This window comes from Procambarus clarkii, chromosome 5, assembly GCF_040958095.1.
Source record: "Procambarus clarkii isolate CNS0578487 chromosome 5, FALCON_Pclarkii_2.0, whole genome shotgun sequence".
Lineage (NCBI taxonomy): Eukaryota > Metazoa > Arthropoda > Malacostraca > Decapoda > Cambaridae > Procambarus > Procambarus clarkii.
In genome coordinates, this window is record NC_091154.1 from 25,084,077 (window position 1) to 25,156,165 (window position 72,089).

At 43.8% G+C, this 72,089-nt stretch overlaps 2 protein-coding genes across 9 annotated transcripts in view; one reads left to right on the forward strand and one right to left on the reverse strand.

Annotated features, from left to right (window-relative positions):
- The first annotated feature begins 30,645 nt into the window (after positions 1-30,645).
- On the forward strand, positions 30,646-54,508 carry LOC123762636 (BET1-like protein). Of its 2 annotated transcripts, none has more exons than XM_045749260.2 (3): positions 30,646-30,770; positions 46,635-46,714; positions 53,916-54,508. In XM_045749260.2, the coding sequence occupies exons 1-3, from the start codon at positions 30,755-30,757 to the stop codon at positions 54,141-54,143; spliced, it is 324 nt and encodes a 107-aa protein (XP_045605216.1). In that variant the 5' UTR covers positions 30,646-30,754; the 3' UTR covers positions 54,144-54,508. The 2 variants fall into 2 exon arrangements, with proteins under 2 accessions (XP_045605216.1, XP_069196155.1); XM_069340054.1 differs by lacking the exon at positions 30,646-30,770 and adding an exon at positions 44,262-44,505.
- Positions 54,509-63,793: 9,285 nt separating this feature from the next.
- The window catches only part of LOC123762597 (gamma-tubulin complex component 2), a 195,518-nt gene continuing 187,222 nt past the window's right edge, over positions 63,794-72,089 (reverse strand). For all 7 annotated transcript variants that reach the window (XM_069299919.1, XM_045749240.2, XM_045749203.2 and 4 more), the window contains one exon: positions 63,794-64,587. In XM_069299919.1, the coding sequence (XP_069156020.1) occupies positions 64,552-64,587 (36 nt within the window). In that variant the 3' untranslated portion in view covers positions 63,794-64,551. The remainder of the gene's footprint in view (positions 64,588-72,089) is intronic.

Genomic DNA, 72,089 nt, shown 5'->3' on the forward strand with positions numbered 1-72,089 from the left:
CTGAAACCTCTGACTTTAAAAGCCCAAAAACACCTTTTTTAAAAGGATCATGGAAGGGGTGAATTTCAGGGAAGTTACTAGTATCCATCCACGACTTAAGGGGTTCTTTTCCCATCTCGTTAAAGACATCTTCAGTCATTAAACTGAAGATGAAACTATCTGTATCACTGTATATCAGTGCTGCCCTATCTGTATAGTGCTTCTTAAGTACCCTGTACCAAAAATGGTACACACTGTATTTTGCTAGCTCAAGAATCTGGAACCCAATGTAATTATGGTGAGTAATTTTAATGAATGGTCTGGAACTGACGGACAATAATATATTGTTACCCAAATGTACCATACGTTTAAAGCGAGGATTCTTCACCTCCCGTAAAAAGACCCTAGCAGAAATCACTAGTTTGGTATCAATGGCATAATGGGCTGGGTTCAGTAGTGTTTTACCAAAAACACTATTAGTTAACAGTTTAAATAGTGTTTTCCTATCGTTACTGGTGGAGGCATTTCTATTGTTAACATTGGTGTTAACAAATTCTGCCATAAAATCTGACTGGCGGAACTCGTAAATAGTGTGTATAGTCTCTACTTCAAGACCTATCTCAATAAATAGCTGTAAGAGGTGTAGAGATATGAAATAATGTTTTTTTGGGGAGATGATCCCCAACCAGCTTAGTAATTTTTTTAGGGAGCTTTGTAATGTTATTTGTTTCCAGAAGTCCCCTACTAGGAGGAGAGATATCCTCCATACTTATCCCCCTATGGTGTAAACATAGGGGTAGATCATCTGTTAGTCTAGCTATGTCAGGTCTTATGTGTTTGGTGTCAATTAAGAGCCAGTACCCTTTGTTAGAAGAGAATGGCTGTTCTGTCATTATCTTCCCTTCACTAATGAAGAAGGTCATCTCATCAGATGACAACCTTCTTAGACCACCATAGGGTAATTTTTTAGTCATACAACTCCCAAAAAGTGAGTTGAAATCTAAATACAGTAAGTAAGTAAGTAATTATCAAAAGAAGGCACCAAACCGGGAAGGCTATGTAGCACCATCAAATACGCAAAATAATCAGAGGGCGCTAAATATCACCAAGGATGCCAATACGAGAACAAAAACGCATAAGGCGAACGATATCAAAAGTATCCGAGTCACCAAGAATTCTATCGAGGGACAGGTGACCGCGAGGGGCGGTCGGAAAGCAAGACACACGCTCGTCCTGGAAGTCAGGACATCAAGGACATGCACGACCGTAAGAGGGACAATGCAACTAGGACAATAAGGAGCAGGGCGGCGCTCCATCAAGTGACCATGGGTTAAGCGAGTATGGCCAATACGCAACCTCGCCAGAGCTGTTTCCCACCGCCGGTTACGGTGGAAGGAGGACGGCCACGAGGAAACACAACATTTAAGAGTACGTAGCTTGTTACCAGTAACAGACAACCAAGAAGCCTGCCAACGGGTAAGGACTGAGGAATGGATAACCGGGTAAAAGTCGGAATACGGAATGCCTTTACGAGAGATGGGACAAGAGCGGACAGCTTCCTTAGCGGCAGCATCCGCACGCTCATTGAAAGACACGCCAATATGGCTGGGAACCCAACAAAACTCAACCGACTTAAATTTACTGTGAACGAGAAACAGCCAATGCTGGATCTCGACAACTACTGGATGAACTGGATTAAAGCACCCGAGAGCCATGAGGGCACTACGAGAGTCAACAACAACCACAAAGGAAGACTGACAACGAGAAAGCAGGAGACGAAGAGCATAGAGAATAGCATAAAGTTCCGCTGTAAAGATGCTAGTCTCCGGAGGCAAGCGACACATATAAGTGCGATCAGGAAAAACAACAGAGTAGCCAACACCGTCCGCTGACTTAGACCCATCGGTGAAGACAGAAACGGAGCGGGAGTGAGAAGAAAAGTGCTCGGGGAAAAGGCGTTTTAGAACCGTAGGAAGGGTAAAAGCTTTAGTGATACGAGTCAAGGATGTACAAAACCGCGGAAGAGGGACCCTCCACGGGGGCAAAGAAGGAACAACACGAGGAGAAACATCAGAAATACGAACGGAAAGAGAATCCTGTAGGCGAGATAACCGGACAGAAAGAGGGAGGTGGTGAAGAGGAACAGGAACCGCAGGAGGGGTAAAAGTTAAAGCACGACAGAGGCGAGAGGAAGGATGTTGCAAGGACCGCGCAAGATAGCGAAGACAGTAGCGATCACGGCGGTCCTGGAGAGACAGGAAGCCAGTGTCAACATACAAGCTAAGGACGGGAGTCGAACGAAAGGCACCAGAACTGAGGCGCAACCCAGTATGGTGCAAAGCATCAAGACGGCGAAGAGTAGAAGGAGAAGCAGACGAGTAAGCAGGGCAACCATAATCGAGCTTAGACAGGACGAGAGAGGAATGTAAAGCAAGGAGAGTGCGCCTATCTGCCCCCCAAGAAGTATGGGACAAGACCCGAAGGAGGGTAAGGGCCTTAGAGCACTCAACACGGAGGTAAGAGATATGGGGAGACCAAGACAAACGAGTGTCAAGGAATAACCCCAAAAGCTTCGCGGAATCTTTGTATTCAAGGGGATGACCATAAAGTGACAAAGAGGGACGAAGAACAACCCGTTTCCGCGTAAAAGTCATGGCACAAGTCTTAGAAGTAGAGAACTTGAAGCCATGACCTGTGGCCCAAGACGACACGGCATCAATTGCAAGTTGAAGCCGGCGTTGAAGGAGAGGCGAATCATCACCCTGACAACAAAGGGTAAGATCATCGACATAGAGAGCGGAGAAGACACCAGAAGGAAGAGAGGAAAGAAGACCATTGAGGGCAACCAGAGAAAGAGTAGTGCTCAGAACACTACCCTGGGGCACACCTTCGTATTGCTGAAAAGAGGGAGACAGAGCAGTACCAAGGCGCACCCGAAAGGAACGACGAGAGAGGAAGCTGCGGAGAAAGAGAGGGAGATGACCACGAAGGCCAAAAGAATGAAGTTGAGATAGGATATGATAACGCCAAGTGGTGTCGTAAGCCTTTTCTAGGTCAAAAAGGACGGCAACAACGGAGGTCTTCGCAGCAAAAGCAGTACGAATATAGACCTCCAAGTTCACCAGGACATCTGTCGTGCTGCGGCACTTGCGGAAACCAAATTGAGAAGGGGAGAGGAGGTGATGGTGTTCCAGGAACCACATCAGACGAACGTTAACCATACGTTCAAAGAGTTTGCAGACACAACTTGTGAGAGCAATAGGGCGAAAGTCCTTAGGGGAAGTACCCAGAGACCCCGGTTTGCGAACAGGGAGGACAACGGCATCGAGCCAGTCCTCAGGGACTGACGACGACTCCCAGATCCGATTATACAGACTCAGTAAATACTGAGACGTGCTCGGAGGGAGATGGCGAAGCATCTCATAATGAATACCATCGGAGCCCGCCGCCGTAGAACCGCAGAGGGCCAGGGCAGAACGAAGTTCAGAGAGAGAGAAGGGATCATTATAGGGAAGCTGAAGATGAGTGCAGAAATCTAAAGGACGAGACTCAAGGACAGGTTTACGAAGAAGGAAAGATTGGGGAAGATGAAGACCAGAGCTAACAGAAGAAAAGTGGGAACCCAGTTCGGAAGCGACCTGCAACGGGTCCGCCACAAGAGTATCACGGAGGCGAAGGACCGGTGAAACATCGGGAACGAACTTACCCGCTATCTTGCGGATACGCTTCCAGATCTGGGCCAGAGGGGTTTCGGACGTAATTGTCGAGACATAAGATGCCCAACATTCACGTTTAGCCGTACGGATGGCCCTACGGGCCACCGCACTCGCTTTCCGAAAGAAAAGAAAAGAATCGGTCGTCTGCCTACGGCGGTGCTTCTTCCAGGCTGCACGCTTACAGCGGACAGCCCGAGCACAGTCCGCATTCCACCAGGGAACGCACTTCCGTGGACCCCGAGAGGAAGAGCGAGGAATAGAGCAGAGGGCAGCGTCGAAGACAGTGTCATGAAAAAGGAGGAGAGCGCGAGAGAGAGGCAGAAGGGAGAGATCAGAGAGAGTAGCACTGAGGGAAAATAGGGTCCAGTCCGCCTTAGCAAACTGCCACCTAGGGAAAGAGAGGGAAGGGCGAAAAGAGAAAAAGGAAACAAGGATGGGGAAATGATCACTTCCATGGAGGTCATCAAGAACCTGCCACGTGAAATCTAAGTAAAGAGAAGAAGAGCAGAGAGAAAGATCAAGACAAGAAAGGGTGCGAGTTCGAGAGTCCAAATGAGTGGGCTCACCAGAATTCAGAAGAGACAGGGAAGAAGAGAGGAGAAACGGCTCAAGGAGGCGACCCCGGGTATTCGTCAGAACGTCACCCCAAAGAGAATGACGACAATTGAAGTCACCCAGCAGGAGCACAGGCTCCGGCAAGGAGTCTAGGAGGTGTTTCAAATCAGGAAGAGAGAGCGGGACACTCGGGGGGAGATAAATGGAACAAACTGTGTACCATTTCCCCACAAAGATACGAGCAGCAGAACAATGGAGAGGCGAAGGAAAAAGTAAAGGAACAAAGGGAACATCAGCCCGAATCAAGAGAGCAGAAGAATTAGAAGCCCCAGCAATGGCTGGGGGGGGGGGGAGAGAAAGGAATAGCCACGAAAACGACCAGGACGAGCACCAAGCATTGGCTCCTGGAGACAGACACAAAGGGGCGAAAACCGTGAAACCAGAAGTTGGAGTTCGAGGAAATTGGCGTAATAACCTCGAACGTTCCATTGAAGAATGGACAACGACGAGAAGAGAAAGGACAAAAACAGAGAACAAGGAAGAAACAAAGGCGAAAGAGCAACAGAGCACGTTAAAGAATATCAGGGTCGGGATCAGGGTCAGCAAAGTCAGGGTTAGGGGGCATGGGTAAACTGAGCAAAGACGGAGGGAAGGAAACGGGAGAACAGATCAGAGGTGGGCGGGCAGGGTCCGGAGGAGGAGGAGGAGGAGGAGGAGACAACGGAGAGGAGCAGTCAAGGACAGCAGCAGGAAGAGGGGGAGTAGAAAGAGAGGAGCGCACCCCAGCAAGAGCAGCAACCGAAAGGGAAGCAGGGGCCAAAGAAACCTCCATAGCAGGAACAGGGGGCGCAAGCACTGAAACGGGAGGGGAAGGAGCAACAGAGCCAGAAGGAGGAGCTGAGGAAGAAAGCGAAGCCTTCTTACCCGCCGGGGAAGAGGAAGGAGAGGAGCCAGGCTTACGCTTCTGACTTAAAGAGACAGGTGTCCCAGCAACTACGTACCGGGCAACGGATTCCAGTGTCTCAACAGGAGAAGCCGAACGAGAGCACACACGACGGCCGTTAGGAGAGCGATGGACATCCGCCCGCACCGACAGGCGGTGGGGAGAGCCGAGAGATGGAGGAAGAGGATGGGAAGGAGGATCGGAGGGGGACGAGGAAGAAGACACAGAAGACACGACAGACCGGGTAGAAGGAAGGGGAACCCCAGACAGAGGACCAGGAGGAGGATCCTTCGGGAGAGAACCCAAAGGAACAGAGGAGGGGGCAGTGGGCGTATCAGGGTCCAAGGCCCGGAAACGGTTGTGAGTCTGAGGAAGGCGGGAAGGACGAGGAGAGGAAGAGCGCAACACGCGAGCATAAGAGATATTAGCATAAGGCGGGAGCCGGCGAACCTGGCGCCTCGCCTCAGGAAAAGATAAACGCTCCCGGTGCTTCAAGTTGAGGACGGCTGCCTCAAGCTTGTAATGGACACACGCACGGGAGAAGGTAGGATGGGCCTCACCGCAGTTGAGGCAACGAGCCTGGGGAGAAGCGCACTCCGACTTAGAGTGACCTTTGCCACCACACAAAGGACAGAGAGAGACAGTCCCGGAGCAGCGGAGGGCACCATGCCCAAACCTCCAGCACTTGTTGCAGAGACGAGGAGAAGGAATGTACTCCTGGACAGAGCACCTGGCACCAGCAAGAATGACAGAGGGTGGAAGGGTCCTACCATCAAAGGTAATCTTCACAACCCGGAGGGGTTGACGGCGGCTACCACGAGGGGGACGAGTAAACGTGTCCACCTGGAGAATAGAGTGGCCCTGGGCAGCGAGGATATGTCGAATATCGTCGTGGCAGTCGCGCAGGTCCCGAACACCGGTCGCAACATGGGGCGGGAGCAAAATAGTGCCAACACTGGCATTCAACTGAACGTTCTTCGAGACCCGAACGGGGGTCTCGCCAAGGCAGGATAAGGCAGCCAAGCGGGAAGCAGCATCCTGAGAAGGAGCAGCAACGACACGTGTACCGAGACGAGTGGGGTTGAAAGTAATGGAGGCATCCACGGAATCAATGAGATGTCGATGGAGGGAGAAATCGTCAGGAGGCGCAGAATCAAGAGGGAGGAGATCAAAATATTTGGCCCACGAAGCGGGACCAAACAAGGCTTGATAGGTAGCAGAACTGGAAGGAATCGAGCGAGGGCGGCCGTGACGAGGACGGCGGTGAGAACCCCCAGAGAGAGAGGGGTTAAAAGGCGCAGTAGTTACAACTAGAGAAGGAGCCGCGCCAGGGGACGAGGTAGTCACCACTGGGGGCTTGGGGCTCGACCCAACCACAGAGGAGGGAGGGGAGCCAGAGGAAGGAGTCAGAGAGGCCAAAGGAGGAGCAAGGTCGGGGCCCAATGCAGCGGAGGCTACAGAGCCCGGTCTTCCAATACGGACCGACTCGGGGGCTTGGTCGCCCACCCCACGAGCCTGAGAAGGTAAACCAGAAGAAGCCGAAGCAGGGGTAATCATCTTGACGAAAGAAAGAATTCACTCACGAATGTGCCCCCACACCCACCATGGAGCCACAATTAGAGGCAGGACACCCAACAAGAAGCTATCGCCGATCTTGTCGGGGCCTCCTAGGGGTGCGTCGCGAGTATATGCCCCACAAACGCCACCTTAAGAAACCGACAGTCCGTCGAGATCGGGTTCAGGGACGAAGTGGGGATTGACAATAAAAGGTTCCCCTCGCTCTCGACGTCGGGTACTGCAGTTCTACGGGTGCATGAGTATGCCTCCTCAAGCACCCGGGCGTCAAAATAGAAGAAGTCCAAGGGAAGAACCAGAACGAGCAAAAGGTCGGTAGGAAACGGCAAGCAGATAGGAGAAGAGGGGGGAGAAAAACGAAACAGAAGGAAAAGGAAAAGATGCCCAGCAGAATTGGAGAGGACGGCAGCAGGAGCACAAGGCTAGAAAAGGACAGAGGACTGTCCCAAGGAGCATCACACTCCGGCAGCCGCCCACTAAGCCCCCACACGGCGACAACGAGCTGAGCGGGGAGGGGGTAAATACAGTAAGAATGAAGATCTATTCTCCTGGGGGTTAAAAGATGGGTTGATGTAGCAGTTGTTAGCTCTGACGTAACTCCTAACTGCAGTTGTAAAACCCCCTTGTATGTTTTGTGACAGGAGATTGTGTAACGTTACATCTGCACTTAACTCCAACGATATTTTGCTGCTTTTCAAGAAGCAGTCATAGGAGTAGCCCAGAAGGCTACAGTAATGAGTCATTTCAAATGAATAGATATCATTTAGAATTACCCTGTGGTGAGTAAAAATGTCAGCCAGTAAACCAACGTCACACTTCAAATAAACAAGGAGATAATCCTTTAATGACCTACATCCTGTTGCCTCTAATACTAATTTAGAATGTCTATATTCTTCCAAAGTGATGGTTGATTTGTTTAGGGAGCTGTACGGAGATTTTCGTCGATGTTGCTGTTTCTCCATTGGTTTGTAGCACGAAGTAGTTGCGTTTTGTTGTCTTTGATTTCATTTTCTGCCTTGTGTATCTGATTTCGAATCAGATCTTGGCGATATTTTATCGTGAAGGCTTGATTCCTTCCTGCTGGGTCGTGCGTTTTAATATTAGTATAGTTTAGTAGCAGTCTTCAATTACCATCGACAGTGAAAAAAAAAATAAGAAATATTGAGAAAATTCGTGTTAGAATTATTAATCTTACTTTTTTGGTCATATTTAATACATATGTTTACAAGAAAGACTGCTACCAAAATATACTAATATATATATATATATATATATATATATATATATATATATATATATATATATATATATATATATATATATATATATATATATATATATATATATATATATATATATATATATTAGTATATTTTGGTAGCAGTCTTTCCTGTAGACATATATTATTAAATATGACCGAAAAAGTATATATATATATATATATATATATATATATATATATATATATATATATATATATATATTGGTATAACGCTGAACTGTAATGCCAATTGTTACGGCCACAATGGGTCGCAACCGGGTTCTTTTCTGGTGGTACTAAAGTTCTGGTATCCGGCCCCAAGTAAGTAGTGGCTTTCAAGGAGTGTGCTTGGTAATACAAGTAAAACAAAAGGGGGGTTGTATTGAATACTACAATTCATAAAATGTCGATATATTTACATATGATAACTTTTTCCATCACCTCGTAAATAATCCTAACAAAAGTATTAGTACACCTAATATGTACAAAAGTGTCTTATGGAACACTAAGCGCTCTTCGATGCTGACGATCCAGTCTTGTAAGCTATCGTGTTTCCTCATCCGTAGTACTATCCTTAGCAGGTACCGGGCAACAACAATGAGTCTACCCTGGCCACGGGCCAGCCAAACCTCAGGCTCACCAAGTGCTTCCTCGTGAAGGCCCACAATCACAGTCCAGCCCGGTGCTGGCAGATACCTTCAGCCTCGCGCTGCTGGGCCACTTCACGTGCAAATACTAGGGTAGTGAGCCCTAGGCAGGAGCTTTGTGCAACTCGCTGGTTACTCTCCTCTTCAGCACCTTAGTCAGTCGTCTCTTCTATTAACCAGCTCCGGGTACGGCGAATACCGTCTCTGCCACTCCACAGGCAGACAGTAGAACACTTCACAGTTCTTTTACAGCGGCGGCTCACTGCTTCCGTAAAGCAGACTGGTGTAGAGACCTTAGCTGCTCCGGCTGGCTCGTCCGCAATCTTGAAATGATCGTAGTTCCAACCTGTTGCCAAGTAGTTGGCTAGTACTACGTCTATCCCAGCTATAGGCAGGGTATCAACTACTGCCAACGCACATGTGCCACTGAAGTAGGGCGAGTCTAGGTGTACTTGCACTAAGGGGGCAACGTACCGCGTCAAAGGAAACCCAACTAGGACAACTTTTTGTCTCCCATCAACACTCACTCCCTCGGGTAACGAGTCTCACGATCAGGGACTGGGCTGCTCCACTATCTCTGAGCACTACAACTGATCTACCAGTATGATCACTCATTACATACCCGCCTGAAGTGTGAAGGGCAAACAATCCTGGTCCTTCTCTACTCGTCATTAGAGACCGGGTTCCCACTGGTGGTGTCCTACAACTCATCAGCATTATTTCTCTGTGCGGGTCGTTACCTGTCCCTCCTCGACACCTGGCAGCAACATGCCCTCTCTGCCCGCAAGTTCTACACACTACGTTCCTCCTTGGACTACGCTATGTCGGTCCGTTAGGACTAGTCCTTCGGGGACTACCTGGGGGCGTCTTCAAAGCACTCTGTGGGATGGGTCTTCCTTCTTCCGGTCGAGATTTGCCAAACAGGCGTGGGTAACTCTTCGGGACATACCAAGCAGAAGACCTATGTGTCAAGATGTATTCCACAGCCATAGTGGCTGCTGCACTTAAGGTCTCCACCTGCTGTTCTTCTAGGTATGTCTTGAGGTCTCCAGCCAGACATTCCTTAAAGTCCTTCAACAATACGAGCTGTTCGAGTTGTTCTTTCGTCTTCACCTTTCGAGATGCACACCACTCCTGAAAAAGCCGTTCTTTGATGTTCGCAAACTCGGTGAACGTGTGCTCCGGAGTTTTCTTCATGTTCCTGAACTTTTGCCTATAAGCTTCAGGCACCAACTGATAAGCCATGAGCACTACCTTCTTCACCGCATCGTAATCACTGGAATCATTAAGGGACAACGTGGAGTAGGCAATTTCGGCCTTCCCAGTCAAGACGGACTGTATCATGATGGCCCAATTCTCCTTTGACCAATCCAAAGAGGCAGCAACCTTCTCAAAGGCAGCAAAGAACTTCGAAACTTCCTTTTCGTTGAATTTTGGGACCATCTTTATATTTCTGACCGGATCGAAACTACTCGATTTCTTTGTCTCCTTCCGACCACCTAATCGTAGCACTTCTAACTCGTGTAGTCTTTCCTTCTCTTTTTCTTCTCTTTCCTTCTCTTTCTCGTTCTTCTCTCCTTTCTTGTAATTCCAAATGTTTCATTTCCATTTCCTTCTCTTTTAAAACCATTTCCTTCACTATTTCCTATTCTTTCATTTCTCGTTCTATTTCTAACTTCTTCCACTCTATCTCACGATTTATTTCTAAGGTACGCATTTTGACAGTTAGAAAACTTATATTCAGTTCACCCGCACCACTTTCACCGTCACTACCTTTATCTTCCTGTTCAGTGGAAGCCACCACACTTTCCTTTGCACTCTGTGCCTCGCTTTCCTGCTTCTCCCCGGCCTTTAAGTGCTTATGAACCTTCGACAAGATTTCGACACGGGAATCACTCTCACGTATTTTGATCTCTAGATAGGCACTCACTAGCACTAGTTCTTGCTTTCCCAGATATTTCAATCTAGCAAGACAGTCCTCCTTGTTCAGAAATTCCTGAACATCGTCTAGATCCTCAATGGTCACTCTCTCTCTGCCATTTTATCACCAAGTGGTGCACGAGCACTTAACACACCGCTTCACTTGACACTAGGCACTTATAATAACCGAGCACCGCGCTCGCCAATACTGCACTTAATCGCACCGAGCATCGCACTTCCCAATATAGCAATTAATCACACTAGGAACCGCACATGTAACGTTCTAAAAAATAACAGGGGAATTATTCACAGGGGATTGCACTACGTCACCACCCCTATCAAACGTACTTGACAAGAGGTCGGATCCCGCTGGGGATGCCAATTATGTTACGGCCACAATGGGTCGCAACCGGGTTCTTTTCTGGTGGTACTAAAGTTTCTGGTATCCAGCCCCAAGTTAGTAGTGGCTTTCAAGGAGTGAGCTCGGTAATGCAAGTAAAACAAAAGAAGGGTTGTATTGAATACTACACTTCATAAAATGTCGATATATTTACATATGATAACTTTTTCCATCACTTCGCAAATAATCCTAACAAAAGTATTAGTACACCTAATTTGTACAAAAGTGTCTTATGGAACACTAAGTGCTCTTCGATGCTGGCGATCCAGTCTTGTAAGCTATCGTGTTTCCTCATCCGTAGTACTATCCTTAGCAGGTACCGGGAAACAACAATGAGTCTACCCTGGCCACAGGCCAGCCAAACCACCGTCTCACTAAGAGCTTCCTCGTGAAGGCCCACAATCACAGTCCAGCCCGGTGCTGGCAGATACCGTCAGCCTTGCGCTGCTGGGCCTCTTCACGTGCAAATACTAGGGTAGCGAGCCCTAGGCAGGAGCTTCGTGCAACTCGCTGGTTACTCTCCTCTTCAGCACCTTAGTCAGTCGTCTCTTCTATTAGCCAGCCCCGGGTGTGGCAAACCCCGTCTCTGCCACTCCACAAGCAGACAGTAGAACACTTCACAGTTCTCTTCCGGCGGCGGCTCACTGCTTCCGTAAAGCAGACTGGTGTAGAGACCTTGGCTGCCCTGGGTAGACTGACTGTCCTCGTATCACAGCAGCCCTACGTCGACTCTGTGAATACAGACACGTCATCAGTACACTTGGACACTAGGAAACAACACTTACGGTCCCTGACGTAAACGTACACCTTTTCGCTCAATGGATGGCGCTGATTTTCTAGGCGCCACCTCACCAGAGGTCAGCCCCAGCTACCTCTCGAGCTACTAGGACAAGAATCTAGCGTTTCTGGCTGGTATAGTCCTGTCACTACTAGATGGCATCGTCCATGTTGTAGGGGTTTCGGGAGCGGAGTCACAGATGGCGTTGATGTCGCTGCTCCATGCTCTGACGATGGACTTGGGTTCGTAACACCAATTCTGACCTTAAAAGCTTCATTGAAGGTTGTAACAGAACCCATGAGCACCACACCAGAAACAAATAACTTTTTGATATTCCAAGAGTACGACTTAATCAAACTAGAAATGCTCTACAAATCAAGGGACCCAGAATGTGGAATGACCTTCCCAACTATGTTAAAGACTGTACCTCTCTCAACCAGTTTAAGATAAAAACTAAGCACTACCTAATTAACTCCCTGTAACCTACCTTACTCCTATAATGTCAACCCATGTCTGTTATTTTTAAACAATGCTGTTTGTCGACCAAATTGTATTTTTGCTGTTTTTCTGCCATTGTTACGGTGCCCTCTTCTATTTCTTTCGTTTGCCTGCTTTAAGAGTCATATCAGCTCTCCCTACTGATTCTCTGAGGTTCAGGGAGTCTATCGATATATGTGGCGACCAGACCGGCTTTCAGTTAAGGAAGAAAGTTACATTATAAGTTGTAAGTAAGGGGAAATTGGCACCCTGATATAAAATGAAAGAGTATCCCCTACTGCAGATATGACGTTTTGGAAGGGACACTAGCCGATCGCGGATTGGCCGACTTAGGTCGCGGGCGACCAATCAGGGCCCGCCATGACGTCACCGAGTGCCCCGGGTAACACCAACGTCAGAGTTGACCTGACCTTGGAAGTGAGAGGACGCACCTCGGTCAGCTCTCAAGGATTTGAGGCTCTACAAGCCTTTCTTAGTGGATTAGAGCTGGCTATCGCAGCCCATCTCACGTATTGGAGACCCCGCGCTTCTGGGAAGCAAAAAGGAACCAAGTTTATTGAGCAAAAGAGTGCCAAACTTGGAAAATATTCGGCGACGACGCTGGGCGGCGACGCTGGACGTTGAGGGCCTGGAAAGGTGTGGCGGGCAAGCCTAGCTGTGGCCGGGTCACATCCACTGAGGGTTTTGGAAGGACGACACCGTGCCTAGGACAAGGAGCAACACCTTGTGGAAGGGGCGAGTGTGGGAAAATAGTGATTAGCTCAGCGCCCATCGATGAACCAGGATTGGGGTAGCTGAATCTCAGGGATTGGAACGGCGACGACGTGAAGGCTCCACGACACCTGAGGACCTGTGGAACGTTCCTGGATCGTCGAAGATCGACTCAGGAAGCGTGCGAACCTCACACCATCGAGGGACAGGCGTCGTGAGCCAGGAATGTAAGGTAGATCATTTTCCCTCCCATTACCCCTTGTGTAAGTAGGCTAGTTAGGCCACAATATTTACTTATGTATGTGGAAATAGGACATTAATACATTAGTAGTAGAACAGGCTGCAAGGCAGCTTGTGTCCAGGACTGTCAGAGGGAACAGTGTGTATGGATGGCAGGACAGTGAAGAAGAGGCGCCGACGTGGTGAAGAGGCCCTCCTGTGAGAGAGTGTGGGACTCCTGTCTTTCTGCCCAGTTGAAGGAGTGTTGGCGGTCGTGGAAGAAGAGGCTGACGATCTCCAGACTTATTATCCTTATTTTCATATTCATGTATTACTTGTGATTGTGTGTTCATGTAATTTGCATCAGTAAATTCACACATTTTATCATTGTGTTTAAGTGTGCCTCCATTTATAATATTTCTCTATGAGCATACACGAAGGTTATCATAGTACCACCTAGGGAATACTACGTTCTCTATAGAAGTTCTTATTGCCTGGAGAGTGGTAAAGACAGCACGGACTTATATAAAAGTGTACTCTTAGCCATCCGATCAGTATCAGTGCCTGAATGGTGGCAACTATAGTAACGTGGTGGCTAGAGAGAGGTAAAGCCACACAGACCTTCCTGGGAGAGTACCCTGGGCCGACAGTCTAGTAGCAGATCTATGGGAGTAGCAATCTTCTGGCTACAAACAATATATAATATACCCACTGAACTGCATTGCTGGGGTGCAGATATACTAACCCAGCTGGCGACCTTGTTAAGAAGAAGATAGAGGAGACAGGCAGGAAAGGAGTTCCTGCAACCTTTTTGTCTGGCAGGCAAGACTTAGGGAGGTTATTGTTATAAGGTAAGCCTGAGTCTTCCTTCACTCCTCCACGGGTCTAGGCCGGAACTGTTAACAACAGTTTCCCCGTGTTTGACTGAAGGGCTTCCAGGGTGAATCAGTGGCACCCCCCCTTTTGTGGTGGAAGCAAAGACCTGCGGAGGTGGGCATTGTTGGTCCTCTCCTGTGTGACCAAGGAGACTCCGATGAATCCCGGGAGTCGGAGGGGCTGAGTATTCGGCCTTTTGAGACCCTAGCAGCTGAGTGCTAGCAGAGCCCCGGCCCACCTCCACGTGACACCATGTTCCCCCTTTTTTATTTTTATATTGTTTCAACACATTTTATACTTTAATCTCAATTAGTATTAAGTTTTAGTCTTTAGTGTTTTTCCTGCTCGAAACGCTTTGCGTAATAGTGGCTTTAGGCGTTGTATGTACTAGCTCTATCTATAAATTCAGCAATATTTGTATCACCCCTTGTATGTATGTACTTTACCTGAATAAACATTTGATTTTTTTAATTTGAATTTTGAACAGGGTTTTGTAAATGTAGTTGACACAAGAGAATGTGTGGAGGGAGTTAATCTTTAGCATGTTAAGGGATTTAAACAATGGAGCTGAGTGTTGTCTGAAAGCAGAGTTTGTTATTATTCTGATAGCAGATTTTTGCTGGGTGAAGATGGGCTTGAGGTGATTTACAGTGGTAGACCCCCATCAACAGATACCATAATTAAGATAGGGATAGATTAGTGCATAATATAGTGAGAGGAAAGCAGAGTTCAGAACATAATATCTGATTTTGAAGAGTATACCAACTGTTTTAAAGACTTTCTTAGTTATGTGTTGAATATGGGTGCTGAAGTTGAGTCTCGTGTCTAGGAATAGGCCAAGAAACTTTCCATCTTTTTATTACTGATGTTAATGTTGTCTATCTGTAGCTGAATTGCATTCAATGATTTGCTTCCAAATAAGATGTAGTAGGTCTTTTCTATGTTTAGTGTTAGTTTGTTAGTTGACATCCATAAGTGGACTTTTTTTAACTCATTATTCACAACATTGTTTAGTGTATGTGGGTTGGGGTCTGAATAGATGAGGGTAGTATCATCAGCAAACAGTATAGGTTTAAGAATATTAGAGACATTAGGCAGATCATTTATATATATAAGAAATAGAAGAGGTCCTAAGATGCTGCCCTGTGGCACTCCATCGGTTATTGGTAGAGTGGAAGAGGTTGTATCATTGATGGCTACACATTGGTTTCTGTCACTAAGATAGGATCGGATATAGTTCAGGGCAAGGCCTCGGATTCCATAATGCTGGAGTTTAAGTAAGAGGTATAGTTGTGATTAACAGTATCAAAGGCTTTTCTTAGGTCAATGAAGAGTCCAATCGGAAACTCATTTTTGTCAAGAGCTAAGTAGATTACGTCAAGGAAACTAATGACTTTTTTTGAGATATATACAAGAGTTGTTACATTCTTGTACAGCTACTAGTACGCGTAGCGTTTCGGGCAGGTCCCTGGAATACGATCCCCCTGCCGCGAAGAATCGTTAATTGTTACAACCAAGTACACATTTTACTGTTGCGTTAAACAGAGGCTAATGTTAAGGATTTGCGCCCCAGTAAATCCTCCCTGGCCAGGATACTAACCCATGACAAAGCGCTCGCGGAACGCCAGGCGAGTACCTTAATTACCACTGCACCACGCAGACTGTAGAAGGCAGATCAATGATCACCAATGCACCAATGATTGCGTCATTGGTGCTCTTTTGGGACCGGAAGCCAAACTGGAAGGGGCTGAGTATGTCGAATTTTACGAGGTAGGAATAAAGCTGTTTGTAGATAATTTTTTCAAATATTTTTTATAGAATGAGTAGGTTTAATATTGGTCTATAATTGTTTATGTCCGCCGGATTACGTCCTTTATGGACTGGCGTTACTCTTGCTTTTTTAAGGATATCAGGGAAAGTATGACAACCAATTAATTTGTTGAACAGAAGAGCTATGGATGGCGCAAAGGCATGAGAGGCACTCTTGTATTCAAAGGACGGAATTTTACTGGTGTTCCTTGCCTTGGTTTTTATTGAGTGTATGATGGACACAACATCTGCCGGGCTGACTGGTGAAAGGAGAAAAGAGTTTGGATAGCGTCGTCATTCAAACACTACGGTATTATTTTACTTAAGTTAGTTGTAAATGATAATGTAAAAATAGCCACTGAGGTCTGATTAAGACTTTTATGACCATGAAATCTATCTTTTGCATCATTACTCACTGGTTGAGTATAGGGTGCATAATAAATTAGCCTCCTTCGACGGCACCTTGTTTCTAAATGTGTTTCAAACTCACACTTTATCTTGTGCTACCCACTCCGTCAACTCAAATTTTGCTACAATGTACCTCTTAATAAATGCTATGTACTCTCACATACCAATGTACCTTCTTGTATATAAATAAATAGATTTCAACTGTAAGGAACATGGTTTGCACCTTGTTATTCTAATAATGGATGTCTTCTCTGATAAGAGTTCAATCCCTGACCGTCCAAATGGTTGGGCACCATTCCTTCCCTTCCCCTGTGCCATCCCAAATCCTTAATCTGACCCCTTCCAAGTGCTATAAAGTCTTCATAGCTTGGCGCTCCCCCCCCCCCCTTCCCCCCCTGAGAGTTCTTTTCCCTTCCCTTCTCTGATAGGAGTTCACTTTGTTAACAAACAAAGTAATTACAAACAGTGCGCTAATTATATGATGAAGTGTCATGTATTTATTCAGACGAGAACAGCAGCGAACACAAACCAGCGCATATACGAGAGAAATGGTTTGTATGTACAAACTTCTCAGTGAACGAAGTTGTTTCTAGTGCGGTATCCGAAACTGCAGTAGACGACTTGACCAGTCCCCTGTCAATGTTCAGAGTTTTTTGTATCCCCATCCACCATGGGAGAGCTGTTTCCTTCAAAAAGTATAATAGTGTCGCATCATGTTTAAAGAAACAATTCCAAGTACATTCTTTGATTGTAAAACATCAGGATAAATGTTAATTGTAAACGACCAAGCATAAACAAAAATAAGAAGTAGGAAGAATGATATGCGGAACAAGAAAAAAAACATTGGAACGCTTGTGTGACGGGAGAGTAAGCGACCGCCACCATTTTAGCAGCGTTATCCGGTGATATTCAGAGTGAGCCTTAAGGGCACAAACCTTGACACAAACTGCAGCTATCATAAAGAAGAAGCACCACCATTGACCACCAAGTGCTCACATCAAGTCTGACTCTTAAGAAACAACACTCAAGCTTTGCCTAACCGTCAACATGACCCAGTACCCACCCGTCTCCCGTCATCAAAACTCGTGCAGTCATCGAGAGGAGAAAACCTTCACACAAGTTAAATCGATCATGAAGATAAAGACTCACCAATGTCCACAGTGTGGGAAGGTATTCAATTATTTTGCAAATATGAGGAGGCACTTGTTAGTGCATTCAGGTGACAAACCTCATGAGTGTCCAGTGTGTGGAAAGAGATTCAGGCAGCATGGACATGTAAAGACTCACATGTTAATGCATTCAGGAGACAAACCTCATGAGTGTTCAGAGTGTGGGGAGAGATTCAGAGAGCGTGGAACTTTGAAGACTCACATGTTAGTGCATTCAGGTGAGAAACCTCACGAATGCCCAGAGTGTGAGAAGAGATTCAGTCTGCTTAAATCTATGAAGACTCACAGGATGGTGCATGCGGATGAGAGACCTTTTGAATGTGCTGAGTGTGGCAAAAAATTTAGAACTCGTGGAAATATAATAGGGCACATGTTAATGCATTCTGGTGACAAACCTCACGCGTGCCCAGAATGTGGGAAGAGATTCACTCGGCTTGGAAATATGAATAAACACAAGATGATACATGCAGATGATAGGCTAAATTCTTTGAGTGTGGAAGATGATTAAGAGAATGTTAAAGGATAATGAGGCACATAATGGTATATTAACTTACTTTTATTCTAACAATGTGCTATCACAATATCAATTGGATGTCCTTCAGAGGTAATTATGTTATATATTGTTTGAGAAATACTTGATCATGAAGGATAAAGATCTAAAGATATTTTATTATATTGATCTTTTATGAAAGTTAGAATGTACTAAATAATCTAAATGCTCAAACAAGAACTAGAGAAGATATCACTGTAGTAAAACTTAATTGCTTATAAATACAGAAATATCTCTTTAGCATAGTAAAGATAAAACAAAGCTTTAAATGTGTTTTTTCTTCATATATATGTAAATAATGTGCTTTCTATTTTTTGTTCTGTGGAAATTTATTTCAAATGTAATACAGTGGTGCCTTTGTTTTTGAATTTAATCGATTTCCAGAGACAGGTCGTAAACCGAAAATTTGCAAACTGAAACAAATATTCTCATAAGAAATATTGTAAAGTGAATTAATCCACACTCCCAAAAATATTAACTTCAAAATGCATTTCAAACATAATACTACAAATATTTGGCACTACAATATGTACAAGTTATAACTTATTTTTATTGATGACTTTTGTTGGTGAAAGGGATTGTGAGGAAGGGGGTTAGGGGTGGAGGAGAGGTGTTAGTGTTTGGATGGGGAGTCTCCTTCCATTATAACATCAGGCAGTGATGACATTTCTGGGGTACACTCTCCTACGGTTTGCAGGCATACCACTAGGACCTTGTTGTGACTCACTGCTTGCTTGTCTTAAGAATATGTCTATAGACATTTGTTTTTCCCCATGCCTCACAACACTATGAATACCAGTTCTTTTTCTAAATTTCTCAAACCATCCCATGTTCATCTTAAATGCTTTTATATCTGCATCACACGTTCCAGGGGCTTTCTTTAAAGATCGTCATGCAATTGCCTTGCTTTTTCACAAATGATGTCCTTTGAAATGCTTTCAGAGACCCATGGCATGATATATAATAACTTTTATGTTCAGAAACCAAAAAAGTAAGAAACATTGAAATTCTTCACAAAGAATTCAAGCACGATTCGTCACTAGGTGGGAGACACTGGTAATCTGAAGTGCGCCATGCGCAAAGTCAGTCCATTCATGTATTAACAAAGTTGCCAAGCAAGGTAAAGGTCATCAACCAAGTCAAATTTTACGAAGCAATTGGGCTCGTAACCCAAAAAATTTGTAAAGAGCGGTGGTCGTCAACCAAGGTTCCACTGCATACTCTGTAGCTGAGTTAGACTATAGACATTTTTGTTTTAATATTACTATATTTAGCATTAGAGCTGGTGAAGATGACAGTCTGAGGTGTACTTAAGATGAGACCGTTTTATTGGTAGAGAAATAATTCACTGTGTCGGAGGACAGGAAGCCAGAGTGTATTTATTTCTACACATTTGGCTTTTATCAAGGTCCCCACCCACCCTAAGGCTGAATTACTAACATCGCCCAGGATGCAACCCAAAAACAAGCTGACTAACTCCTGAGTACCTACTCACGGCATTTTTTAATGCCTCGTATGTTTCGGCTTTAGCCGAGCGAATCCATTTATCAAACAATCTAATTTGATCACTAGCAAATTCAGTGAGCAGTTGGTTGTGAGTAGGCCTAAGGTTGCGATAAGCTTGGCAGTGAGCTTCATGAGTAATTCTGAATGCCCGCAAAATACGTTCCCTGACTTTATCATATTCAAAACACTCTTCGTCAGGCATATTTTAAAAAATATCTTGGGCCTTACCCCTAAGTCTTCCCTGTAGGATTTTCACCCACTCTTCCTTTGGCCAGGTCATGGACATGGCCAATCTCTGAAAATGGTTGAAAAACCTTTCAGGGTCCGACTCTGAAAATTCAGGCAAATTATGCTTTTTTTTCATAATGCCTGGGGTTTGAATCCCCGGCAGGTGGAGGTCCATTAATGGCATTCGCTCTAATTCTAGCTCCTCGGTTTTGAGTCTTTGCTCCTCTAATTTTATTTTTGCTAACTCTAGAGCTATCTCTCTGTCCCTATGAGCTGCACTTTCCGCTTGGCTAGCTGGCATAAAGGTGTATCACTTGCCAATAGTTAGGCTGGCATAAAGGTGTATCACTTGCCAATAGTTCTTGATCAATACAATGTTGTAATATTTCATTCACCAAAGTCCACTTTTTATCCACGTCATTTAATTCTTGGCCAAATTCCTTGCCTAACAATGCTAAATTAGACTTGGTAAGTTTCTTTATCTCTACCACTGAAGGATCCTTTGCCAGTTCCTGCATTTCAGATGCCATCACTAATTAATTTAGCTCCTAGCCAAAGAAAAAAAAATTAAAAAATAAAAATTGGAAAAAACGAAAATTTGCACAGCCCGTAACACAAGGCCACACTTACCTCAATCGTGAAGAGATCCAGCTAGGTGTCCAGTCAGTAAAAATAAATCCTTTGCTAGATGAGCTGGACCCTAGGCGAACACACAACCGTTCTGCGGAAAACAAGAATTTTTAGTTTTGGCACTCAAAAATTTAATTTTTTTCAATTTACTGTTCCTCCCGGTCAGGCCAACCACATGTTACATAGGGGAGTCTGTACTATGGGGGATATAGTATAACATGGGTGTAGGGGACAGTAGTTAGCATTAAGAGTTATCAAATATGGGAGATATAAAAGGCCCGGCCCCCACTAAATATAGAGAAATAACTTGCAGTGGCTTATTACAGCAATAGTCAGCCTAGAGGTTGATCATAGATTTCCTACACAGGAAAAATGGATACTCCTTTAACTAACTTAATTATTTATTAACCCCTTAACAACCCCCATATACATTCACACCAATAACAATAATAATTACTTTACCACACTATCTTACGATAAAAGCCTTGGTCCACCTAAGCAGGATACAAGGGTTACACTGAGAACAAGCTAGGGTAAAGTATTACTGGTTAAGAACTGAAGCTTGATGCAGCTTAGGGTAGTGAGACCACGTGGTACCCTAATACAACACAACACAACACTTATGGGTACCCAAAACACTGGCAAATACTACCCCCAGGTCTCACCAATCTTACTACCAGAGTAGGCACACTTACAACACAGGATATACTTAACTTAAGGTAAGGGAAATAAGTAAGGGAAGGAAGGAGGAGGAGAAAAGGTAGAGAACTGCAGGGCAGCTCAGAAGAGATCTCGACACCACGAACGCCAGCCAGAGAGAGCGAACATCTGCACTCTTCTCCTCAGTTCACTCGCTGCCAGCAGACTACTCAACTAATCATACAGCATTCCTATCCCAAGTTTACTCAGATTTACTTTACAAATGATTAGAAAGTATTAGTAACATGGTTGGTGCCTATTTTATTATTTAATAATCAACCCCAAGCTCAGTCTTTAAATGCTCTTTGAGAAACAAGAATAGTCTTACGTCTGGCAGGGAAGATACAAACAAATGCACCTCGTGATGCTTTTCCAATACTAAAAGGCAGTTTATTAGCTCAATTTTGACCTCTGGTTTCCACTGAGGAACCCAGGGTCGTAACAGGCACTAACATCATCGAAGTGTTTGCTTAGAGATCTTACATTCAAGTTAATTACAGAGATATTGTGATTATGTGTTAATATATTGTTTACATCATGTGCTGTAAAATATCTGCAATTTTGATCATTAAAGTGATGATTGTCATAGATAGTGGATAAGAGGTTTAGTTCTGGGTCTGTACTTGTTTGCATAAGAAGGCTGGTTGTAGGAAAACAAGGCAAAAAAGGCAATTACAAAATAAAATTTTGATATAAAAGGGGGGGAGAGAATAAAAATATAAACAAGACAATACAAGACAAACACAAAATGAACAAATTAGTTTAGTTCATTTATTATGCACCCCATACCCATCTTGTGGGCGGTAGTGGAAACGGTTACAGAGGCACATAATGGGCTCAGGGACTGAACCCCACAATTCATTTAGCTAAGCAAGTTACAATCTTGATGAGCTAGTTACAAAATTCAATATAAGTCGTCACATCAACAATGGGTTCGAGATCGACCTCAAGTACAGGTTCTAAATTAAGCAACTGACATATGTGGAGAGCTAGTGTCACAATTTATATGTTTGCCCTGCACACCGCCCCCCATCCAGTGGGCAGCGGTGGATAGGTTACAATCACTCAGTTACTACCTACAGTTAGCAAACTGGGGATATTTGGCTAAAATTTCTGGTAGCAGATAATTTTGAATGAAATATTTACACAGTCGCTGGAACATTGGTTATAGAATTGTCTCTAAATTCACGTATCTTTTCGCACTCCATCACATAGTGACGGAGGGTATGCGAATAATTTTGTTGACACAGTTTACATTTGGTCAGGTCTACATCAGCAGATAATGAGAATTCCCAGAGATACTTGTAACCGAGTCTAAGCCGAGCAGTAGTAACATCTAGAAGTCTGCTGATAAATAAATATATAAATAAATAAATAGTGGCTTTATTTAATTTATAATTGGGTACCTACTAGTACAACACTTAATCACGTTTCAAATGTAATTTGTATAAATAAGTTATTATTATTATTAGTATTATTATGTATAACTAAACTTGCTTATCACTAATCTTGATACACACTCGCTGGCCAGGCCTTGAGCTGAGAGGATGTGCGCGCCTCCTCTCCCTCTTTGGGTCAAGTCCCTCGTCCCCAACCTTGTGCTGTGATCGCCGGGGTTGTATCGTCACAATACTACTGTGCTGCTGAGTGTTCCAGCACTGTTGCATAAGTCACTAGTATCAAGGGAACCCTAGAGTGAACTAGGGAGTGGCGCCTGAGGTCGAAGGCAGGCTAGCCTGCCCCCACTGCTTTTTTTTTTTTTTTTTTTTTTTTTTGAGATATATACAAGAGTTGTTACATTCTTGTACAGCCACTAGTACGCGTAGCGTTTCGGGCAGGTCCCTGGAATACGATTCCCTGCCGCGAAGAATCGTTTCTTCATCCAAGTACACATTTTACTGTTGCGTTAAACAGAGGCTACAGTTAAGGAATTGCGCCCAGTAAATCCTCCCCGGCCAGGATACGAACCCATGACATAGCGCTCGCGGAACGCCAGGCGAGTGTCTTACCACTACACCACGGAGACTTGATAGGCTTCCTTAGGGGAAGCCTACCAAACATTAGTTTGATGCATTGCTGGTGCTAATAACACAGCATCGCCTGTACAGTGTACCTGGGACTCACTGTAAGACTCTAGCAAGAACCACAGGGCATCTACAGCGTCAGGCAACAAACAGCAAGGAGAGTTGTGGGATCGTAATCTGTCCCCCACGGACCTCTGACCCTTGCGGTTAGAGCGCTGACCCAACGGTCCCCCCTATCCCTTCCCTGGCGGGAGGTTGACAGCCGCCGACACTTCAATGATGCCAGCTTTGTACAGAGCACCTGTACATTCCTAGTTATAAGACTTATCTTCCCCACTATCTCTTATTCTTCTCATTTCGCCATTTCAACAGGTCAAGTGGAACGGTCCAGTGGCCCATGCGGTTACCTGTAAAATCTGGGGGGCCACTTGACTTGGGCATCTGTTCACCCTTGTAGCAGGGTTAGGCTGTCTTAGGGGGACCTTCTGTCCACACATAGGAGAATAAGTCACTGAGGGCTACCCTCTGCGAGTCCCAACCAACCAAGTGGAATATCCAAGTGTTTATACAAGTCGTCTGAGGACTCTCAAACCCACTGAGAGTGCTCTTTCCCTCAGAGCAGGTTTATGACTGTTGGCGCTGATGACTGGTAAGGCATGCTGCCTGCTCTGCCATCTGTCGTGTTAATCATCATCATATGATTATTAATGCTAACCAGGTATCGGAAGAGGTTAGAGCAACAATTAATGCCGCCTGAAGAAGCAGGTATGGAGGAGGTAGCTGCTGGACCCTCAGGGCTCTCCCCTACCGTGACCAGTGACACTGTCACCTCACCACCCAATGATGGGTTTGAGGCGGTGGTAAGTAAGAGCCAGAGAAGGAAACAAGGGAAACAGAAGCCTGGTGAACAACAGGGTGGGTGGCGTGGTGGAAGAACAACAAGGGTGGAAGGCGTCCGATAGCACCAAGGAGCGAGTACACAGTCTGACCTTCCCTAAAGGCACGAGTGTGGCTGACAGGATTGTGTAGAGTAAGAAACTGGGCGTGGTGTACCCACCTGGCTCTGCAGGCGTGATACGTCCACATGTCAACTCTCCATATGTGTATGTTTCAAGAGAGAAGCAGGAGATTGTGGAGGCTCTTCTACAAGGGAAAATAGGTGATGTAAAGCTCTCCCCTCTAGATAATCCAACACGGAACAAGAAGATGGATGAATACCTAGTCTACAGGTACAGTCACAGGTATCCACTAGAGTGGGCCTATGAATTAGACGGGGTAAACAGAGCACGAAGATTGACCATGAATGGTAAGCCTACTGATCAAATAGTCATAGTCTGGAAAAAGCCTGATTCGCCACCTGCCCAGTATTGGTTTGGTGGGTTGTATGCGCGCCCCAGCACGTTCAGAGTGTGGGAGCCGAACCCTGTGGAGTGTTACGAGTGCTGTGGCAGTGGCCACATAGCTAAGTACTGCTTGTGCCCCACACCCAAGTGTGCTCTCTGTTCCGGTCCTCATCCACTGAAGGACTGTCAGTATAAGAAGGCCAGAGACCAAAGAAAGCAGGAACAGGAGCAACAGAACACTGCAACAGAAGCAGGGCACCATCCTGAATCTGTGGCTCCGTCTAAACCGCCGCTGAAGTGTTTCAGATGTGGTATGGAAGGAGTCACCATCTGGCACTCAGATTGTACCAAACGGCCAGCCTCCCTTGGCACAAGGAGGCAAGTACCCGAGACACAACAAGTGTCTACTGATGCTGGCTCTAGTACTGTTGACCCATCCCATAGTGGTGACAGTACCAGCAACGCCCCTGACAACACACAACAGCCTGATACAACAGTTAATGGACAGTTGGCTACCTTGCAAGCACAGGTAGCAGAACTGACTGAAATTATACAGGCTCCTACGTCATTCTACGTCAGGCTCCTTCACAAGAGATACAACAGCCTCCATGCAGCTGTGTCACAGCCGTGGCCCGCGCTGGTAAAGGTTCCTGTGGTGGTGGTGACGGCGGCGGCGGCAGCAGCAGCAGCAGCGGCGGCGGCAGCGGCGGCGGCAGCAGCAAAAAGATAATACTCTGAGTGACAGTAATTATGCCATACGACTTACAGAGAGCATTCACTCGCGGACCATCCCGAGTTGCTCAGTGATCAAGAAACTGATGATGTCACCAGATGTTCCTGACGATACCAAACGCCAGGTTGGTGTGGCTCTTTACGTCGTAGAGTCACTTATTGACACATTGTGTAAGTGGGACAAGGACAACAATGGGACCACCAGTCCCAGGGAGGAACAACACCAAGACGATGGCTGCTGTTGACACAAGAGCCATTAGGTTTCTCAGTTGGAACATTCGTAGCATCAACAAAAGACTGAATGACCTAATTACATATGTTACCAGTAACAACATAGATATAATTGCTTTACAGGAGCCCTACACGTCCAATATGATAAACAAAGCCCCACCAAAAATCAGAGGGTATGCATCCTATAATAACAGTAACGCCACAGGCCTATTAACTTACGTCAGAAGTGATTTACTGCACATTCTTGTGAGCACGTCACACAATGTACACACACAGTACCATCACTTTCATGTACAAACTGCAGCAGGCCACTTTTCATTCCTCAACGTATATGCCAGAAGCCAGAAACTCAATGTAACATTGTTCCCAGATCTAGACAATCATGGGACAATATACATGGGAGATTTTAATGCTAGACATATTACGCTGGGAGACAGTACTAACAACGATAATGGATGCAAATTTATCAAATATGTTTATGACAACAGATTAACCGTGTATACTACGGATACATCTGGTGTTTGGATACCCAAACTCATTTATTGGGAGGCAGACTTGATTATGTAACGGGTAGAAACCTTGTGCAAGATAGGATGGAATGTTCGTTGGTAAATCACTTGGTTAGTGATCACTATGCAGTTTCTGCTTCCTATGAGGTACAGTGTGATGTACCTAATAGACATCAGAGACGGAAAATGAATATTCCATATGGCTTGCATGACCACTTTATTAATTGTATATCAAAATGGTATCAAGATTACACAATAACGAATGTACAAGCTAAGTACTTGCCTGATGATATATGTTTACAGGCTGCCACCGAGCCTAGAATGCAAGTTCTGCTCGACGCTTTTGCTACTAGAGCTGAGGAATGTGGCCTCCTTATCTCTGTACAGAAAACTCGTACCCTCATTCCATGTGGTATTCCACCAGCCAATTATCATATAGATGGGCGCGCACTTGAGAACTGCGAGTCTTACAGATACCTTGGTGTCCCCATTAACGACCCTGGGTACCTTTCTTCTCTCAAGAGGAGACTTTGGGAGAGATTAAAGCCCTTGCGGGTCCTTGTTGGTGTCAATCATGGACTTAACGTGAGACTTGCTAGAATGTTTTATGTATCATTTATACGCTCTGTGATTGACTACAATGCTCTACATCTCACACTGTATACTGACAAAGAGCTGAAATCTCTTGAAACCTTGCAAAATGAACCTATGCGTCTCATCCTTGGGGCTCCAAAGTCCACGAGAATAGTTAATATGAGAACAGAGTTAAAATTACCTACCGTAAGTGAGAGAATTTTGTCTATTAGCACAGTTTTCGGCGTGAAGGCATTGAGTAGATCTAGACAACACATGAAGTTTCAAGCTAAACTTTCTAATATGCTGCACTCACCTGAGGTCTATAGAAGAAGAACGAAATCTGATTATGTACATTGGTTCTACAAGGTAGCCAACTCCATCAAAATATTAAATATGTACCCAACTCAACTAATGATTAATCAGCCAATTACTCCATGGGATAACTGGGATTTATCAGTTGATTTTGTAAATGCGCCCAAGAAAGATAGTGTGCACACTACATTATTAAAACAGTTAACACTGAAAAGAATCACTGAAAGTACTCAGAGTATGGGTAACGATGTTTATCAGTGCTATACCGACGGCTCTGTAGAAGAAGGTGGACGATGTACCGGATGTGCATGTAACATATTTGAACAATCTTCTCTCGTACATACAGCAATGAAGCGCGTCAATGACTGGGCAATTACAACTCAAACCGAACTTGCAGGCATATATACCTTGCCACTGAATTTTTAAAAGACAAAGGCAGTGGATTTATATACTGTGACTCGCAGAGTGCACTCCTGGCATTGAACGCACATAGTTGTGACACCCAGAAAATAGTCAGTGATATTCGAATGAATGTTTTAGCTGCCAAAGAAAACAGATTTGAGATTAAATTCCTATGGATACCATCACATGTTGGCATCTCAAGGCATGACACTGTTGATATGCTTGCTTAGTCAGCCTGCAGAAAACCAGTGGTAGAAATTGATATGGGTGTTTCATTAGCAGTGACAAAGAGAATACTTAAACAAATATCTAATGAAAATCTCACCGACCTAACAAATTCTCAAAGACCTGAATGTTGTAGCATTAAATATTATGATAGATATCGTGAGGAGACATTCACATATGGGACTAATAGAACAAGAACCCGGCAATGTGATGTTATAGTGGCCAGAATACGCCTGGGATATAGACGTATCTGGCAGCTTTCTCAATACAATACAATACAATACAATTTTACAATACAATTTTATTTAGGTAAGGTACATACATACAATAAATAGTTACAAGGATTGTTTAACTTATAGGTATAGCTAGTACATACAATGCCTAAAGCCACTATTACGCAAAGCGTTTCGGGCATGATAAACTTAAATGACAAGCTTAATACTAATTGAGCATAATGAGTAGAATGAAAACAAGAAATGAAAACATAGATGAAAAAGCAGCACAAATACAATTATGTCGACAAACAGCGCTCTTTAAAGAAAAAAACAGACATTGGTTGACAATAGAAGGGTAAGGTAGGTTACAGGGAATTTATTAGGTATAGCTTCGCTATTAACTTAAACTGGTTGAGAGAGGTACAGTCTTTAACATGGTTGGGAAGGTCATTCCACATTCTGGGCCCCTTGATTTGTAGAGCATTTCTAGTTTGATTAAGTCGTACTCTAGGAATATCAAAACTGTATTTATTTCTGGTGTGATGCTCATGGGTTCTGATACAACCTTCTATGAAGCTTTTGAGATCAGGATTGGCATTATAGTTTAGCGTTTTATATATGTATAATACACATGAGAGAATGTGCAGATGACTTAATGTCTAACATATTCAGAGATTTAAGTAGGGGTACCGAGTGATGTCTGGGGCCAGAAGTTGGATATTGTCCTAATAGCAGCTTTGTGTTGAGTAATTAGAGGACGTAAGTGATTTTGGGTAGTAGAGCCCCAAGCACAAATACCATAGTTGAGATATGGATAGATAAGGGAGTAATAGAGAGTCACCAGGGCAGGGCGTGGTACATAATATCTGATCTTAGAAAGAATGCCCACAGTTTTTGAAACTTTTTTTGATATGTTTAGAATGTGTCCCTGGAAATTCAGCTTGTGGTCAATGAGAATGCCAAGGAATTTGCCATCTAATTTGTTACAAATTTGGGTATTGTTTATTTTGAGATTTATTTGATTAGAGGATTTATTGCCAAACAGAATATAAAAGGTTTTGTCAATGTTAAGGGTGAGTTTGTTGGCAGTTAGCCACAGATGGACTTTATTTAGCTCAGTATTTACTGTGGCATTTAGAGCAAGGGGATCAGGACTGGAGTAAATGAAGGTTGTGTCGTCAGCAAATAGAATTGGTTTGAGGTGTTGGGAGGCATTTGGAAGGTCATTAATGTAGATGAGAAAGAGGAGAGGGCCAAGTATGCTGCCCTGGGGAACACCAATGTTGATGGGTAGGGTGGGAGAAATTGTGTTATTCACAGAAACATATTGGAGCCTGTCAGTAAGGTAGGATTTGAGGTATTGTAGGGAGTGTCCTCTGACTCCATAATGATGTAATTTAAGAAGAAGGTTTTGGTGGTTGACAGTGTCAAAAGCTTTACGCAGGTCCACAAACAACCCAACAGAGAACTCATTTTTATCAAGAGCTGTATGAATCGAGTTAAGCATACTAATAAGTGCATCGTTAGTGCTTTTTTTGGGTCTGAAGCCATATTGGCAAGGGCTAAGTATATTGAGTTTGGCTAGATATGAGTAAAGCTGCTTATAGATTAGTTTTTCAAAAATTTTTGACAAGTTTGGCAGGATAGATATAGGTCTGTAGTTGTTAACATCTGTGAGATTACCACATTTGTGGACAGGCGTTACTCTCGCTTTTTTTAGAATATCTGGGAAGGTTTGGAGTTCAAGTGACTTGTTGAAGAGCAAAGCAATAGCAGGGGCTAAAGATCTGGAGGCTTTTTTGTAAATTAAAGTTGGTATCTCCTCAAGGGCACCAGACTTGGTTTTAAGGGAAAGGATTATCTCATTGACGTCAGTGGAATTAATAGGCTTTAGGTACAGAGACTGTGGATAGTTACTTGAAAGATAGTCATTAATGTCTGTACTGGAAGATGGAATATCATTTGCAAGGGATGAACCAATGGAAGAGAAGAACCTATTGAACTCAGTAGCAGAATCAGAGGCTGAAAGCTGACCATCGTTATTAGACAGGAGAGTCGGTTTGTTATTTAAAGACTTCTTTGATCCCAATATTTGAGAAATTGTTCTCCAAGTTTGTTTAATGTTGCTCTTTATTTGGGTAAATTTATCTTCGTAGTATTTAGTTTTGGCTCGTCTAATTATCTTAGACAGCAATAATGAGTAATTCTTTGAGAATTCTTTGGAGACAATTCCTAACCTATACTTCTTCTCAAGGTCATGTTCTCAAGGTTGTTCTCAAGGTCAAGGTTCTCAAAACCCAAATGTCGAGTACACAATGTGTCAACTTTGTGAAAGAAAAAACATGCACTCTCTTGAACATTATATTGTAGAATGTCCCATACTGACTGACTTTCGCCCTCCTGGGCTAAGGTATGCTGAACTCTGTAGTTACTATATGAGTACTGGAACACTTGATGATATATTGAACTTGTATCCAAGATTGACCATGTAATATATCAATCATACAATGTATATATATGATGTAACTATACATCTGAGCTTGTAAAAGCACCTTCATCACCTTCAGTGATTAAGTGCTTAATTGCACACTATAGTTTCTTTATCAGCTACCTCACCCTGTCAGAGTAAATGAGACAAATGTATGTGAATGCATGTGTGTGTGTATATATGTATGTATATGTGTGTGTGTGTATGTATATGTATGGGTATAAAGTATATATGGAGGCTGATCAGAATTACATTTCACCTTTGTGAATGTACATTAATGACACTATGTAAAAGACATATCTAACACTTTATGTAGGGCATACGTAAATCTGTGTATCTATGTATTTACGTATGTAGGTTAGCTTAGCATTTTAAAAGCACCGAATCACCTTCTGTGGTTGAGTGTTCAATAAACCCTTGAACTATATGTTTAACACTTCTCTAACCCTGTCCATGGAGGACAGAAGAAAATGTATATATGCTGGTTAGCATTGTAAATGTGTGGCCACGTCTGTGGTAGAAAAAAAAATCTAATCTTGATAGATCAAGAGAGCAGTTTAGTGATCCCTTATTACAAGTGAAAACAAACAACAGCAACAGTCACAGTCACAGCTGCCAACATGGCTAGTTGGGGAGGTAGGAAGTGCTATCCATATTCAATTTCTTTCTTTATTATCCACCCCATACCCATCCCGTGGGCGGTGATGTAAAGGATTACAGAGGCACATAATCTGTTCAGGAACTGAACCCTCTAGTTCGTTTAGCTAAGCAAATAAACAATTTTTTACGCTAGTTGCAAAATTATTAATGTTATATATACATGTACACATTCTCATACATACATGTACACACATATATATATATATATATATATATATATATATATATATGCGAACAAGCCTGAATGGTCCCCAGGACATATGCAACTGAAAACTCACACCCCAGAAGTGACTCGAACCCATACTCCCAGAAGCAACGCATCTGGTATGTACAAGACGCCTTAATCCACTTGACCATCACGACCGGACATAATGAGGTGATAGCCGAGGCTTGCTATGCCCAAGATAACTATCCGAGTGCCGGCGGTGGGGTGGTTCAAATAGCCTCGGCTATCACCTCATTATGTCCGGTCGTGATGGTCAAGTGGATTAAGGCGTCTTGTACATACCAGATGCGTTGCTTCTGGGAGTATGGGTTCGAGTCACTTCTGGGGTGTGAGTTTTCAGTTTTATATATATATATATATATATATATATATATATATATATATATATATATATATATATATATATATATATATATATATATATATATATATATATATATATATATATATATATATATATATATATATATATATATATATATGTCGTACCTAATAGCCAGAACGCACTTTTCAGCCTACTATTCAAGGCCAGATTTGCCTAATAAGCCAAGTTTTCATGAATTAATGTATTTTCGACTACCTAACCTAACCTAACCTAACTTTTTCTGCTACCTAACCTAACCTAACCTATAAAGATAGGTTAGGTTAGGTTAGGTAGGGTTGGTTAGGTTCGGTCATATATCTACGCTAATTTTAACTTCAATGAAAGAAAATTGACCTAATACATAATGAAATGGGTAGCTTTATCATTTCATAAGAAAAAAAATAGAGAAAATATATTAATTCATGAAAACTTGGCTTATTAGGCAAATCGGGCCTTGCATAGTAGGCTGAAAAGTGCGTTCTGGCTAATAGGTACGACATATATATATATATATATATATATATATATATATATATATATATATATATATATATATATATATATATATATATATATATGCAGAATAACCACATATGAAAAATAGAAAATGCTTAACGCGTTTTCGGCTAATTCGCCTTCATCAGAGCAAAGTAGAATTTGCTCTATTCTACTTTGCTCTGATGAAGGCGAATTAGCCGAAAACGCGTTAAGCATTTTCTATTTTTCATATGTGGTTATTCTGCATACTTGGATCAGTGTTTTTGTGATCATTGTTGCATATATATATATATATATATATATATATATATATATATATATATATATATATATATATATATATATATATATATATATATATATATATATATATATATATATATATATATATATATATATATATATATATATATATATATATATATATATATATATATATATATATATATATATATATATATATATATATATATATATATATATATATATATATATATATATATATATATATATATATATATATATATATATATATATATATATATATATATATATATATATATATATATATATATATATATATATATATATATATATATATATATATATATATATATATATAATGTCGTACCTAGTAGCCAGAACTCACTTCTCAGCCTACTATGTGAGGCCCGATTTGCCTAATAAGCCAAGTTTTACTGAATTAATATATTTTCTCTAATTTTTTTCTTATGAAATGATAAAGCTACCCATTTCATTATGTATGAGGTCAATTTTTTTTTATTGGAGTTAAAATTAACGTAGATATATGACCGAACCTAACCAACCCTACCTAACCTAACCTAACCTATCTCTATAGGTTAGGTTAGGTTAGGTAGCCGAAAACGTTAGGTTAGGTTAGGTTAGGTAGGTTAGGTTGTCGAAAAAACATTAATTCATGAAAACTAGGCTTATTAGGCAAATCAGGCCTTGCATAGTAGGCTGAGAAGTGAGTTCTGGCTATTAGGTACGACATATATATATATATATATATATATATATATATATATATATATATATATATATATATATATATATATATATATATATATATATATATATATGTCGTACCTAATAGCCAGAACGCACTTCTCAGCCTACTATGCAAGGCCCGATTTGCCTAATAAGCCAAGTTTTCCTGAATAAATGTATTTTTTCTAATTTTTTTCTTATGAAATGATAAAGCTACCCATTTCATTATGTATGAGGCCAATTTTTTTTTATTGGAGATAAAATTAACGTAGATATATGACCGAACCTAACCAACCCTACCTAACCTAACCTAACCTATCTCTATCGGTTAGGTTAGGTTAGGTAGCAGAAAAAGTTAGGTTAGGTTAGGTTAGGTAGGTTAGGTAGTCGAAAAAACATTAATTCATAAAAACTTGGCTTATTAGGCAAATTGGGCCATGCATAGTTGGCTGAGAAGTGCGTTCTGGCTATTAGGTACGACATATATATATATATATATATATATATATATATATATATATATATATATATATATATATATATATATATATATATATATATATATATCGTACCTAGTAGCCAGAACTCACTTCTTAGCCTACTATGCAAGGCCCGATTTGCCTAATAAGCCAAGTTTTCATGAATTAATATATTTTCTCTAATTTTTTTCTTATGAAATGATAAAGCTACCCAATTCATTATGTATCAGGTCAATTTTTTTTTATTGGAGTTAAAATTAACGTAGATATATGACCGAACCTAACCTATCTTTATAGGTTAGGTTAGGTTAGGTAGCCAAAAAGGTTAGGTTAGGTTAGGTTAGGTAGGTTAGGTAGTCGAAAAACAAATAATTCATGAAAACTTGGCTTATTAGGCAAATTGGGCCTTGCATAGTAGGCTGAGAAGTGCGTTCTGGCTACTAGGTACGACATATATATATATATATATATATATATATATATATATATATATATATATATATATATATATATATATATATATATATATATATATATATATTATATACATATACATATACATATATACATACACATACGTATCTAATCACCCACACAAATACACACATCAATGATCGTTGTGTCACAAGTGATCAACAAGAGGCTCACAACAGTCACTATACAAGGCACTTTACATCTATGGTGAGTCACACAGTTACTAGTCTTCCTCCACACCCACCCAACTGGGCGGCAGCTTTACAGTCATGTGTATGCATTACCTACAGTAAGCAAATTTTTTATACTTCGCTAAGATTTTGGGCAGCACATCATTATGAATGAAGTACTTGCACATTTCTTGGACTCTATTGATGGTATCTCTAAATTCCGCAATTTTTTCACATTCCATTATATAATGACGCAAAGTATGCGAATAGTTCTGCTGACAGAGTTTACATTTAGTCAAATCTACGTCAGCAGATGTTACAAACTCCCAGAGGTACTTTTAGCCGAGCCTAATCCCAGCAGTGGTAACATCTAGAAGTCTGCTAACATTATTGGATGACCCATAGACGTGCGGTTCTTCCTGCATTAGATAGAAATATGTCACTTTTAGCATAATTTCAGGAAATTTCTCAGGGTTTATATTGTGATTTATACATTGGTTTATTAAACCTGACTAGAATATAGACATGGGTCAATGAAGAGCAACAGAGGTCCCAGGAAAGAGCCTTGAGGCACTCCACTTACAACATATTCCCAGTCTGACTTAACCCCATTTTTACTAACTCTCTGTTTTCTTTAGTACAGCCATGCCCTAATCCAACATAATTTAACACCCCCAATACCATGGTCCTCTATCTTTTTAATCAGTCTTTCATGTGGCACTGTATCAAAAGCTTTGCTTTGTCAAGGTACACAACATCACAATCCTTACTGCCAGGATCAACTGCCTCAACTTTGCTGGAATAAAAAGATAGCAAATTTATTAAACATGAACGGCCATTTGTAAAACCATGTTGAGAATCATTTATTAATTTATGTTTTTCAAGATGCAGATGAATTGTATTTGCAATTATCGATTCAAGTAATTTTCCCACCATAAACGTTAGGCTAATTGGCTGATAGTTTGATGCAAGTGATCTATCTCTTTTCTTAAAAATTGGTACCGCATTAGCAACCTTCCATGACTCTGGCACGCTGCCTGACTCTATTGATTTATTAAATATGGTAGACAGCGGTTCACAAAGCTCCTCTTTGCATTGTTTAAGCACCCTGGCAAACACTTAATCCGGCCCTGGGGATTTGTTTGGTTTGAGTTTTACTATTTATTTAATTACATCCTCCCTGGTAACTGCTAAACTAGTCAACCTGTCCTCGTCCCCACCCACATAGACTTGTACAGCTGAAGGCATATTATTAAGTTCCTCTTTAGTAAATACAGAGATAAAATATTTATTAAATATACTACTCATCTCTTTATCATTATCCATTATCTGACCTGTCTCAGTTTTTAATGGACCTATCCTTTCCCTAATCTTTGTTCGATATAACTGAAAAGACCCTCTAGGATTTGTCTTTGTTTGCCCTGCTATGTGAGCTTCATAGTTCTCTTTGCCCTCCTTATCTCATTTTTTTGACATTTCTAATCAGTTGTATGAATTCCTGTTCTAAACTGACTTCCCCATTCTTAATCTTTTTGTACCCCACACTCTTTCTACCTATATGGTTCTTCAGATCCTTTGTTATCCATTTTGGGTCATTAGTACTCGATCTATTCAATTTGTATGGTATACTACATTCCTGTGCTTTGCTTAGAATATTTTTAAATGTTATATTTTGAATCCACATTGAAATCCCTTTTTATGTCACCTATCGCTGGGTTCACGTCTCGCTCCAAGACCGACCCACCCCTTATGCCCAAGACTTTCCAATCTATTTGACCCAAACAATTTCTTAGGATATTAAAATTAGCTTTAGGAAAATCTGGCACTTTAACAGAATTTTCTCCTACAGATCTATTCCATTCTATGCTAAATCTGATTTCTTTGTGATCACTGTTCCCAAGTACACTCCCAATTTCGATGTCATTAATCTGTGTTTTCCTGTTAGTTAACACTGAATCTAAAATATTAAAATATTATTTTCCCGCGTTGGTTCCTTAATGTGTTGTGTAAGAAAGCAGTTGTCAATTAATTCTATAAAATCTTCTGCTTCGTTATTCCCTGTTCTGTTAATTCAGTTTATTCCACTAAAATTAAAGTCACTCATGACACAAATACTGCTAGACCTAGATGCTCTAGATATTTCATCCCATAGGTGCTTTGCTTCCAACCTGTCTAAGCTTGGTAGCCGGTATATAACTCCTATTATAAGATTATTTGCGTTTTCATTTAATTCTATCCAAATAGTTTCTGTGTGTGCCTCAGTTTTGATTCCCTCTTTGAGACAACATTTCAAATTTTCCCTTACATATATGGCTACTCCCCCTCCTCGTCTAATATATCTATCTTTGTGGAATAGTTTAAAACCATTTATTTGGTATTCAGCTAGTAGTTCTCTATTTTCTACATTCATCCACGTTTCGGTAAGTGCAATAATGTCTATTTTTTCTGTGCAGACTTCTGAGTTTTTAAATCATTTATTTTGTTTCTTAGACTTCTACTGTTAGTGTAATATACCCTAAGTGTATTGTCATTTTGAGACCCTTCTCTTTCCCTGATCATTTTGCCAATTTGTTTTCCCCACAAATACGCACTTTTATTACCTCCTTTCTCCATATCGATTCCCATACTACTATCTACTAACAGTTTAAACCCCAACCCAAACAAACACCTCCAACCACGGGTTCCAACGAATTCGCAACAACAACAACCCCAGCCCTCGATAGATGCACACCATCCCGAGCATACATTTCATCTTTTCCATAGAAGTGTTCCCAGTTGTCTATGAAAGATATTACATTTGATTTGCAATATTTTTCCAGCCGGCAATTGACACCAAGTGCCCTCGACAACCATTCATTTCCAACTCCCTTTCTTGGAAGAATGCCACACATGATCAGGCTTCCTCCCTTGCTCCTAACTAATTCTATGGCTGTTTTAAACCTCTGAATTTGGTCTTCACTCCTAACTCGTCCAACATCATTTCCACCTGCACTAACACAAATAATGGGTTTGTTCCCATTCCTAGCCATAATATCATTCATGTTGTTTATAATATCGCCAATTTCAGCTCCTGGATAGCAAACCCTTAACCTGTTCCCCCTATCTCTGGCAAAAAAGTCCTATCTAAATACCTCATCTGGGAATCTCCTACAACCAAAATTTGCTTAGGTAATTCCTTTACTTTCTGAGCACTCTGAGGGACCTGCGCTTCATTGCTCTTCGTTGATTTCCCTTTCGAATGAACTGCAGGCTCACCACAGCACTCGTCCTCCAACATGGCAAATGAATTAGAAGTCCTTAGGATATCTGTAGGCGGCTTTCTCAAGATCTTCTTGAGACCTCTGTCCTTTACGACTTTCCAAGTGGAGGTCTTTTTAATACTGGTCTCCTCCTTTGTTTCTTCTGAGGTCTTTTTAATACTGGTCTCCTCCTTTGTTTCTTCTGAGGTCTTTTTAATACTGGTCTCCTCCTTTGTTTCTTCTGAGGTCTTTTTAATACTGGTCTCCTCCTTTGTTTCTTCCTGATGTAGTTTCAGCTGTTGTACCTCCTCCTCCCGTAAAGAGTCCAACTCTGTCCTTAGAGCTCCAACTAGACTCATCAGTTCCTTCACTACACCTTCCATATTGCTATGATAGTATTACTACAATCGGAGCTTCAGCTAACACACCCTCTCAATGTACGTTAGGGGTAGATTATGGAAAGGAGTTAGAATACATTAAGTAACATGGGTTTAATGTGTATAAGGTTAGGTTAGGTTAGGTTGGGGTGGGGGTAGGTTAGATTAGGTTGGGGTGGGGTAGGTTAGATTAGGTTGGGGTGGGGTAGGTTAGATTAGGGTGGGGTAGGGTAGGTTAGGTTGGGGTAAGTTAAATTTGGTTAGTATGGAATAATTTAAGTTAGGTTAGGTTAGGGTGTGGTAGGTTAGGTTGGGATGGGTTAGTTTGGGGTTAGGTTAGGCTGGGTTGGGGTGGGTTAGGTTAGGTTAGGCTGGGTTGGGATGGGTTAGGTTAGGTTTGGTTGGGGTAGATAGGTTAGTTGAAGAAGTGTTGTTATATTGTATCTCGGATTTTTACACCTGGGATGTGATTACATCGGTCTTCTTTGACATGCCAGTAATTCACCGTGTTGAATATCTGGGAGTGGTTGGAGGATGTGTCGTGGGAGTGTGTGGTTTATGTGGTTTTTCAGTCAACGTGCCAGGTCGTTGGGAGGTTTGTACAACTGAGGATTTCTTACTTCTGGTGCCGGTGGTTGGGGTTTGTGGCAAGTCATCCTGGGGAGTGACTTTGATAAGGCGTGCAAGGAGTTATTTAGGAGTTTTTTCATCATCTGTTCAAACGATGTGTATCCAGCAATGGTAGCTGTGTTTGGGCGGATGTCATCGTCTGTAGATGTCGATGGGATGTCTGTTGGGTCAGCCTTGGAGATAGGTTGAGTTACTTGTGTAAAGAATTTAGTTAGAAGTCGGTCCAGCATCTTTTCTAGTGCATTTTCAATGTGAGTGACAAGAGTTTCAACAAGATCGGGACTCAGTTGTACGTTTTGTGGGAGATGATTTGACTGGAGGCGCAGGATTGTCAGTGGCAGACATATCAGGTACACACAAAGGTTGTGGTTGAGTGTGAGATAGTGGTTGATGATGGACTGAGTTAGGTTGTTTCAATGCACTACTGTATTGCAGGTTGTTGGTGGGGAGAACCTTAGTTTTTGCTGTTGCTGCTATGTATGAAGGACATTGTTTGAATGTAAACTCATTACTGCCACCACAGTTTGAGCAGGTGAGTATATCTGATGCAAAGTCGTGTGTGTAATGGAAATCAGAGCATTTCCCACATGTCTTTGGTGCAGCCTTTTGATGTATTATTAAAACCTTTACATCTAAAACACTGAGTGGGACGTGGTATGTATACTTCTAGTTTTTGGAGGAAGCCGTCAAACAAATCCCTATCAGAAGGAATGTAGTCTAGAAAAGTAAGTAGGGCAGTGTTTGTATCACTCAGTTCTCCGTTTGTTCTTCGCATAAATTTTTTGACTTGGAAGATTTGAATGCCATGTGCCTGAAGTACTCACCTAGTTGTGCTTGCGGGGGTTGAGCTTTGGCTGTTTGGTCCCGCTTCTCAACTGTCAATTTACTGGTGTACAGATTTCTGAGCTGCTCGAGCTCTATCATATCTACATTTGAAACTCTGTATGGAATCAGCCTCCACCACATCACTTCCTAATGCATTCCATTTGCTAACTACTCTGACACTGAAAAAGTTCTTTCTAATGTCTCTGTGGCTCACTTGGGTACTCAGCTTCCATCTGTGTCCCCTTGTGTGTGTACCACCCATGTTGAATAATCCATCCTTGTCTACCCTGTCAATTCCCCCTGAGAATTTTGTATGTGGTGTTCATGTCTCCCCGAGCTCTTCTGTCTTCCAGCGACGTGAGGTGCAGTTCACGCAGCCTTTCCTCATAACTCATGCCTCTTAGTTCTGGAACTAGTCTAGTGGCATACCTCTGAACTTTTTCCAGCTTTGTCTTGTGCTTGACAAGGTATGGGCTCCATACTGTGGCTGCATACTCCAGGATTGGCCTTACATATGTGGTATACAGTGGGGCCTCGACTTACGATGGTAATCCGTTCCCAGAGACGGATCGTAAGTCGAAATATCGTAAGTTGAAGCAATTTTTCATATAAGAAATAAAGGGAATTGAATTAATCCATTCCCCACCCTCCAAAATATTAACTTACAAATACATTTTATACTGAATACAATGTTTTTTCTAACTACAGTACAGTGCATATGTTTATCTTACCTTTGTGGAGGACTCATGATGCATATGGAAGATGGTGAGGAGGTGGGGGGGAGGAGGAGAGGTGTTACTGTTTGGAAGGGGAGTCCCCTTCCATTATAACATCAGGCAGTGATGTTTTCTCTGGGGTACACTCTCTCCTACGTTTTGCCTGCATACCACTAGGACCTGGTTGTGATTCACTGCTTGTTTGTCTCACTAAAAACGTTTCCAGAAATTTTTGTTTTTCCATGTGTTTTAATTTTTATCTGTAGTTAAGCATCACAGTGTCATTAAAAAGGTTAAGGCAACGGCCTACTGCACCGTGATTTGTGTGAGTCGTTTCAGCAAAAGTTTACAATTCTTCCCATGCTGCTCACATTTTCTTAATTAATGAGGAAGGGACATTCTGTACTGTCTCCTCCTCCCCTGAAGAAATTTCCTCAGCTGTCTCTTGTTGCTGCTCCTTGTGAAGTTCTTCGGTGGTCAGTTCTTCGCTGGGTTTCTCCACCAGCTCGCAACACTATGAATGCCACTTCTTTTTCTAAATTTCTCAAACCATCCCCCTGCTCACCTTAAACTCTTTTGCATTTGCATTACTCGTTCCAGGGGTTTTCTTTAAAAGGTCTTCATGCAATTTCCTTGCTTTTTCATAAATGATGGCCTCTGAAACTATCACCCGCTAACTCCTTGCTGTGTATCCAAATTAATAATAACTGTTTAACATCCTCAAGTGTTTGTTCTATGTTTCGTGATTATTGATACGCCTTTTGCCACTTTAGCACTCATAATGTCCTTTTTCTTAGCTAGTATGGTGGATATCGTTGACTGAGAATTGTTGTACTGCCTAGCTAGTTCAACAACTCGCACACCATCTTCATATTTACGAATGATCTCTTGTTTTTGCTCTATGGTCATCCTTACATGGGTTTTCATATGTTAAACCTTACCACTGACTTTCTTGGGACCCATGGTGCAATATATAATAATTACCTGTACTTATATGTTCAAAAAGCAAAATATCACCACAAAAATGGAATTTCTTATAGGTGTGATCGTCACTAAGCGGGCAGCTGTAGTAAACTGAGGCAGGTCAACCCGCGTGACCAGGAACCACGCGCTCGGTCGACCCAAACGTGTACCAACAAATATCGTTAGTCGAGACACATCGTATGTCAAGCCGCATTTTTCGATCAAATTTACATCATAACTCGAAATTATCATAAGTCGGGGCAATCGTAAGTCGAGGTGCCACTGTACAAGGGTCTGAAGGATTCCTTACACAGGTTTCTGAAAGCAGTTCTGATGTTAGCTAGCCTTGCATAGGCCGCTGATGTTATTCTTTTGATGTGGGCTTCAGAAGACAGGTTTGGCGTGATATCAACTCCTTGATCTTTCTCTCTGTCTGTTCGTGAAGGACTTTATCTCCCATTCGGTATCCGGTGTCTGGCCTCCTATTTCCTCTTCCTAGTATCATTACCTTACATTTACTTGGGTTGAACTTTAATAGCCATTTGTTGGACCATTCCTTCAGTTTGTCTAAGTCATCTTGTAGCCTCATACAATCTTCCTCTGTCTTGATCCTCCTCATAATTTTTGCATCATCAGCAAACATTGAGAGGAATGAGTCTATTCCTTCTGGGAGATCATTTATGTATATATCAGAAATAGTATAGGTCCAAGGACTGATAAATGTGGGACTCCACTGGTGACGCCTCACCACTCCGAGACCTCACCTCTCACAGTGACTCACTGTATCCTGTTGCTTAGGTACTCCCTTATCCAGTGGAGTACCTTCCCTTTCACTCCTGCCAGCTTGTACACCAGTCTTTATGTGATACTGTGTCAAAGGGAAGTTGCACTAATGTCTACAACATGTCGGATTACATGTTTCACTAATCGGTTTCCTAGTGGTTGGTAGCATTTAACTTTGTATCCACAGATGTCAGTAATGTCTGAAAGATCTAGTTCCTCACTGTGTTTGTAGTCCATTGCGATTAAGTTCCTTTGTTTGTTAGGTCTAATATTGTGCACTTTGATCTTAAATAAATTGGGAATGGCATTATATAGGATACTTTTTGCCCTGCTATTTCCGAAAACACTCCTATCTTCGTCATCAAAGGCAATAATGAATGTCTGCAAACCAGGAGAACTTGTCCTAACTTGGTTGAGTGATGGATGTTGATACTCAGGTCGCAAAGGGCTGGGGTGGTCTCTGTTTACCTCTGTATGATTGTGGCATGGCCCCTTTAATCTGTTTGCCTAACTGTGATGTTTACTTTCCTGGAAACGTCCATCTCAATCCTTCTCTAAGACTGGGCAACAATCATGATCTATATGTTTGCCATGTGACAGTGTTTTCTTAAACCCTCAAAGGTATTGTGAATGTTTGTAGGAGAGATGCTGCACGCATCTCCAGCTGTCGCCATGTTGGGCCGCCACCCGTCTGGTCAACTAAAAGGCAGAGAAATCTGGTCTAACTCTGACACTGGGGAGATGTATTTTTCTAGTTGTATTCACCTTAGTGGGGGGCTTGTGGGGGGTTGAGCTCTGTCTCTTTTGGCCTGCTTCTCAACTGTCAATCAATCGACTTTTTTTTTTCATACACACACACCCTAGGAAGAAGCTTGTAACAGCTGTCTTACTCCCAGGTACCTATTTACTGCTAGGTAACAGGAGCATCAGGGTGAAAGAAACTCTGCCCATTTGTTTCCGCCATTGCTAGGGATCGATCCAGGGCCATAAGACTACGAATCCAGAGCGCTGACCGCTCAGCCACAGGCCCTATATCTGACACTTGTATTGACCCATGTCTGAATCTTGCATTGACCCATGTCTGAATCTTGCATTGACCCATGTCTGAATCTTGGATTGACCCATGTCTGAATCTTGCATTGACCCATGTCAGAATCTTGCATTGACTCATGACTGAATCTTGCATTGACCCATGTCTGAATCTTGCATTGACCCATATCTGAATCTTGCATTGCCTGGGGGTCGCTGCCTAGGGGACGCTGCCTGGAGGTTGATAAAAAACGTGTCTCAATTTTTCCTATTGGGAAAGAATACTGTTGTAAGGCAGTATCTTGAGTTATCTTGAGATGATTTCGGGGCTTTTTAGTGTCCCCGCGGCCCGGTCCTTGACCAGGCCTCCACCCCCCGGAAGCAACCTGTGACAGCTGGCTAACACCCAAGGTACCTATTTTACTGCTAGGTAACAGGGGCATAGGGTGAAAGAAACTCTGCTCATTGTTTTTCGCCGGCGCCCGGGATCGAACCCGGGACCACAGGATCACAAGTCCAGCGTGCTGTCCGCTCGGCCGACTCTTCATCAACCTAGATTGACATAATACCTGGTACAAATACCTGTTGGACCTCAGAAATTTATAGATTTTTAAAGTTTTCTGATTAGATCTTTTGGCTGGGTGAAGGGACATGAGGCTGGCTTGGCTAAGAGGTGCCAGTAATCATTGGGTTAGTGGGCTCATTGAAATTGGGTTTTTACTAGGCAAGAGGTCATTGGAAGATATTGTTGCATTTTTCCTGACTGGGTTGAGTAGTTTTTGCTGTTAGGCTACAAATTTTTGTTTGATTGCCTAGAGTTCTAAGATGCTATTGTATGGGGGTCACTGGATGTTAGAATTCTTCCAGCAGGTCTTTGTTAGGTGATACCTCGAATGGTGTTGAAGGGGGAGGGGTTGCTTAAGCATCTGTCGAACAGTATTTACTTGGCCATAAGACGATTTTTAGCTGCAAGGCTTAGTGTTTATCCATGACACGGGAATGACAGGGAACCTGTTCATTCCCATGAACCTGTCAACAGGCCAGTGCCTGTTGTGTCCAGTATATCAGATACATTTGTCTGGTAAATTACTCTCTACTACCAGTCAACCCAACATTGTATCCATAATTCACTCACTTAAAACAAAGCTGGGAACATTAGTGATATACCTTCTATGAAATACAGTGGCACCTCAACATACGATTGCCCCTACTTACGATAATTTCAAGTTACGATGTAAATTTCATCGAAAAATGCGACTTCGACATCCGATGGTGTCATCGACTTCCGATATTTGTTGGTACACGTTCGGGTCGACCAAGCGCGTGGTTTCCCAGTTATGCGGCCGACCTGCCTCAGTTTACTACAGCTGCCCTGCTTAGTGAAGATTGCGCCTATAAGAAATTCTGCTTTTGTGGTGATTTTTTGCAATTTGAACATTAAAGTAATTATTATATATCACGCCATGAGTCCCAGGAAAGTCAGTGGTAAGGCTCAACATATGAAAACCCATGTAAGGATGACCATAGAGCAGAAACAAGAGTACAGAATGTCTCTTCCTCAACAATTAAGAAAATGTGTGCAGCATGTGAAGAATTGCAAACCTTTGCTGAAATGACTCACCCAAATTAAGCTGCAGTAGGTCGTTGCCTTATCCTATTCAATGACACTGTGATGCATCATTACAGACAAATGTTAAAATGAAGGGAAAACAAATGGCTCTTGACAAATTTGTAGTGAGACAAACAAGCAGTGAACCACAACCAGGTCCTAGTGGTATTCAGGCAAAATGTAGGAGAGAGAGTACCCTAGAGAAAACATCACTGCCTGATATGATAATGGAAGGGGACTCCCCTTCCAAACAGGAACAACTCTCTTCCTCCCCCCTCATCACCATCTTCCATACGCCATTAAGAGCCCTCCATAAAGGTAAGAGACACTTTGGTACTGTATTGTAGTTAGAAAAAAACATTGTATTCAGTATAAAATGTATTTGTATGTTAATATTTTGGAGGGTGGGGAACGGATTAATTCAATTCTCTTTATTTCTTATGGGAAAAATTACTTCGACTTACGATATTTTGACTTACGATTCGTCTCTGGGAACGGATTAGCATCGTAAGTCGAGGCCCCATTGTGTAAGAGTGCTGTCCCTGCTCTTGCACTACCTATAGCTCTGCTATTCAACAAATCTCTACTGTCATACTTTCCTGACAAAAAAAAGCACGCGTAACGCCAGTTCATAAATGAGGCGAGACAGGTGACATAAACAATTACAAACCAATATCAGATCTACTGATACTATAAACAAATATTTGAAAAAATAATTTTACAAAGAGCTCTATTTCTACCTCGTGAAACTCAACATATTATGTCCTTGCCTGTTTGGCCTCCATTCCAAAAGAAGTACCAATGATGCCATTATTAGTCTACTTAATATAATCTACACAGCCCTAGACAAAAATGAGTTCCCAATTAGTCTCTTCATTGACCTGACAAAGGCCTTTCATATTGTAAACCATAACTACCTCATACTTAAACTTTACCACTATGAAATCCAAGGCCTTGCTCTGAACTGTATTCGATCCTATCTTGGTGACAGAAACCTATATGTAGCCATCAATGACATAACCTCCCCACTCTACCATTAACCATAGGAGCGCCACAGGGCAGCATGTTTGGACCTCTCCTATTTCTTGTATACATCAATGAATTGCCAAATGCTTTTAACATTCTTAGGCCTAAACTATTTGCAAACGATACTACCTTCATTTACTCAAGACCCCAACCCTCACACACTAAATAATATTGTAAATAATGAATTAAAATAAGTCCACTCATGGATATCAACCAACAAACTCACACTAAACATACAAAAAACCTACTACATTTTATTTGGAAGTAAATCATCTAACCTAATTCAACTTCAGAAAGACAATGTTAACATTAGCAATACAAATGAATGGAGTTTCATTGGCCTATACATTAACAGCAGTCTAAACTTCAGCACCCACATTCAACACACCCACATACAACAAAAATAAAGTCTTAGAAACTGTCGGCATACTCTTTAAAATCAGATATTATGTTCTCCACTCTGCTCTCCTCTCATTATACACTTGCTACTCTATCCCTGTCTTACATATGGTATCTGTGCATGGAGTTCATCCACTGCAAATTACCTCAAGCCCGTCATCACCGAGCAAAAATCTGCTATAAGAACTATAGCAAACTCTCTTCCAGCAGCACACAGCCCCTCTGGTTAAGTCCCTAAACATGTTAAACATACACTCACTCTACACATTCACATGTGCTATTTACATGTACAAAATTTTGTTCCTAAATGCTACTTCTGATCTGAAACGCTTCCTTGGTAGATGTAATAGAACCCATGAGCACCACACCAGAAATAAATCTCTCTTTGATATTCCCAGTCAAACTAAATCTGTGCAAACACTTCATGCAAATTAAAGGACCCAGTCTATGGAACTCATTCCCTAATGAATTAAAAAATTGTCCAACAAACTGCCTTATTCAAAAGTAAAACCAAAAATTACCTAATTTCATCCTCGCAATTTTCTATTTATTCTTCAAACTCACACTATATCTTGTGCTATGCACTCCTCCAATATTAGTAATTAAAACATGCATCTTCATCAGTATAATCATCCTCTATTTATATTGAAGTTATTATGTTGAACTCCAATTTTGCTACAATATACCTATTCATCTTACCTTATCTATTAGATAAGGACCAGCCCAAAATGCTATGAATATCATCAATAATATATGCTTTTATTAGACAATATATGCTATGAATATAAGACATATCTAGTATGTGTGCTAGTGGCCTTACAAGAATCTAAGAACACCAATGTTATGTACTTGCACAAACCCAATGTACCTTCATGTATATAAATAAATAAATAAATAAAATAAAAGTTTTCCTAGGATGATTTTAACAATTTGCATTTATAACAAAGTATTTATTATTCAAGAAACAGAAAGAAGCAGAGACTTCATTGAGAGTTAATTAATAAAAGTTGAACGACTTGCAGGGGCTGAAGAGAGTGAGCTGGACAGTCGCAACCAGCAAAGGTCATATGCTCTTGCTGGAAAAGTATCAACACTGCGATCAGTGAGTATGTAGTTTTGTTTATCAAAGTATGAACATTCACTCTACTGCATTTACAGGTTTGTCACTTTGAGTAGTAAGGTAAAATATCTTTATAATAACCAAGAAGCACATTTAGGCAAGTAAAATATACTTGCCTACCTACCTAATATACCTACCTTTCTGGGGAAGCCCCTTGTGGCTTCCTGAAGCTACACGCTGAGATGGCACCATCTGCTAGGTTACATGAGCCATGGAGTTTTAGGCCTACCAGAGACCAGAGCTAAAATTTCAGAGTTGCAGGGAGCAGTTGCAACCTAACCAGGAAAGGCAACTAGAAAGTCAGCAAGTCAAAACAAACTACTGCTGGATTCAAAAGAGACCGAAGCCTTGAAACCTTCTGAAAGAACTCCAACTACTGTATGTAAATAAATTACAGAATTTTCTAGAATCTAGTGCAAGCTGATTCGCCCCCATTTGTTTGGCAGGGGAACAGGGAGTAGCTCACCACCTGCTAGGATCTGAGCTGTTAGTTCTACCACTGATGTAGTGCATACCTTGTCACCTCTTTTCCAAGCTGGCTCCAGTGTTCTGCCTATACAGCTGAGTGGTGTGGTGATTGCCCATGGTGGCATTTACTACCATGCAGTATAATTCCCCTAAGTGTAGTTACAGGATGAGAGCTACGCTCGTGGTGTAGCTCTCATCCTGTAACTACACTTAGGTAATTACACTGCACAGTAGTAAATGCCACCAAGGGCAAACACCACACCACTTAGCTGAATAGGCAGATCACTGGAGCCAGCTTGGAAAAGAGGTGACAAGGTATGCACTACAGTCAGTGGTGCTTGGAGTTGCATGTGCTCAGGGTTACCTTCCATGAGTGGTCCCCTAGTTCTGTCCTTACATTTCCAGAATTTTTTCACTGTAGTGTTTGGTATTCCCTCCCTGAAAGGTCCGCCTCACTTGTAACCCTCATCCAAGGTGAGTCAGGTGTCTTGTGGCTTCACTGTTTTGGCCCAAGTCGGGTGCAATGTTAGCTGGTGGGAGAGCACTGTTAGGTTTGCTTGCTTAACGTTTCCAGCATCCTGAGGTCGGCCTTCACAACCGTGTAAATTAGGCCATGTCAGGGTTACTTTTAGGTCCAACTGTAGTGATCCCTCTGCATGGATGTCCTGCTTGGTCCTCCTCGTGTCCTCCTCTTCCCTGCGTGTCCTCTTCCCTGTTGGACCAAGCTCTCACAAGTCAAGCCTGGCCTTGGGCCAGGCTTGGGGAGTAGAACAACTCCCATAACTCCATCAAGCAGGTATCAATGCAAGTTGGTTTATGCTTCAGGCCCTGGGAATCCCCTTCCAGGTTTGTGGTCCTGTAGATATTCCCCTCTAAATCGGTTCTCGCCTTGTACAAGTTTGAGGGGTTGTTTGTCATCTGTGGTATGCGTTGATGTTCACTTGTTCTGCCTCCGCTATGCTGCCTGTGAAGTCAGTGACACCTTTGGCCCCAAGCCCGTTGGAGTTTGGCCACCCCATGGGGGATCTTTTTTTTTTTTTCCTTCTGATGTCTTTGAGTGTTTCAGGCAGCTTGTGCTTTGTGTTGGATTAGTTTGTCTCTGGCAGTCTAGATTATACAGGAATGCCTAGTTGGATGCTCTGGAGCTCCCCTGACCCGGTGTTTAGGTCTTGGAATGAGGGACGTCGGTGATTTCCCCCTTGGTTCTGACTGCATCTTCCCTTTCCTTTGTGTGTGGTTAGCCCTTTCTCTGATCTTCCTTCCCCCCCCCCCCCCTTCCCCTGCTTCCGACCCTAGAACTTCCGAGGGTTTCCTGGTTGGGGCAAGTGCTTAGCTCATAATGTGGCTCTGCCAGCTCTGGGAGCTGCCCATTCCGATTCAGGCCTGGGAGCCAGTTAAGCCAGCTAGTCCCACTGGGGCTTTGAGGTTTTTCTTTTCAGCTGGCCTCTTCTTTTGTAACCCTTCTCTTGGACTCCACTTTTCTATCCTGGGCAGTGGGAGTGGATGCTAGCTCAGCCCCGGGGCCTCTCAAGAACAGCTTCCAGGGCTTGTGGAAATCTCATACTGATGTTTCATCGACTCCTGATGGTTCTTTGTTCCCTTTATAGGGGTTCACTGTTAAAGGAGTGGGTTGTTTTGTGGCCTCCCTCACTGTATGTATGTTACTATGTGCCTCTCCCCAAGGTTCAGTTCTATGTTCCTTTGGGCCTGTTGGTATTGTCCTTTAGGAGGTTTCCTTACTCTTGGGTTCCTCCTTCAGTGCCTCAGGAGGCATTCTTCACATTCCTCCTGAGAGACCAGGTTTATGTCTCTTTGCTGGCCTTTTCCTCTTTTGGGTTTGGGTTTTTTCTCCTTATCATTTTACGAGGCTCCGGTGTCTTCCTGGCTAATGAACTTTCCTTGTGTGGGTGGTTATGGAGGACCTTTCTTATGTGCCTGGTTATGGAGGACCTTAGTAGCTGCCTGTTTACTCTTGTTTTTTTCTCGGTGCAAGGGTCTCGTTGAGCTCCATGCTTCAGTGCTTTTGTTACCAGGGGCACTTGCGGTGGTTGAACTTTGTGTAAATTTCCATTTGGTTTCCGTCATGTTAGTTTTCTGGATGGAGGGCCTCTTGTGGGGATCTTGGCCTCTGCTGTGCCTTCGTTGACTGCACTCCCAGAGCTGACTGCTCCCATGCATCAGGGATGGTGGCCTCGTTCTTCACCACCCGATCTATGTCAAGAGGCTGTTTTAGGGCCATTCTTTGGATTTTGGTGTGGGCCTCGGCTCTCTTGTTCGCCTCTTCTTTTTTGCCTCTATTCTTTTCGCTGTGCTGCTTGTTGGATCGGTGACACCTTAGACCAGTAAAGCATTGAATTCTTCAAGGAACCCTTGAAGCATTCCAATAGGGTTGTTCTGGAACTCACATGAGAGAATATACAGAAGGTGATTACAGGCTGTCAGTTTTTGTAATTTAATTACTGAATATAAAATAGATTCTAACAATACTGTACTTGATAGTACAGTGGTACCTCGGCTTACGAATGCCCCTCTTTACGAACCTTTCGGGTTACGAGTTCGATTTCTTTGGAAAATTTGAATCGGGTTACGAACTTTACCTCAGGAAACGAGTTTGTTGATACGCGTATGGCCGACCTAGAGCATGGTGGCACTGGCGATCGTGCCTCAGTTTACCAGTGCCTCCCTCCTAGTGACTATTGTGCCTGAATTCTTTGCAAGGGGCCTCGTAGCCTGGTGGATAGTGCGCAGGACTCGTAATTCTGTGGCGCGGGTTCGATTCCCGCACGAGGCAGAAACAAATGGGCAAAGTTTCTTTCACCCTGAATGCCCCTGTTACCTAGCAGTAAATAGGTACCTGGGTGTTAGTCAGCTGTCACGGGCTGCTTCCTGGGGGTGGAGGCCTGGTCGAGGACCGGGCCGCGGGAACACTAAAGCCCCGAAATCATCTCAAGATAACCTCAAGATAACCTCAAGAAGGATTTACAGTAAATGGTACATGTGTTGTTGAACTAGCTAGGCAGTACAACAAATCTTCAGGGGGAGGAGGAGGAAGCAGTAGAGGATGTCCCTTCTTCATTAAGAAAATGTGTGCAGTATAGGAAGAACTGCAAAGTTTTGCTGAAAAGAATCACCCAGATAAAGCTTTAGGAGGCCGTTGCATTGATCTTATTAATGACAATGTGATGTCTCACTACAGACAAGAGTTACAAAGAAGGGAGAAGCAATCTTAAATGGAACGATTTCTAGTGAGAAAATCAAGCAGTGAGCCAGAAGCAGGTCCTAGTGGAATGCAGGCAAATTGTGCCAGTGTGTGTGTGTACCTCAGAGAAGTCATCATTGCCTGATGTTATAATGGAAGGGAACTCCCCTTCCAAATAGTAACCCCTCTCCTCCTCCCTCCCCTCCTCACCGTCTTCCATATGCCAACAGGAGTCATCAGTAAAGGTAAGTAACAACTTGTACATACTTTTGTATTTAAGATTTGGGTGAATTAGGTATAAAATTTACTTTGAAGTTAATTTTTATGGGAGTCTGGGACGGATTAATTAATTTCCCCCTTATATCTTATTGGGAAATTCGCTTCGGTTTACGAATTTTCGGGTTATGAACCGTCTCTAGGAACGGATTAAATTCGTAAACTGAGGTACCCCTGTATAACATATCCAATTTGGTTAAATTGGCTACCCTTATTAATAAATGCACTGGACCTATCAGGCCACCTTCTACAACTCGTAATCTCAGCCAAAATCCCAAATTCTAAATCATCACTAAAACACTACTACACCTGGTTAGTCTCCTATACAATTACTTACTGCAGACTCAACTCAGGTCAGCAAGATCACATCGGCTCTTTTGGTTTCTGGTTTTTCTTTGTCGCTGCTACAGGCAGATATAGAGATACTTTATAGAACCTCGACTTCCACAAGACTGCCTTCCAGCCGGTCACAGCCTTCACCACCACACCCAATCTTCCAGAGACATTATAATCATATTAAATGTAAATCTCCTTGTTTACAAGAACTTTGGATCACCATTTGTGACTTCTTGGCTGAAACATTGGCTTAGGCGGGTTAAGGCTGTCATAATCTCTTTGACCTTGCCTCGATGTGTGACCTGCCTATTCACATGTACTACCACTCCTTTCAACCATCATTTGTTAAGTGTTGTTGTGCTTGATTCACTAGTTAATACTTACTCCTAACTTGTAAATTACAACATTCCTGTGGTGCATTCAGATGTCCCTGGTTGGTTCTGACATTGGTTTGGACTTGGCTGGGCCTTATTGGGGATTCTTGCCCAATTGTCACTTGTCCCTACTGCTTGCAGGTGTGCTCTGGCTGCAGCACAGCCATCTGTTGATATTAAGTTAGCCTTGGGTGGCTCAGTGGATGCTTGAGAAGTTGTGCTGGGAGCCTGTACTTAGCCTGCCTCATGTTTTCTCTGGGATAAGGTTTGGCTTTAGAGGCTGTTCTGGTTTTCTTCATGGCAGCCCTTATCACTGCCTGCCGAAGATCATTGAGTGCAGCTTCTGTTGGCCCTGCTGCAGGCTGCTGTGTCACTGGCTTCTTCAGGCTTTTTGGGGTTCAGTTTCCTGGCACCTTCCTCCGCACTTCACTTAACGTATCCTGGATGCCTTGGCTGTGGGTTGAGGCTTTGTGACCAGTGTTCACCAGGCCTGACCAGGGTCGTTGGTCTCTCCTTCATCAGGGTCGCAGTACAGTTTGGGAGTTTGCAGAGAGTTTGGATTGCTCCAGTTCCTATTCGGACTATCCTCCCATGGTTCATCGTCTCAACTGGGGAGTTTCACTTCAGTACCTGCCTCTTTAGAGCTGGACGCACAAGTGGCTCTTCTGGGTTCTCGGGTTTGGATCTCCATGCCATTCATGTCCAGGGAGTGTCCACTGTTCTCAATAATGGTCTATCCCTGTTCCCTCCCATCTCCATGTAGTGGACCATCAATGCTGATTCCTTCTTGCAGCTTTGTGAGATGTTCTGGCACCCAGACAAGAGGTTCTTCGCATTGGCGTGGTCTCGGTACTTCCCTCTGTATGTGGCACCATTCCCCAATTGCCAGGCCCTCAGAGTAGATGCCTTTCAGCTGAACTGGTTGAGGTGGGGGGATTCCTGCACCTCTTTTTCCTGATCCAGCTGTTGCTCCAGGGTCCTAGTCAGGTTGGAGTCCTTCAGGGGGTAGGGTGATCCTTCTGGCTCCTTGGTAGCTAGCTCAGCTTCGGTTTCAGGCGTTGCTTACTCGGTGTCTGAACCTGGGCATTTTTCTTCAGCTTTAGTAGGTCGGCTCGGTGACGTACTTAGCTGGTTCGAACCTTCTCCTCCACTCTTCGCATATGTCATTTTTTATGCGTGTTTATCGCCTTCTATTTGGTGATCAGGTGGCTTCGTTGATGGTGTCCCACCTGCAGTCTACCTTCGCGACAATAATTTGAGGTTTCATAGTAGTGTGTTGTTTCACCTCCAGCCTTCTCGTATTACCACCTGAGGCTACTTGGTCTCTGAACTATGTTCTTTAAGTCTTTAGTTTTTGGTTTCTCTTGCTTCAGGTTGATGAGTGGATGAGCTTCAAGCTCTCCTCTGATGGTGAGGGTTCTGTTCTCTTGGCCCTGGTGGGTGAGTTGTTTCGTGCTGCAGTCGACTCCTTTTCTAACAAAGTATGAATTGGTTCATTTAAAATGTAGGTTCTTTGGTCATTGATGCTTGTTTGGTTTGTTCGGGGGGTGTATGATGTATTGTGTCTGCTGACATCTGTCCATCACTATTTTCATGCCACTGATTCTGTCTCAGTGGATGCTTTGCAGGTTGTCCTCTCACCTTTGTCCCCTGTTCCATGGCTCTTCTTTCTTGGATCATCTGCAGTGTTAATAAGTCTGCCCTACCTGCAGTTTACCCTCGTGCCCATGATGTTCGGAATTATGCCACTCTCTCGGCTGTGTTTGAGAATATGTCCAGCCCTAATATTCAGGTGAGGGAGTTTTTGAGGTTCTGGCGGTCCAGTATCTTGTCATTGTGCCCTGGCACTTTTGTGTGGCTTTGGGTCATGTCTCTAGGCTGTGGGTCCCTTCTTCAGCTTAGTTCTTGTGGTGCACCATCCTACTTGGTCATTGTCCTTTTGTTTTCCTATTATGTGGGTAATTAGCTTCAGGAAGCCATAAAGGGTTCCCCCAGAAATGAATGTAATGAAAAGGCAATTTCTGGGTGATCCCTGGTCGCTCCCTGATAAACCTTCAAGGTTATTGGGGGTTGGCTACATCTATCATAGAACTGAGGGTTTAGTAGCTGGCTGACCCGGAGCTACCACCCCTTTCCCCCCAAGCCAGTGGGGAAGGAGGGGCAAACAAGCTTGTGCAAGTTTCAAGAGATTTTGATAATTTGCTTACATTGTTGGGGTAATTCTTGAGGTTGCAGTCTTTTGAAGTTAGCAGTGGTTTGTTTTGCTTTGTTGGTTTTCTCGCTGCCTTTCCTAGTGGAGGCATACTGTAAATACATAAATGTCACCACTCCCTGCACTTCTGTGAAGTGGCTAGCTTCTGGCACTGGTCCCCAGTAGGCTTTAGAACTCCTGTAGCAGATGTGACTTAGTAGATTGTACACTATCAAGTGATAGCAGCTTCAGGAAGCCTACCAGAACTCACTCTGAAATTGGCATTTCATTACAGTCAACACTAGATTTTCTGTTTACTACCATATTTTTTGTTTTCAGCTTGCCCTTGACATAGAAAATGAAGCTTACGAACACAATAGACTGCTGGATGGTGTCAGCAATGATTTCTCCAGTGGTGAAGGCCTCTTATCTGGCAGTACAAACCGAGTTAAAAATCTCTTGATGTCTGGTCGACAGAATCGCAAAGCAATGTGTTACATGGCAGGATTTGTTGTTGTATTTGTGCTTATATTGTGGTATCTAATATCTAGACTGACTTCTGGATAATAACTTGCATAGATATGGATAGCCTCAGAAAATATTTATAGTTTTGAATATCATTGAAAAGCATGTTTTGGAAGACAGTAGAGTATATATGAATTTTTTAGGATCTGAGTATGTAGGTTATGCATTTAATAATTACAAATTTTGATGGAATTTTTTTTATTACCAGAGGTCTATAACTTTTAAACCTCTTAAAAGCAAATACTGTACAGTGGAACCTCGGTACTCAAACTATTGGTTCCTGAAGGTGGGTTGAGTGCCAATCTGTTTGAGTACTGAACAGTTTTTTCCCATAAGGAGTAATGTAAATTGGCTTAATTCGTTCCAGACCACAAATAAATATATTGATGCAATAAATGCAAATACAGTATACACTTTACCTGCACCTAGGAGAGTTGATGTCATATATGGCAGGTGGTGAGGCAGAGGAAGAGAGATGTTATGCTTTGGTAGGGAATCACCTATCATTATCACAGCTTTGTCAGGGCTGTGATAATGATCACAGCCCTGTGATCCTATCAAACCATCTTTCACCTATCAAACAGCTTTTTGTTTGTTCACAAAAACTTTGCACATTCCCTTCCCCATTTTGCACACATCTTTTTTATTAGAGAACTAGACTTAGGCATACCAAACATTGTGGCAAGAGCAGACACATGGGCACCACTTTCATATTTTGTTAAGATTTCTTTTTTCATCTCGAGTGTGGTTCTAACTAATTTTCTTTTTGGTTGGCTATTATCACTTTCTTATGTACCTTGGTGACTTATTTACACTAAGAATATAAAAAATATCCAAGAAAACACAAGAAAGTTTAGAGAAGTGTAGTAGTGTTGTACAATGAACAACAGCTATGGTGAAACTGATGCGTCAGTATTACGATGTTGTCGTTGTCGGTTGCCCGTTCTTAAGGACAAACCAACCCAAAATCCTGTAGAGTGCTTATACTTAGATCAGGAGATCACCCTGTATGCTTCCTGTTCTTGGAGAGGGGCTCAGCATCACACATTCAGGGGGTACGGCTCCAACACTGGCCTTGTTGTCACGTGTACACACCCAACTTGAGCCGCTGTGACTCCCCACTCCTTATTTTTTATATGACCTCAATTCCCCTTTTGTTTGAACTATAACTCTGTAACACCCTGTCCACAGCTGTGGTACACTCACTCACTCACTCACTCACTCTCACACACACACACACACACACACACACACACACACACACACACACACACACACACACACACACACACACACACACACACACACACTACACTCTCTCTCCTCTCTCTCTCTCTTTTTTCTACTTCCTGGGAAGCCTCACTAGGACAAGGGTAAACACCTGTTCATTACAAACATTTAATAACAACACAGAACATATATAGAGCACTCACGTACAATATATAAGCATATAAACTTCAACACCTTATGATATTATAACCTGGTTGCAGACCAATACCATCAGGACTCTTTATCAGTTGCTTATACCAAGTGGTAGCCCAACTCCTGGCTTGCCACTTATGCTACCAACCTCACCAAGTGGGTTAAACCTTGTAAAACAAATATGGCACTATCAGCCCTAGAATATATTTATCTCTGAAGGTAATCCAGCCTATAGTTGTAACTATAAACTTCAGTATAAGTATTCCTTGGTACAAAAATGATAACCAATCAGCCACCTTTCACTGCAGTCTGGCATGCTAATGACAATCAAGCACTCTACCAACTCCCTACAAGTAGTCGATAAGCACTTCCTTCCCACATCTGGAAGTCCACACTACCCTGATATCATCAGGTTCTTCCAGGTTTATCTACCAGAATCCTCTACAGCTCTTCCAGGCTGCTGCACCATGAAGTTTTCCTTGGACTCCAGTGGTACTCCACCACTGATTCCACAGAAGCATGTGAAACTTCACTTCTGCTCCTCTTCACACAGTTTGAGGTCCAGTTCCTCACTATGGGGCTTGCTCTTCCACAGGGTACAACATCCACTCCTACAGCCTTGAAGTTCCACTCATTAACTTCTACTCTGGCTTCAAAGTACTCCCATCAACTCCTTCCTCAGACAAACCTGCAACCCATTGATACGCCAATAAAAATGTTCCTCTACAAACATATAATTGAAATGAACTACACACAATAAATGTTTCACCCGACATCTCCCTGCTTCCCGAACTCCGTGAGGGGACTCCTCCAGTTCGGATGAATCCATACTCCGCCTCGCCCGGGCAGCCCTCAAGGCAGCTACCGTTCGCCGTGAGCCCATCGCCCTGTCAGTTAGCCACGGGCCTGCGAAGAGGGTGGACGCGTCGCTCCGCCCTCCAGGATGTTCCTCCATCTTTACTCTCTTATTTAATCTTTCTGCTTCAATAAAATTTGCCTAACATATCAATAAATACTTGCTATGGCCGCTGGGCACACGACCAACTACAGGCAATCACCAATAACTGGTTAACATGTGCTTAACACAAAATTGTTTCCTGCGAGGGCGCTCACTCGCCGACGTTTGACCAGGGCGCTCACACAGCTGCCCACTGAAAATGTCTCAGGACGGCTTCACAACTCTTCCTGCCATCCAGGACTTACGCCCACATGTTTCCAGATTGATTCCACAGCTGAAATGTCTGCACACTTCCTTCCTCTAGAAGGTATATCAACCAGGGGGTTCTTCTCTAGCAGGAGCTCAACAGAGCGCGACTTCCCCTCACGATTTCTGATGCTCAAGTGAGGTCAACGTCCTCAGAAGCGAGCCTCACACCCCCAGCAAATTCTCCTACATCTCATGACCAGTTACTTCATTTATATTCTTATTCACTACCTATACTTGCAAACTATTTGTCAAGTTCAATCGAGTGTTTACTATATAAATATCCAGGTCTATATCTCCTTAACCCCTCAACTGCGCAACGTGCCTGCAGGCCCTCGATGGGGGTCCGCAACTCGCCTCCGGGTATTTATATTTTTAGCGTTCCATTCAAAACTCCCGTGGCTACATGGGGTTCCACATCAGCTTCCTCAGGGCTCTTGTAAACAGACGCCATCTTTAAAAAAAGTCGTGGGCCACATTCCCGGGTGTGAGAGCCTCAGTACTGAGTGAGCAACCAAGGCTGACGCACACAGCATTGAGCTCACAGCACTGCTGTTCAGCTTGTGACCACAGCATCGCCTAATAATGTCAAAATATATATGTAACTTGTATTATTTAGCCTTGATAGTGTTACAGAAGAGCCTGAGTGTGATAATGACTGTGTACAATGTTCAAATATCAGTGATTCAATGCTGTTCACGATGTTCACAGCACTAGCCACAGCACTACAGCATTATTTCGTCCATCTAGGATTCTTCAAACGACTTCCTACGTTCCTTTACAAAATAAACTTGTGGTCAATTATTCATTTACAGGATTTAGTGACCAGTATTGTGATAACAGCAGGATTGTGGTGATAATTAGCACTGTACGTAGTATTGTGGGAGGAGGAATTGTGGTGAGGGAGGGAGGGAGGGAGAGAATCGAGGTAGCCTTACTGTGTGTGTGGCAGCCACTCTTGTTTTGCTCATCATAATAGCTTAGTGGTTCACTATGGAGAACACATATGTACATGGGTATATACAATGTGTGTATATACCCATGTACATATGTGCGTAGTATTGTGGGAGGAGGAATTGTGGTGAGGGAGCGAGGGAGAGAATCGAAGTAGCTTCACTGTCTGTGTGGCAGCCACTCTTGTTTTGCTCATCATACTAGCTTAGTGGTTTGCTATGATGGAACACATTTGTACATGGGTATATACAATGTGTGTATATAGTGTAATAACAGCAACAGGAGTAAGTTGGGAGGAGCTATTTTGGTGAGGGAGGTGACGTAATCAGTAGCGTCGTTCGCTGGCTGCTGTGTGATTTCTCATGCAGTGTATGATGGCCAATGTAAAGTTTGGACACAATACCGGCTTACTTGCATAGTTCTGGTGAATAAAACATGTAGATAGGTATACATAACATGTGTAAACAGTATAATAAAAACAATAACAGTATGGTGGGAGGAGCAATGTTGGTGAGTAAGATGTTGGAGGAGTGAGGGAGATTGGCTGGTGTGGCAGTTGACACCCGTGGAGTTCTGTGTGTTGGTGCTGAATGTATATAGTGTGTGATAGTGTATAGTGTGTAAATAGATTGTATATATACATAAATTAGCATGATGCATGGGAAATATGTGCAACATATGTGTACACGTTATGCATGGGAGCCGGTCGGCCGAGCGGACAGCACACTGGACTTGTGATCCTGTGGTCCTGGGTTCGATCCCAGGCGCCGGCAAGAAACAATGGGCAGAGTTTCTTTCACCCTATGCCCCTGTTACCTAGCAGTAAAATAGGTACCTGGGTGTTAGTCAGCTGTCACGGGCTGCTTCCTGGGGGTGGAGGCCTGGTCGAGGACCGGGCCGCAGGGACACTAAAGCCCCGAAATCACCTCAAGATAACCTCAAGAAGTAACACTGTCTCTTCGGACAGTACTGATGTTCTACTGCCATAATATAGTGTACGTGTTCATTATACATAGGATTGGCACGAAAAAACAAATTGAATGTATTTGGAATTGTGCGCAAAAAATGAACAAAAATATATTCGTGGCAATTAGCGCATCTTGAGCCTGGCATGTTAGTAGCCCCGGGGGCATACGCCAGGGGGGGACCAGGGATTGATGACGTCACGCGCAAACTTACGAACTCCATAGCAGCCAAAGTAAGAACAATTTTTACTTTTTGTTAACATATCTATACTCAGGGAAGGGTTTTCGACACTTCAAAAAAAAAAAAAAAAAAAAAAAAAAATCCAGAAAATTTATTTTCTGTTCACTGGGAGAGGGGGAGGGTCATATTTGGAAGCCGAGCAGTTGAAGGGTTAACCTCTCAGTTAGGTCAGGCCTGGCAGAATATCTCTCAAGGGGAGACTCGTTTCTCCTGCAGCCTGAGATCATAACAGTCAGGGACACGTTTACATGAGTGCCAAGCAAACAGTTGACTACCGAACATGAACAGCGTTCAAGTGCCGAAATGTACGAGTCGTACGAGTACCGAGGCTCCAATGTATATGATTATTGCTGGAACCAAGGGAACCCAGTTTTTTTCTTACAAAGTTGACAGATAAACCTGCATTTCAAGAATCTTTGATAGTGTATATGGCATATATTGATTTTTTAATATTGTATAAATATCAGTTAATAAAATATATTTAAATGATATTGGATAACTAACAACCTATTTTTATATTTTTATGTATATTGTTATTTTGTTGTAAGTGGTTCACTAGGCATGATGTATGGCAACATCAACATTGTATCTTTAAGAATATTTGAATAAATTGTTTTCTTCTTTTAAAATATAAAAGCAAGACAAGTTTTGCCAATATCTATGTTTTATTATACATATTTCTAGATTAATACATTTTTACTCCATTAATAGATTTTGTCTGGAATAGTATATATATACTGTATCTATACTGTACTGCATTTGCAATAAAATTTGTATCATCTCAATTTAGATTAATTGAATGATCTCTTGCATGACATGAAGAGCTTTTGAAGGAAAGACTTTTCATGCTGTAGAACTGTGGGTCCCTGACTTATGAAAATCCAATGTAACCTCTATACTCTGCAGCTGTTTAACCATTGGGCTGCACACCTATTAATACCTGACAAAAAAAATTTTTTTTCCTTATGCACCGGGGTTTAACTACTTCTGATATTGTTAAAATACATTCCCTGATCACAGCAAAAATAAAAATAAATTGCATGTGATGTAATTGGGGCGAGGAAGTTTGGCAAGATTCAGGTGCTGACAGAGTACACATCTGGGTCGGTCTGCTCCAGCCAAACCATGTGGAGCTGCTGCATAGATAGTAGTATTGTATTTAATTATTTTAATGTCTCTGATTATGTTACGGCCACTATGGGTCGAAACCGGGTTCTTTGCTGGAGGAACCAAAGTACTAGTATCCGACCCCAAGTCGGTAGTGGCTTTCAAGGAGTAGGCTTGGTAATGCAAGTAAAATAACATGGGGGAGTTGAAAGGAATACGACACTTCATCAATTATCAATATATTCACATATTATTACTTTCCCATCACCTTAAATGGAATCATAAACGAAGTATTACTACACTGATATATACACGTGTCGCTCTCATAGGACACTAAGCGCTCCTCGATGCCCATACAATGCAGTCTTGTCAACTTCCAGTGTTTCCTCAACACACAGTACCTGTCCTCAACCAGTACTGGGAAACACCAATGAGTCTACCCTAGCCATGGGCCAGCCTATCTACAGTATCACTAGGTGCTCCTTGTGAACGCCCACAATCACTCTCCAGCCTGGTGCTGGCAGAGAACATCAGCCTTGCACTGCTGGGCCTCTACACGAACAAATACAAGGGTAGCGAACCCCTGGCAGGAGCTACTTGCAACTAGCTAGTTACACTCCTCCGTAGCACCTAACTGTCGATCATCTCTTCCTCTAGCCAGTCCCGAGATACGCCGAATTCTGTCACTGCCACTTCACAGGCAGACAGCAGATACTACTCAGTTCCTTTTCGGTGGCGGCTCACTGCTCACGTAAAGCAGAATGAAGTAGAGAGATAATAGGCTGCCCTAGGTAGACTGCCTGTCTTTGTACCACTGCAGCCCTACGTCGCCTCTGTGGATACAGACACGTCATCAGTAAACTAGCCAGTACTTGGGACACTAGGAAATACCACTTACAGACTCTGACACTGACATACAACTTCTATCACGATAGATGGCGCTGATTTCTAGGCGCCACCTCACCAGAGGTCAGCAACAGCAACTCTTCAGGCTGACCAGGGCAGGAATCTAATGTCTCTTGCAGGTATCATACTGCCACCATCAGATGGTGTCGTCCTTTTAGTGGGGGTTTAGGGAGCAGACTCACAGATGGCGTTGACGTCGCTGCTCCAGGCTCCGACGATGGAGTTGGGTTCGTAACAGATTATATCAGTTCCACATTCATCCTTCATTGTTGTGCTCTCAACTGTTGTAGCACACTAGCTAAAGTGTGCATTAGGTTTGGAGTTCAAAGATATAATTCAGCTTAAGGTTCCAGGTATTGTCGCAGTAACAGAGATGAAACGTGAAGTAAATATTTTAAATGAGGTCATATTCCCCAGGGGCTACTCAGTTTGGAAACGTGACATGAAAATTAGGAAGGGGGGGGGGGGGGGAGGGGTGGCAGTGCTAGTGAAAGAACACCTAAAGGTAAGTGTGTTAATAATATAAAATCCTCGAAAAGTTGACATAATGGCATTGCATGTCTGGAATCAGGATGATAAATTGATAATATCAACTGGGAGACTGAATTAGGTAACATAGTGAACATCAACCTAGCAGTACAACCTTCAAACATTTCTGAAGAAATGTTTGTACTCCATAAAAACATTGTACTCTATACAAACATAAATGAGCCTCTATAATACCCACTGTCCAATGCTAACGAAACAAGTCACAACTAAAACGTTAAACAATCCATGACTTACTAAGGGTATACTTAAACAGCCTTTCGGATTTCCTCTGCGGAGGTTCGGGAGGCCACCAATGCTTACCTCCTGCGAGACCCAGAATTTGCCTCTCTTTTGGACAAAGCCTCTTTTCAGTTCGGTTTCTTGTCCCCCATATTGGATGCATTAGAAGGTTCCTGGGTCTTCCTGGCTTGCAGACTACCCCTTCTTTGCTCTTGGAGCTTGGCACGGCTTGTGTTGTACCCGCACGCTTGCATGACGTGAGGTTCGGAGGCTCTCTCGAGTTCCTTAACCACTGTGCTGCGCCAAGTTTATTGTGAAATTTCCCGTGTGCTTATAATAAAGTGTTCACAAAAAATTATTTTTTCTTCGTAAAATGATAAATTCCCGTCCCTGAATATGTCTATGTAAAATTAAATACCAAATTCCACTTACTTTGGCTGTGAGAACGTGGATAAGGTGTGCTGTGACGTCATCAGGGCCTGGACCGCCTGTGCATGACTTGCCCAGACACGGTCGCGCGGGCCATTCAAGCACCGGGTGTTGCCACAAATAAATTTTCAATTATTTGTTCTATGTATTTCCAATGCGGTTTTATTTGTTTTTTTTTATCGTATATGATGCATATTTGTGTCCTTTACAATATGTATACAGTAGAACGTTCATAATGTTCCATGGAACTGTGATACATGTGTCAGTAATGTGTCCACAATAAATGCTTATTGTTGCAATATTACGTGCTAAAAATTCACTAAAATTACAATATGTACAGTTTCACACACTATTTACACAGTAACACACTGTATTACACACTCAGTACTTCGGAAGTGAGCAATAATCAACAAAGTAGTCCATGGTGCACAGCGCGACTTTGCTCTCGTTGCCCCAGGTACAGACAGATTTTCGCTTCCTGTTTCTTCATTCTGTGTGCTTGCAAATAACAAACTCACGTACACCCTTGGCTTTAGTACGTGTAGGTTGTATGTAGCCAAGCTTTTAAAGCATAAGGTAGTATTAAAAAGATTATAGGAAAAGATAAATTTGTAAGGTAGTCTTGAAAAGATCGCTTTGTATGGTCCCACACAGGAAGAGATTCAACTTGCCTCAAAGAGTGTCCATCAGTCAGGAAGAAATTCAGGTATTCTTGAAAATATCTATGGAAAACACCACCATGGAAGCCGCTAACACTGTTCATCTATGCTACTTGTATCAGATGCATCATGACTGAATGCAGAAAATGATTCATCTATGTATCATCTAAATAAATTGAAGATAGCATAGGATTGCAAGGGTGACGCTCAGAGCTACAACTGGATACGCTCGCTGTATCGTCCTCATAGGTGCTGTATCACTTGCATCCAACCTTTGTATTAAGTCCTTATTGCTCCTAATTTCATCAATATTATGACCCTTATGTTCTTCAAACAATAAGGTTTGAATTTCATCGACAGAGCGTTGTCTTTCAACACCATGTCTGAGACAGGTGTTTGGGAGCCTGAGGCGTGTGCACCACCCATGGTTGCCTCATTCAGTACTAACCCAGCCAGCAGCCCTAGGGCATTCTGGAATTTTTTTCCAAGATGGCTGCATCTCACTGGAGGTCCTAAGAGTCCATTTCGTACACAACCAACCTCGCACACATTTAGAATGGGTACAGAAAAAAAAAAATAAAGAGTTTTCTTGGTTGGGGCAGTTTCCCGTTGACCAAGAATACTTGGTTGGTGCAGTTAAGTGGTTAATGGGTGCCTTCACACCCCTGCGCTTTCTCATGAGGTTGGGTTGCTGCAGTTGCACACTCATGTCCCTGTGCTTTTTGCTGCCTTGGTCAATGAGGAGCAAGCCTGGGCGACCTCCACAGAGCATCTCATCCATCAGCGCTCTTGAATTGGTGACATTATCATAGGATTTCCTCTCCACCACAGCCAAGGTAAGCTACATAATTTTTTTTTTTTTTTTGTACACACCAGAGTTGTCATATGAAACAGGTGCACAGTTCATGAGTTATAAAAAACTAGCCTATATGGAAACAAATGTTTGTCACTTGCAAAATAACTAATGTACAAAGAGAAAATAAAAGGCTACTTATCAATGTCTTGGTGTGATTACAATATGTTAAGAAAAACACAGATTTTTACTGTTAAATTATATTGTAATGTACAATGTTTACTACAGTATTTTATTAATATTTGTAATGTTTAGTTATACTAATTCACAAAAGTGATACTTTGTGTTATCAGAAATCCTTTAAATCCTGTCTCGGCAAACATTTTTCATCTGGGAAGTACATGGCATTTTATAGATACCCTGTACAGATTAATATTCCAAAGAGATAAATACTAGTTACATACACCTGCTTTTACTTAGCATATTCAATACAATTATAACCCAATGGTTCCAGTATGAATGATTCAAACTATGAAGATAAATAGACTTGTATATGCACATCCCTCTCATGCAAATTAAAATTTAAGTATTTCACTTCCAAAAGGCTACATTTATCCTTAAATTATTTATTTAATCCAGGTCTGTACTTTAGTATGACCCAAGGAATCTATTCAGCTTTCTTCCAACTTTATCTTGCCGAAAGTTATGGATTTATAAAACAATTTAAATGTTGTATGTTTGTTAACTTGTATACTCTTGCAATCTTCAAATTATAATAAATAATTTAGGAAATGACAAACTGCAGGTTCCTTGTGCTCAAAAGGCCTGTCAAATTTGTGACTGTCAGCTAAATGCAGGAAAATAATGCTGCATGATTCACTGAATATTTTCTAAAAGAAAATTCACTGAAGTTTCTAAATGTGTTGACTATCATATTCAGCTGAAACAGGACCACTGTTATAATCCAGTGATGTTTCTGGAGACGTTGCCATTCGGAGGTGCTCATGCTTCTTGGCATAGTACATATTGAAGTCCAATCTGCAGATAAATGTAAAGAAATTTAAGCTAAAAAGAACATCAATTTCATCACACTAACTAAAAGGTTAACATGGAATTCTCAGTAAGCAATATCACATAATAACAATTCTAAGAAGCCCAGAGCCTTCAGTTATATTATTACAACCTTTGGATAGCTTGCAACTGATATATGTTGTCAAGTAAAAAACCAGTGTTGAATGTAATGAAACACCATTTTCTGGGTGAGCCCCTTCGGCTCCCTGCAGCTATCGAACTAATATGTGATGTATTAGTCTGCGGCATTAGTCAATGGAGTTCAGCCTACCGGGGACCACAAGCCAGAACCTGGCCTCCTCAGAGAGGCACAGGAAGCAAAGGCACCTGAAAACCCCACTGTGGTTGGGGGGTATTCCATATCTGCCATTGACCAGAGTTAGGCACCCAGAAAGGTAGGCATAACAAAAACCCCACCCTGGTAGAAAAATGCACCCAAAGACTGAACAGGGAGGCAGAACTCCCCTTAATTCTCAAAGAAACAGGCAAACAAGCAATCATCACACTACCATCCGCTGCGCCGCTTATCCGTGCAGCCCAGCCTTTCCCTTCCCTGGAGGGGAAGGGGGGAGCCCCAGACCCCCTGTGCCAGGCTACTCACACCTCAGTTCAGAAGCTGAGCATCAAAACAATAGCCGCTGATTGGAGGGAGGGAGGGAGGGTGCCATGGATCCTCCGGGGCTCACCCAGAAAATGGAGTTTCATTACATTTAATGCTGGTTTTCTGTGGGAAGCCTCTTCGGCTCCCTATAGCCACATGACCATAGATAAGTAAAAGAGGGACTTACCCGGGAAGCAGCCACCATATGCTACTCAACTTCAAGTTGAGTAGCATATGGTGGTTGAGACAACTGGCTGCAACCTGTGACCCAAAGCCACACACCAATGCCCAGGACCAGGAATGTTGACCAAATAATGAGCAGCCAGGACCCTGTTCGACCTCCAAAATCCCCGCACCCGAATGTCAGACCAAGACATATTGCTGAAGACGGCACCCAAAGCAGCAAACTTACGAACATCATGGGCACGAGGATAGACTGCAGACTGGCTAGACTCAATAACCCTGTGGATGACCTGAGAGACCTGGACCCGGATTCACGAAGCAGTTACGCAAGTACTTACGAACGTGTACATCTTTCCTCAATCTTTGATGGCTTTGGTTACATTTATTAAACAGTTTACAAGCATGAGAACTTCCCAATCAACTGTTGTTATTGTCATAAACAGCCTCCTGGTGCTTTGGAGCTCATTAACTGTTTAATAATTGTAAACAAAGCCGCCAAAGATCGAGAAAAGATGGACAGGTTCGTAAGTGCTTGCATAACTGCTTCGTGAATCTGGCCCCTGAGCCCTAGAACAAGGAATGAGGAAAACCGGATCAACCCAAAGCGCATCCCCGGCTACTGAGGCCGAGGCATGCAGATAACGGCGAAGAGCCGCAACTGGACACAACACATGATGCACTCTCAGCCTAACCAACCAAGCATCAATGACCCAAGGGCCCCTCCGGAAAGCAGCCATCTCGTTCTTCAGCAGAAAAGAAGGAGACGGTTGCAACTGAATAAATCGACCACCAGGATCAAAAGAGCAAAAACCCTTGTGCCGTAGGAAAGCATGAAGCTCCCCAACCTGACCCCCAGAGGACAATGCCAACAGAAACAGAGCCTTGGAAAAACAATCTTGAGCCAAAGGGGCCACCACAACCCGAGGGGAAGAGAGCACCCTGTCCAAGGACCAGGATGCCTCAGGTGGCCCATGAGCAGGACAGAGGTGAAACAAAGCACGAGAAAGCTTATGGAACAGGGTAGAGGTGACGTCCACTCCGAACGCAAGCTGAAGCAGCTCTGCCAGCCCCGCACGATACTGCTGAGACAAAGCTCGCAGGTGGGACACCATCAACAAAGCCACTTGATCACCATACAAATAGTGATGAACCTGTGTCAAAAAACCAGCGTTGAATGTAATGAAACGCCATTTTCTGGGCGAGTCCCGGAGGCTCCCCGGAGCTATCCATGGCTGATATGGATACCCTAACTATTTTGCATCAGTCGATGTGGGTGGAGTTCTAGGCCTACCGGGGACCACGAGCCAGAACCTGGCCTCCTCAGAGAGGCACGGGGAGCAATGGCCCATAGAAATGCACATGTGATTTGGAGCATTCTATATCTGCCATCGACCAGGACAGGCACCCAGAAAGGTAAGCACCACAAAACAAACCCCTATTCTGGTTAACAACAAAAATCGACAAACGGGTGGACAGAACTTCCCCAGGAAAACGAACTAATAAGCATGACGTCACGCGAGCCGTGCCGTATGTCTGTGCAGCTCCCCCTTCCCCGGGAGGGGGAAGGGGGAGCCCCAGACCCCCGCGCCGGCGATCCCCGCCCCAGTTCTGAGGCTGGATATCAAAACCGCGAAAAAAAAACGCCGACCGGAGGGCGGGAGAGTGCCGGGGAGCCTCCGGGACTCGCCCAGAAAATGGCGTTTCATTACATTCAACGCTGGTTTTCTGGGGGGAGCCCCTACGGCTCCCTGGAGCTACCTCACCAAAGACTACCTAAGAAAACAAGGGGACATACCCGGGAGGCGGTCGGTGAATCACTCCACAACACGAAGTCGAGACAACAACCCAAGGTATATCATTCGCCAGAAAAAAGGGAGAACGGCCGCAGACGAAGAAACCTATGATCACGACCATAGGAGCCAAAAACCACTGTGCCTGAGAAGAGCAAGAAGCTCTGCCACACAACCCCCAGAGGCGAATGCTAACACAAAAAGAAAACCGAGGCAAAGCAAACCTGACCCCAAGGAGCCACAACCACCAAGGAGAAGAAAAACAGGAGAGCACCCTGTCCAAAGACCAGGACGACACAGGCAGTGCATAAGCAGGCCGGAGGTGTAACAACGCACGATACAACCTGCGAAACGGCGCAGAAGGAATATCGATACCAAAAGCTAGCAGCAGAAACCAAGGTGCCAGACCCAGGAACGGCCCCAAGCGCCTCTACATCCTCCGCAAGCCAATCCCATGACAGCCCCAGGAGGAAAAAGAAAACGCAGGACCAAAATGAAAATGCCACAAGTGCGCAAGTCCACCTCCACAAATGCAGCTGACAGGGAAGGAACTCGCATAAGGAGCCGCCCCGCACCAACATCCCGCAGAAGGGCAGGAGCGAAAAGACTCATTAGGAGGAGCAAAATCGCTCCCAGGAAAACTAGTAGTGCCGAGACAGTGTGAAGAGAAGAGATATTCACAAAAGAACAAAAAGGCCAACACCCAGAAGCTGCTGGGAAGAGGACCCACAAGCCCTAGAAAGGACCGGAGGGAAGCTCAACCGAATGACGACAGACGCACCAGAAAACGGGAAGGAGCAAAACCGTCCCGAACCTTCGAGAACAAAAAGAAGCAAACACAAAGGACGAAGGCCCCAAAACCCCATCGCACCCGAGACCAAAAGTCATGCAGAACCCCAAGAAGAGGGGGACATGACGGAAGAAGGCCCGTCCCGGAAAAAAGGGGCGAAGATCGTAGAAAAGCACCCACCACAGGACGGAAACAACGGGCACAACGGACAAGGAAACTGAGCCCAGGGAGGGGCCGACGCCCACAAAGCACGTGCGGAGAGGGGGAACGGAAAACCCCACACCACAAAACTGCAAATCCCCCCCCCCCCCCCCGAGGGGTAGAAACACCCCGGCGGGGACCAACGGGGCCTGAGGCCCCTCACGTGAGCCCCACCCCAGCCCCGGGAACCCACCCTGCAGGCCCTGGGGCCGAGCTGTCCCCTCAAAGCCCCAGCGTCAAGAAAAACCCCGGGGCAACCGTGAAAAACACGAAGGAAGGGAGCCCACTAGGCTCTGGAACTTCAACCGAAACCGGAGGATAGGCGAGGGGCGAGACGAAGACCCCAAGCTCATCCCCAGCCAGCACAATGAGGCGAGGACAAGACAGTGAAACCAAGAAACATGGAAAAATCAGGTCCGGCACAGCAAGACCGGCAAGGAAGGAGAGCCCCAGAGGGAGCACGGAAGGGCCGAACATAACGCCACAACCAACCCTGACACGCAGCTGCAGTACCAAAACCGCAGCAAAACGTCACCACACTCCGAGGAAGCAACAGACAAGATAGATAAATCGTACACGAGTGGCACACAAGGGGACACAGGTGGAAACCGAGCACCCAACTGAGCCACAGGGACGGTAGAAGAAACGTGTGCAGTGTAACAGGCAATCAAAGGAACACATTAGGCAGCCCAACATGGGCTGCCGTGAACCGAGGAAGGAATCAGGTGGAGAGAACAAGAGCTGCCCAGTATGGGCCAATAGCCCTGCAGTAGGCACCTCGGGTGATACGGTCCACGTTCTCAAGTACGTATGTACACCCATTCCTACTCCCAAAAACAAAAGCAGCGTCAGGACGAAGGAGACGCCAAAACCGCACCAACTCACCTGCAGAACATAGGCCCTGAAGGGCCATGACGCAAGCGTTCGAGTCCATATCCGCCGGAGGCGGCCAGTGCGCCCATGCTGGAGAGGAGGGGAGCAGCGAAGGAGGCTCCCCACCCTAGAACGCAGGGAAAAACCTCATGATTTCCCCACAGCGGCACCCCAGAACACCCCCAAAGGAATGGGGCACGGATTGGATTAAGAAAAGGGCGAGAGGCGAAGCCCCCCGAGAGAATTGGAAGCAGAACACGTGTGCACACCACCCGGAACCAAAACAAACTCCCACGGCGCATGCGCAGGACGCGAAAGAAAGTAGCCCAACAAGGCGAGAAGTAGCCCAACCTGGCGAGAAGTAGCCCAACCAGGCGCAAAGTAGCCCAACCAGGCGCAAAGTAGCCCAACCAGGCGCAAAGTAGCCCAACCAGGCGCAAAGTAGCCCAACAAGGCGAGAAGGAGCCCAACAAGGCGAGAAGTAGCCCAACCGGCTACAAGGAGCCCAAACGGCCACAAAGGAGCCCAAACGGCCACAAAGGAGCCCAAACGGCCACAAAGGAGCCCAAACGGCCACAAAGGAGCCCAAACGGCCACAAAGGAGCCCAAACGGCCACAAAGGAGCCCAAACGGCCACAAAGGAGCCCAAACGGCCACAAAGGAGCCCAAACGGCTACAAAGGAGCCCAAACGGCTACAAAGGAGCCCAAACGGCTACAAAGGAACCCAAACGGCGACAAGGAGCCCAAACGGCTACAAGGAGCCCAACCTGTCCAGAACAGAAGGAACCAGTATGGAGGCAAACTCCAGGACACGTAGGAGTAAGCCGCAAAGGCCAACCGCACCGCAGGCGAAGAGATGCGGTTAGCCGAAAACCTCCTGAAGACGGAACCGAAGAAACCACAGGGACACGGAACCGAACCTGGGGAGGAGCAGAACCCAAGCCCAAATCGTACACAGAGGGGGGAAAGAAAACCCCACTCCTCGCAACAGTAAGCCCCGCTCAGAAGGACGGAAATCCAGGCGGGGCGCAATGGAGCCCAAGGCCCCAAGGCCGCTCCTCCCCAACCCAGGAGCCTCTGCACCAGGCCCCGGGGCCGAATCGACCTCCAAAGCCCCGGCCTCACAAGAAAAAGCCGGGGCAGCCGAGAGAGCTGAAAGAGAAGGGGCCCACTTGTCAGACCCTGGAGCATCGGCCGGAGGAACAGACTCGAATGCCTCCTCAGCTACCCCGGACAGGGCAACCCCCGAAACTGCCCAAGTCTCAGAACCTCTAACCCCGCCCCGACCCCGAAGCCTGCAGATGCGTAGGGGCCGGAAGCAGGAGGGGGAAAAACAAGGGGGGCGTGGAAGGAACCAAGGCCGAAGCGACCAAAACCCCCCAAGTCTGGGTCCCTACACAAGCGAGGCAGCATCAGGGCGTCCGGGGAAGCGACAAACCAGAGCGCGTTGCAACATCCTACCCTGCAACGCACGAGCTGCCTGCACCCACGGGAATTCATCAGCAGACTGGGTGAATGGAGTCACGAACAAGCAACAAAGCTCGCATGACTCAAGGGTCGAATGTGTCACCGACCCAGCAGGCAGCATGACGGAGGCAAAAACAAGGAGAGTCACCCTGAGACAAAGGGACAGAGCAACCCTCAACTCGCATAAAGCGAGAGGGAACGCAAGGGTCTCCACTACCGGACCTGAGAGCCCCCGGGGGGTTTCCCAGGGCCCCTAGACTGGGTCTGCTAAGGGTTATCCCAGGCAGGGCACTGCTAACCGGCACCCCAAACTACCAAGCAAACTGCTAAACCTGAACCCACGGGACGTGTCCACTCGCGAGGGCAAAGCAGGGGGTGCCACCACACAAACGAACCTAATATAAGGGGGGGGGGGAACACAAGGCAGACCCCCCTACTAGGCAAAAACAAATACAGTATAAAAGAAAAAACCACACAAGTGGACAACGTACCCAGAGGTAACAGAGCCGGCCTCTGTCATAGGTGAAATATAGCTACGCGGTACCCTGCGCCCCACCAGTGCGATAACTACCACTTACCTCAAGGTAAACAAGGGAGTGAAACCCCCAAACCCTCGGGGCGGCCAATCGCCAAGCAGCGAAAAGCCAACAGAGGTAGACCCAAGGTGACTTGTGGAAGGCAACCCCAAGCCCCAAGGGCGGCACTTACAGGGCACTCAGGGAAGGTGACCCTAAGCACATGCAGCCCGAGTACCTGAGAATACTACTTCCAGCTCACATGACCACCGTAAGAGCAGCACTGCAAACAAGTCACAGCACTGAAACAAGACTGGAGCTGGAGCCACACGACCGTGCATTATCCCATCAGCCGAGGAACTGGGGCGGGGATCCCCGGCGCGGGGGTCTGGGGCTCCCCCTTCCCCCTCCCGGGGCGGGGGGAGCTGCGCAGACATACGGCGCAGCTCGCGTGATGTCATGCTTGTTAGTTCGTTTTCCTGGAGGAGTTCTGTCCACTCGTTTGTCGATTTTTGTTGTTAACCAGAATAGGGGTTTGTTTTGTGGCACTTACCTTTCTGGGTGCCTGTCCCGGTCGATGGCAGATACAGAATGCTCCAAATCACATGTGCCTTTCTATGGGCCATTGCTCCCCGTGCCTCTCTGAGGGGGCCAGGTTCTGGCTCGTGGTCCCCGGTAGGCCTAGAACTCCACTCACATCGACTGATGCAAAATAGTTAGGGTATCCATATCAGCCATGGATAGCTCCGGGGAGCCGTAGGGGCTCCCCCCAGAAAAGACTAGACACAAAGAGCGGAGGAGTAGACCGAACCAGCCATGTACCGAACCGCAATCTGCTGAAAGAGGTGGAGCCACAGAAAACGCCCCAGGTTCGGACACCGAGTAAGCAGTGCCTGAAACCAAGGCTGGGCCAGCTACCAAGGGACCACTAGGATGACTCTCCACCGAGCCCCAACAGGGTTTTCCAAGGCCTGTAAGGTGACTGCTACCGGAAGCCCAGGCACGGTGTTACAAAAGTGGTTAACCACTGCCCTGCTCTGCATTAAAA

Excerpts from the sequence above, each read along its gene's own strand:
- LOC123762636 (XM_069340054.1), top strand. The coding sequence starts at position 44,277 with ATGAAGGGAAAACAAATGGCTCTTGACAAATTTGTAGTGAGACAAACA. Across the intron at positions 44,506-46,634 it reads ATTAAGAGCCCTCCATAAAG|GGGCTGAAGAGAGTGAGCTG; the intron begins GTAAGAGACACT and ends AACGACTTGCAG. Across the intron at positions 46,715-53,915 it reads AAGTATCAACACTGCGATCA|CTTGCCCTTGACATAGAAAA; the intron begins GTGAGTATGTAG and ends TTTTGTTTTCAG.